The following is a 72,089-nucleotide window of genomic DNA, read 5'->3' on the forward strand; positions in this document are numbered from 1 at the left end:
TTTATCTTGTGGTCTAAATTTATGACAGGCCCATTTGCAGTGAGGCCTGGAGTTTCCTTGTTTACAACACTGCAAAGTAAAAGGTGACCCTTTTATTTTTGTTTAAAACCTTTCAACAGTTTGTTCTGCTCCAGAGATAGCACCTTAATAAGGTTTCAGGCCAGAAAGCTCTCTTGTTTTCTTTTGGGGGGGGGGTACAGTTCACTGCATTTACTTACACAATCATTAGAAAACATTTTTAAAGCAGAATACAAACTTAGCTGCAGATTACATTTGTAGATTAGAAAGCTTCTGCACTGAGATCCTACCTGCCATTATGTAAAGGAAAAGAGAGCCAGGGGGTAGGGGATGCATAGCTGGCTAAATAAACAGTAAATGAGCTGTTTAAACAGTTGTATCTATACACACAAGTAATAAAAGCATCAGGCACCTGGTGCAAATCTATTAGGACCTAATTCTGACAACAATATACATCATTATAGTGGGATCTGATAAAGAGCAAACACTGGAGGCATTACATGTCTTTAGAAGAATCAGGCTTCCTACCTTAGCAAGAGTGATAGAAGGTAAGTCCCCCTTAAAAGAAAGTTGTGAGTAAAGCCAGGCAGCAGTTGCAGTGAATTGAGTCCTTTCAGTCACTGTATACATGCAGTAGTTCTGCAATAAGGGAAAAATATAATGGGAGGAGCAGCTGTGAACGAGTGACCTCCTGAAGCTGAGTTCTCTTTGTGAATCGAGCACTGGGAGCCAGTGCCTCTGATTTGCATGGATTATCTCCACTTGAACAGATACATTTAAATTAACTGGCACAGGGGCGCGGGGAGAGAAAACAACAAAGCAAAAAATAAAAACACACCAAAAAAAAAAAAAAAAGGGGGAGGAAATAAAAAAAAAGGAAGGCGTTAGTGGAGGAGCGCGGGGAGCGAGGGGCGAGCGGGCGCTCGGCTGGGCGCGCTGAGCCGGCGGCGCTGCGGCTGCGAAGAGCGACAGCTCCCTCTTGATGCCGCAGCCGAAAGCCGGGGAAAGCTCCCTCACCGTGGGGTTTAACACACAGAGAGTCCCCCCACCCCCGCCCCTGCTCCCCCCCTCCCCGGCTTATGATGGTCCATTTGATCAGATTTCTATAAACACTTAATAACTCAGCCTGACGCGCACCCAGGGTTTTGGACTGCAAGCCTTAAATGATTATAAATCTGGTAAACCCTGCTAAACGATTTTAAACGCAGAGGTATTTTGAGCGTAGTAACTCGTACAAGTGGGGATGGGTTGTTTCCAAGTGTGCCATGGCAGATTTATTATTCGTGAGTGTACAGGTGCTTTTAAAATAGTTAAGGGATGGCAGCATTCAGAGCATGCTGTGCGGGAAGATCCCTAACAGGATGGTGGTGTGTGTTCCAGCCCTGGTTTCAATGTTATCTAAAAATCTAACAAGACAAAAGAGAGACAAAAAATTTGCATTCAACCACTTCAGAATTTCTCCCTTATTACCATAAATACCACAAACATTACCTGTTGCACACTCCTGATTTGATTTAAATGCAGTACTTAAGCTGATTAGAGAAATATGAGAGTATGTTCAACCCTCTTGAACCTGCATCCAATCCAAGAGGATCCTGAAATAAACTTTGTTTCTTTTGTTCAGAATATTTAAAATAAGTTCTTTGTACACGATGGTGTGGAATTTTGTGAACCTCTACATGGATCCATTCTGCTCAGAAATTAGACCAAAAGTCATGAAAAGTAGTAGAATGACTGGTCATGTGTTCTTTTATGAACATCCTGAAACAGGAATGGATGCAATTGTATTCTCTGAGAATTATTCATTGGTGAGATTTGGTGGGACAAAATGGCCTGTATTAGCACTCAAAACACTCAAATGTTGCCTTGTAAGATGCATGTCTTACTGCAAAATAGTGCTTGTTCAGAGATAAATAGAATGAAACTGTGTACAAAGACAACCACGGCTGAAGTCTGTTTCCAACTCATTTGCAAATCAAGCTGAGTCCGACTCCAAGCTGAGTCTGTTGGGTTTCACTTTTCTGGGGATGCCAACATTTGTTTGTAACACAGAATCCAGAATGGTGCCTTTATCTGAGCAGAATATAGGGTAAGTAGTATATTTAACTGAATGAGAAACTGCTTCTTTTAAAGTAAAATTTACTGCAGATAAACGATGCCATAGACATTGGAAAAGGTAGTGGAGGATATATTTGGGTTTCCTAAGACATGCTATATGACACAGTTATTGCTGTACCATTTAAAGTGCTTCCTCTGAGAAATGCTCATTTCACTGGAGGTCTGGGAGTTTGATTATTTTGAGAGGGGAAGGATCCTTCAACTAGACTCTGTGTCCTTGAATACTTACTCAGATCGTATTTAACCTGACTGAAATATCATCCTTCCCTGTGCACAGTAGAACTTCTCAACTATGTTCTCTGGAAATATCTTACTTGTAAGTTGGACCCCAAATTTCATTTCTTATTTTCTCAATTGTGACCACTCCACTTCCAGTGACCACTCACCAGGTAATAACAGATGGATTTGACTCCAGCAGGGCACTCAGAAGTCTAGTCTCAATATCAAACCTGTATATGATAGCTGTGTAAAGCGGCCTCCTGGTTGATAGATGGCTTTGAAAAAGATGGACTGTGAACCAAATTTGCTCTTATTACTCTGTACCCTGCAATACACTCCTCAGTGCTGCAGTATCCAGGCTGATAATGGCACAGCTATTCAGTCCCACCAACCTGTATGTCACCAGCAACAGGGAATCCTAGAAAAAGAAGGAAATAATCCAGCAGTGAGAGGGATTTTTGCCTTAAGTGTACATGTAAGAGGAAATGCCTTTGTAAGGAGTAGAGACAGCCACAGAAGGTACAAAAAAAAAAAAATCCAGGGACAGTATGCACTGGATTCAGAAATTGTGGAGTGTATCTTATTCTCTGGTAGGATATAAATGCCTGCAATGTCATCTGCTAAAGTTCATCAAGACAAGACCTTACTAGAGATCTGCCTGGAGGTAATGTTGAATGAAGATGTGGATTTGAGGAAATGGTGTAAGAAAGAGCAAACTGAATGGGCAACTGGAGAATTATGGGCACTTTTTAAGTGAGAGGTCAAATAAGAGATACCTCAGAGGAGACTGGTGAGTCAGGGAAGTCTGTAAAAATATAACAAGGGGAGCAATTTGGGAAACAGAGGAAAGCAAAATAATATGCTTGTCGTCTGGGAGACTCAAAAACTACAACAGAAAAAAAACAAAACAGAAGGTAGAAAGGAAGTGGAAAAATTAACGCCAGATAAAACTGTAGGTTCCAAAAAGGAGTGATAATGTTAGAGAAGTTAGTGAGTAAGGAAAAAATGAAAGTAGGGATCATCTGTTAACAGAAGGCAAAATGGACTAAGAAAAAATAGTGGCTGCTTGAACAGGGAGCCTGTGTTAATCAGAAACAAATAAACTGTCACTAAATCAATTCCACAGAGCAGGATGTGAGGTAATTTCTCAATACGGAAGATGTGGGTGGAAAAGGAAAAATGCATTCTGCTGGGAATAGGGAAGGATCTTTTTTTTAATTTAATTTTCTTCAATGGGAAATGATGCTAAGAAATTCCCACTGGAATAAATCAAAGATGATTAGACTAAATGATTTCATTTTAGGTAGGGGAAAAGTGCCTTAAAAGAGAAGACTCATGGGAATAGTAGCTGGCTGAATATCCATGGAAAAAAATTGGAACTGAGATCCACATTATTTAAGAGGAAAAAAGGACCGTTTGAAATACATGAAAACCTTGTGAGAGCTTCATGTCTTATTGCTCTACACAACAAGTAAATCTGCTCAATGAAAATTGAGCTCTGGTTGAGGAAATATTGGTGGATGATCAGGTAAGAGGAGGTAAATTTATGTAGTGGGACCAAGGTATGATAGTGTTCAAGGTGCTCAGGAAAGATCTGAAGAAAGATAAGTAAACTTGTGTAACTGCCTTCTAATAATCTGATAAATTAGGAAGGAAAAAAAAGTGTGGCATGCATCAGACAAGAACATATTTGGGCCAAACTAAGGCAAATATTTCCCAATCAGTCACCAACCTGTAAGAGATGGCACTACCACTCTCTTTCTTCTGATAAGCAACACAGATACTGTCAGAAAACTGGTCCAAAACCAAATCATGAGTGAAGCTCATTTAAATGAGTAATCAATAAAAATAAGGCTTTATGCCTGAAAGAGCAAATTTTGTTAGCCTAAAAGACCTTGTTAGTAAAATTAGACCAAATTATTCAAGGCCTTGAATATGGAAGATCCTTGTAATTCCTTTAGATTAAAGAAGCTGAAGACATGTGGAATGTGTAGGAGATGAAGATGAGACAATGCATGGAGAAGTGGCCAAGCTATTCCATGAAATGGAAGAACTTCTTTTTATAAGAGAGATGCAATCACAGGATGAAAGAGAAAGATGGATCAACGGACACATGTGTATTAGGGGTCAAAATACAAAGTAAAATGAAAATTGACAACGACCAAACTGATTTACAATTTGGAAGGGCTCTTTAAACAAAGAGGAAAATCTTCATGCAGATGAGACCAAAAATTAAAACCATGGTGTTTTCTATTTTCCACATTTTCTTCATTTCTATTAGCTTCAATACAAGCTAATAGAAATAAAGAAAATGTATCAACAATTAAATATTTCTTCATGTATGTTTTCAGAGGAAACAGGATAAATAGTGGGAAAGAAGCTGCGATGCCAGAAAATTACCAAACTGGAAGCAAAACTAAAAGCACAGTGTACTCAGGACAGGGAGAAGTATCAAATAAAGTCCATTCCACAATCTGACAAGAAAGGGAACATGAAATCCCAAAGCTGGAGGAAATCTGCTCAGACATGATACTGGCTGACTGGAGAAGAGCAAATGTATTATCCATTTATAAAAGGGAGACCTATTCAGCTACCAATCCATTAGTTTGACCTCAGTTGCTTCAGAAGAAATTTTGAAGGAAAAAATAATTGAAGACAGGGAGGCAAATGGAAAATGGGATAACATACAAAAAGGATTTACTAAAGATAGAATGTACAGAGTGAATTTGTTATCAGTCTTTAATAAGATAACTGATTTTCTAAACAAAAGATTTGTGATACATCTTATCTGTATCTGCGCTGCTCATGATACAGCTTTACATAGGAAACAGGGGATTAGGAGAAGAGTTGTAAAGTGGAGAAGAGATTGTCTAATGGACAGATAGCAACAGGTGGCATTGAAAGAAGCAGCATCAAACTGCTGGAAATTTACTAGCAGAAATTCTCAAAAATCAGTCTTTCAATCAATCATCTTTTTTAACATTCAGGTATGAAGAGAAGAGGTTTGAAATCTATAGTTTCCATTGAGCTAGGAAACCAAGTCCTTGGAAAAGAAGATGAGTGGGGTTTTTTAATTACATAAAATACAAGTACATGAATATTTTATACACACACATTAAATATGATATTGTATTTTTCTGTAATTAAAAAAATTAAAAATATGCCATGTAAAGAGTGTGGCCTTTTCTGAAATTCTGTATGTGGTCTTTTTCACTTGGAATCAAGAAAACATGCAAAAACAGGGATAATTGCAAGAAGGTGCAGCTGCAATGGCTGGCAGACTGGAGAGCCACCATTCATGGAGGAGAGTAAAATACTTAGCTGCTTTTGTCTGACTAAGCAAAAAACTGAAAGTGGATATGACTGGTGTCTGTAAATGTATTTCTTACACAGCAGACTAGAAAACATTTGAACAAAGCTGTAGAACAAGGCTGATAAATGGAGAAGCAGCTCATGCTTAGATAAGAAATGCAGGGAGGATTTCAACCATAAGAAAAGTGAATTTTCCAGATTCCCAATAGCTGTAGTAAGGGTAAAAAAAAATTGTGTTTTAATGGAGAATGATTCTTCTGTTAAAGATGTCACCTGCCCAAAGATGTCCTTTCACCTGGTGCAATTAGCAGACTAGGCTTGAGAGATGCCTCATCCTTTGTTCCCAATTTCTGTAATATATTCCATTGAACTCGGTGACCTGTCATGTGTCTTCTCCCTCCCCCTTTTTTAGTGCCAATCAGTGTCTCTGGTGCTGCTGAAGGCTCGAGCAGACTCAATGGTGTATCTGTCATGCTTCAGAATATGCTGTCTGTAGATGCACTGTGCATTCTTCCCTCTTCCACCCTTCATTTTGAAACCTGTCTGATAAGGAAAGATTATGTCATAGATATAGCAATTATTTTAGCATCCAGTACAGAAGCTGTTAGGCACTCCATCCAAGATAACTAAGAAAAAGAGAAGAAACATAGAAAGGACAAGATAATGTAGCAAGAAAAGACAAGGCTGTAGTTTACCAGGAAAATATTGCTGGAGTAAAATAAATGAGAAAAGCATATTAACTTTTAGCCATGACTGAAATCACAGAGCAAGTCAGGCAGAGAGAGTGAAGGATGTAGAAAAGATTAGAGAGAATGGACAAAGAAATTCAAGAAAACAGTTTTTAACTTTACAAGAGGCTTGATTTTGATTCACTTATAAAAGAGGTCCCTTTGATTTATTTAAATCCCCCCTGAACATCCTTGCTCTGCAATTGTACACCCTGTTAACAATTCTCTGTTGATTAGACAATGGAAAAGCAGAAAAGAACCAATCATGGTTATAACAGCAGAAAAGCCAAATACGTTCTAACAACTGGCTATCACATTATCTGCTGCATCCCAGAAAGGAAAGTCCAGCAGATATACCTCAGCACCTAAAAAGTTAGATTAATATGCAAAAACACCAATGTGATTGCTGTTGGTGCTATTTTTGTTCATTCCTGTTCCAAATATAGGCAGATGTGATCACCAGTAGCAATATACACATTCAGATATAATAGGAGATCCTGGATTGCTCATAATTTGTTATAAATGCATATGCAAGCTGTAACCAAATCCCAGATATTCAAAATAATCAATATCAAAAGGTTCTACCTGAAGTGCTTCCAGCAGAGCTGATTAATTCCAGAAAGAAGGGCCTATGATCTGGTTTCCTAAGGAGAAAAGTAGAGGAAATCAGATCCTTGGTGACCCTCTAAATGAAGTCTTTGAAGGAGGCCAAGCCAGTCAGAGATTTTCTGGCTGAAGAAATTTCATTGAGAAAAGCTGCTTTGTTAAACTGGAGAACTTTTGATAGAGTGTTGTGGATGCCAAGGAAGGCTCTAAGGAAACCTTTGATCCCTTGCAGGTCTCTTTGCAGAGGGGCAGAAATGTGGTGTAGCAGGGGTGCAGCTGGCTGGACCCTGTTTTCCCTGTCTCAGGTGTGTAACTATGGGCAATATATTCACTGTTCTGCTCAGATAAACTCACTGGTAATAGCAATGGTGGGGGCAGGAATGTAATTTTCATTCAGAAGTTGTAGAATCTAGAAACAATAAAGAAAAGGTCCTTATTTTTATTCAAACAAATAAAGAAGCAATGCTCTCTTAATCCTGTGAGGCAGATACTAAGCTTTCCAACTACCTGTTGTAAGTCCAGAGGGTCTGTTCTGTAGAGAATCTCAAATTCTGTAGGTCTGAGAGAGAAAAGAATTCAATTAGAAATGAATTCTCCCTGAAGAAACCTGAAATTTCCAAAAGCTTTTCTTTTCTTTACACCACCTTTTACCAAAGTTTTCATAAAAGACAACGAATCACCTCAGAATTAACCTGTCTGAACAGCAGCCAATCTTCAAATTTTAGCTTAGGTTATGCATGAAGAATTCACCCCCAAGATAATTACTCAGAACCTGAGAATCCACATCCCAACAAAAATTGAATTGAAAAAATGAATTCCATGGATTTTTCCACAAAGTGTGTAATCTATGAAAAAAGCAAGTTGCTGCCTAGTGAGAAACTATTTCACTGGTGAATTCCTGTGTGACTTTAATTTTCCTGTATGCTTGCAGACATGTATGCTTTTCCTTACTTTAAAGATAATCTCTGAAGTAGTTTCATATTTTATTTTTTAAAAATGGAAAAAAGGATGTTCTGGGTAGTTTGAGATTTACCTGCGATGTCTGTAGGTGATCAAATTGCTAGTTCAGCCTTCCAAACCCCGAAATGGTGGAAAATGCATTTAAAACATATTTAGTAACAGGAGAAAAAGGAATAAAATAAAACATTTCAGAGAACACTGAAACAATTACTGGTGTTTTACTTGTAATGACAGCTTTCCCACACTTTATACAAAGAACAGAGTGCCTGTTAGGCCAAAATGTGGTGGATAATCTTTATGGAAGAAGGGTGAAATTTAAATCCAGACTCTAAGACTGGATAGTGTAATGAGCAATAGACAGACTATGCACTTAATTCCATTAAGTGAAATGTATTTCATTAACAAAAGTGTTAGCAGAATTAAAACCTCACACTAAAGGAATGTGAAAATCACCAGTGGCAACCAAAAAGCTGCTGCAATATGGCACTCATTGCAGAAGAACTGAGGCTGATGTGGGATTAAATACATATGAAATGAATAAAAAAACCTGACAAAATTGTAGCAAAATTTGAATGCTAATTTATGGCACCTAGTGAAAGAAGCAGGACAGCAGATCATCTGCATATAAATGGCCTCAACACATTTCTTGGTGCCAGTCTGTTACCCTGCTCAGAAGGAAACAAAACGCATTTCTTAACCAGACTAAGAATTGCCAAACAGGAGATTCATTAAATTTCATTAGTTAAACAGGAATAATAAAAGCAACAGCTTTTTTAATAAAGTCTAGTAAAATTAAGAAAATGATGTATGGACTAGAGGAAGTAAGAAAAGATAGGAAAGAAGAAATAAAAATAACACAGGATACCTCTGTATTAGAGATAGAATGCTTTCACATAGACATTATGTTATGCATAATTATGCTAACTGACCCTGAGAAACAGTTTTATATATCTTGTGAGGCTCTGAGTATTGGAAAGGACTCTGAGGAACATCACATAGGGAAGAAAAACCACCATGAATATCAGGTGACAGAATAAGATATAATACCACAGACTTTCAAATAAGAATATGGAACAAGTCCACATATAAACATCATAATTACAGAAGCAAGAAAGGCAATGTGGGAAAGTTTATTTTATTTGTAATTATAGTCTTATCCAATATCTTTCCAATATTTTTAAAAGCAAATTGAAAACAAATATTACAAAAATCTATGGGAACTAAATGTACCTATTTTTTTAATTATTTAAAACAAAAATTATTTTAGGTTTTTATTTTCTTTTCATAAATCTGTTCTGTCTTTATTATCCACATCAAAGGATCAACTAGTCCTTGCAACAGCTATTATCTTAAATTTCTTAAGTGCCTGAAGTTTTTCTTTTTTAGATATACAAGTAAAAACCTGTATGTACTTAGCAAGAAAAAGAATTCAGCGAGAAAAAAAAATTAAGAAACACTATGATGAATAAAAAATCAAAGACATTTGATTTGTTTTATGTGGGATTCTCTTTTACAAAGACGAGCAAAAATTTCAGGAGCCGTCTATTTCAGAAGTGTTATCTACTAGTATTCAAGATTTTTTTATCAGAATTCACAGTGATTTCTGTAATACTGCAGTCATCACATCTGATTACATTGATTGATATCACAGTGTAACATTTGATACAGGTCTGTCACATCTCATTTTGGATTGACCAAATCACATCTGCTAAACTGTGTGAAAGAAAGGGATCAGTGAGTTTTGGTCTAAGGGGAGCTTTGTCTTCAGAGTTACTTGAGGCCTTTTCCACTTGGTTCTTATGAGGACAATGTCATCAAACAAGACAAAAGAGTGAGTCTATTGTCATTATAAAAGATCCAATGTCTCTTCTCTCCATAAATGTATTAGTCGTGTTGCCTGTAACTGCTGGAATAGTGCAAGGGGTGAGCTGGGTATCTGATCATTCCCTCACAATTTTCCAGTGGCAATGACATCTAAATCATCCTCCTTGGGTCTTTGCCTCCTTATCTGCAGCAGGGTTTCCCACACGTGTTCCCCTGACAGCCCCTGCTCCAAGTTCTGCATCCCCATCATCTCCCTGGAGCACCAGGTCCCCTCCTCCAGGCATCCCAGGGCCTTTTCTAGCTCAGGACTGCCCAAAGGCTTCACCACTTTCTCACCTTTGTCTTTGCAATTCAAAAAGTAGATCTGTTAACATTACAGATAGATGTTTTCTGTGGCTGACTCACTTGGAGACTTTTGGTATTCTCCTGGCATTAGTTCATGTTGTTTCTTTTCCTGTTTCATCCCCCTTCAACAGTCTGTTAGTTTGGTCTGTGTAGAACAGAAGATTAGTCAAGTGAACACAACACTGTTTGTACCAACAACACACAGCAATCTCCTCTTTCCTCCCCAGTTACCCATGTAGTATTTTAGGATATGAAATGTTCATTTTTCAAGCACCATTTTGATATTTGCTATTTAATTTCAGGAGCTGTACGATGATCAAGTCTATTAAATAACACTCAGCTGAGAATGTTCCCATTTCATATCTTGATTCCTGAAAGGTTTAGGGCTATTGTTCAGTTTCCTGTTTCTGGTAATTTCAGTGTAACTGCACATGGTACATAAAATTAGTTGTTAAACAGCAGCTCCAGGCATTAGAATTAAACAGCTCTGGGGTCCCCTGCTAAAGGACATGGAGCTGTTAGAAAGAGCTCAGAGGAAACCACAGAGCTGATCAGGGGCTGGAGTAGCTCCCTTATGCAGACAGACAGAGCTGGGGCTCTTCAGCCTGGGGAAGGGAAGGCTGCTGGGAGAAGCTGCCCAGAGGAGCTGTGGATGCTCCGGCCCTGGAAGTGCTCAGGGCCAGTTGGATGGAGCTTTGAGCAGTCTGGTCTGATGGAAGGTGTTCCTGTCCATGGCTGGGGTAGGAACCAGATGACTTTTAAGATCCCTTCCAACCTAAACCCTTCTATCATTCTGTGATTCTAACATTTATTTAATGGGGCTAAGGCCAAAGATGTAAATAAAAATATGTTTTGAAAGACTAAGAATTTTAATTTCTTGCTAATCCTGTGGCGTATTAATAAAACCTGACATTAAAAATTCAATTTAAATACAGCACTAGGAGCCTCATCTTTCAAATATCTGTGTACTCAAAAAGGAGAAAGAGCCATTCCTTCAAAGAGCAATCCAGGTCACCTGGGACAGGCTGGGCCCCCAACCTTCCGTTTTACCTTTGAACTGAGGCTTCACCTGTGAAGAAGAAACAGCAAGTTTACAGAGAAGATGGATTAATTACCTGGATCTGTGGTCTTTTGTTCCAGCTGAGTATCAGGAGTGCTGTGTTTGCAGTGTCAAAGATGAACACATTTATTTAGGGATCTTTCTAGCAAGTTGTTAATGGATGTTAGTGACAATTTGATGTCTATGCTGACATTGTTTTGAGAATCTCATCCCAAGAGATTTGAACAGAAAATCTAGAAACCTTTTTTTTTTTTTTTTTTTTTTTTTTTTTTTAATACAAGGACTCTTGTTTCCTGAAGTATTTTTATTACTTCCTCTCACTACTTGTTTGGGCAACCAAACTCCTCCCTTTCAGAAGTGAATGAAAACGGATTGGGCAGCACCTGAATGAATTAAATTTTTTGGGTCTGTGGCTGCCTTTAGGAAACTCTTTTCATTAAAAGTGATTTGCATACTACCACACTGTATTCCTTATAAGTGTCAAAGCTGATGTGAAGCAGAGGGCTGATGGGCAAAAATCAACAAAATTGCTAAGGAAGAGTTAATAAGGTCAAACAAATTAGTTGATCAGTCTTTAAAGAAATCTTTCTGGACTAGTTTTCTGTTTGCTCAGGAATTCAGGCAAACCTATTCTTCATGCAAGTCATACTTTTTAATTCATCACATTTATTTTTCCAGAGAAGCAATATTGAAGATTGAATTTAAGCAATCACTTTAGCCTTTTCCACTGGGTTAGGTAATGCAAAGAAATTACTCTATGAAGAGTGTAAAGCTTATCCACCTTTTCCTTACTGTGTCACTCTCTCATGACACCTTGTTGTATGCTTTGTCCTGTTATTAATATTCATGGTTTTATTACAGTACCGGCACTTTATTCAGAAGATCTGATTTATGCAAGTAAGTTTTTAAAAACTTGATCTCTCCCATTGACTGTGTGGGATGGCTGGGAAAGGATAGGAACATTTCAACTCCTGGAGCAGGTGACATAAGTTTATTGCTGGCATTTTCCTTTATGATGACAGGGACCTCTGCAGCCGGCGACAGGTAGAGGCAGCCAGGTTCCACTTTTGCAAAAAGATTTCTGGGGATTGTAGAGATCACCTGCCCCAAAAACCCCTGAGAGACAGGGGCACAAGTGTGGACTCAGACTCTGCACAGCATAATTCTACATCTTACCCTCCAAAAGGCTTCTAAAATTAATTTTGAGTTTACAGGGCAAAATTGCATGAAAAGTAGTTGTAACACGTGCGTGGTGGAGAAGGGAGAGGAGAGAAAAAGGTGTCAAAATACCAGAAGATGAACCAAATGCAAGTTGTCACAGATCTATCCAAAACCACTAAGGCTGGCTCTGGCAGCTGGCTAAACTCAATATTTGTACTATTCAAAGTATTTCCTAGGGTAATTATGGAGAACTACAAGGAAATACTGTATTTTGAGCCAGATATGCTAGGAGGTAATGAGTGCTTCCTTTGAAGCTGGTTTGAGTTTCAGGCACTCAGTACCTGGCAGGATCTGGCCTGTGTGGAGAGCTCATTTGTCTTGAATCACACTGACATGACAATATATGACACACACAAAGATGGAAAGAAAAATCCATCAAATACAGAGGCAACTCTGTTGACTTCAATAGTATGTCACACATCTGAATCAGGCTGTGCTTGTTCTTGAGGCTGTAAAGATAGGCTGCATTTAAAGGAAACAGATTACAGAAAATCAAGTAGAAAACAGAACAAAAGTCTTTGTTATAATTAAAAGTAAATTTTTTCCCCAAAAAATAGAAATTCAGCAATATTTTTCTGCAATTGTTTCTACCAAAGCAAAATGAAATAAAAATAGTTTTTATTTTAGATGTCTATTACTTTTTTCATTCAGCATTTAGGGAGTGAAGACCAAAATGTCTTGGAATTTTATTGATAGTGACTTCTATCTTTTTTGACACAAAAGTTTTAGACTGATACAAATGTATCCATCTATGTTCAGTATCCCTGAAAAAGGCATTAAACCAAAGGAAACTCCCACTCCTATTTCAGTAGTAGTATAGTACAAGGAGAAGAATTATGTAATTTACAATATAATCAAGTGCTATCGGCTTTCTCCCATGCACACTGCAAATTGTTCTCTCAGAAATATGCTACATCTTAACATTTTTGCAAACTCAGTTACACTTTTCTGGCCAGAACCTCGTACATCTTATTTGATGAGAAAGACATTCATTCTCATGAATATCATGTAAAATTCATTAACATCTCTATGAAATTGCTGTCAGTGGTGTAAGAAACTGACAATAAGTGAATAACATTAATTGGAAGCGTTTTGGGCATTTTTCATCAGGATTTTGGTGTTGATATTAATATCTAAATTAATAATGTATTTAATAAATATAATTGGAAATAATATCAGAAAGTTTTTAATTATACAATGTATGTTTGAATAAATTAATAACTAAATAATTGGAAACTGTATTGTAATACAAATATTATGTATGTGCACCTTTTAGATAACACTTTTCTTTAGAATTTCCCAAACTTTAGACTTTCTCCAAAAAATAGATTTGGCATCATGATTCCCACTCTAAAGGTAGGGAAATTTGGTATTTAGAAAAGGCCTAAATGAATATTCTTTGAAAATCTCAAATTACTGCATGAAGAATTCTGGAAATGATTTAGCATCATGACTAAATTAAACAAATTGAAAACAACAACAACAACAAAAAAATGGTATCTGTTCCCATAATCTTATTAAGTAAGTGAACTGCAGAGAAAATTCAAGAGCAGGGTTGAGGACCTTTTATCAACATAATCCTCTTTCCATCAAGAAGCCCCTCACATTCTTGCAATTCTCAAAAGAAACATTTCATTTATATCACTGGTAAAATGCTTTATTTTACAAAGATTTTGTTTTTCAGTTCTCTGGCTAAATAATTGATCTGAGAGGGGCAAAACCTTTCAATTAAATAACTTGAAATGCTAAAAAAAACTTTGAGAGTTCCTGATTTTAATTCACACCCTTTCAGATGAGGCAATGTGCCACTGGGCGTACATTCTGCTGCGCCCAAATTGGAATGTCAAAATATATACATGCTTAACGCGGGATTCTCTCGGAACAGAAGTTGACTTTAGGACTTTACAAGCCAACATCAGCTGTGAGAGGGCACTGGGAGGAACAGACTACTCACTTGTGGGGCCCACAGCATCTGTTCTCATGACCTGTTCCCAGCTCTCAGCAGTGCTGGCATCCAGCAGCCCTGCAGCGAGGGGAGAGCTGCAGATGGTCACTCAGTGGTGGGCCATATCCCGGCTCTTCCTCTCCAGTATCCAGCCCCCAGCTCCTGGGACAGATCCCAGCTGCGCTGCAGGAAGGGTTAAATACGAGCAGCACAGCACTTAGGGACACTGGAGTGCTTTCCTGTCACCTTTCCTGCTTGCAGCCAGCGCCCTGAGGTTCTCTCCCAGCTCTGCCCACCCTGCCCCATGCCAGTCCTGAATAACATATATTTTGATACGCCACAGACTGAGAATTCCCTTGCAAAAATACCTCCCTTCTGTATGGAAAAAACACAGTGAACCTTCAAGTTCAAGAGTATATCAACTTAGTCAACCAAATCCCACCCCCTCATCCCTTTCTAAATTCAGTAATTCTGTAACTTCCCATGCCATCTTTTCATTGCTTTTAGCTTGGTTCTCTTCCCCCACACTCTTTCTTCACTGAGCATTACTGATTAACAAAACTCTATGTGATTTTCTCTCAATCTTTATCACTAAGAACTACTTCTGCAAGGTTCTGCAGACAACTGTGTAAACTTTTGAGAGTTTATTCCTCCCTGCATGTGCAATGAATTACTCCACAACCCTAGACTGCTCTTTCATATCCAAGGTGCTAGGGGTTGTAAAAGGACACAGAAGTCCTTGAGAACGAAAGATCCAGAGCTCTGATAGCATCGCAGTGAAATACTCCCTGCCCCTTACAAGCATTTTTCCAGTGCACACAAACCTATTTGGACTGATCTGAAGAGGCCTGGCACTGGATTTCACATTAGGTACCCTTCCTGTATCCCTATGTTGCACTCTGGTTCCTAGGGTGGAAACTAAAAATACCATAATCATTACTAGCTAATCTAATTTAATTTATTATTTTGTTAAATTTCTCTCCCTTTTCCAGTTCTTTTTCCCAAAGAAAACGCATTGTAATTAAAGGTAATCTACTAACACAGATACTGCTCTTTCCACCAGTAAATATGAGATTCAAATATATTTCATGAGTCCACCTTGACAGATGAAACAACAATAATCACTTGGCATGACCCCTTTCCTTTAAAAACACAATAAAAACTAGAAAGCTTTTGTATTTATATAAACATATGGATAATGCATTAATATGGTCAAAGGTTCTGACACAGATCCCAACTCTGCTGTGAAATGGATGACCATACTGTGTTATGCTCCTTAGGACAGGCTCATCCTAAAGTGTGTGTTTGACATCACAGTCTGGTCAAGTTCTCCATCTCTACATGGTAAGAACAACAAAGTTGTGGTATTTAGGTCTCAACCCACAGCTAGCCATCTCCTCCAGCTGTACAATGACAGCTTCACTTCTCTTAAGGATAAAGTTACAGTACTAGATCTGGTTGTAAGATTTTGGTGTTAGCTGTGCCCATATAAGTACCAAAGGGAGCTTTAGCTTATCCAGTGGAAACCATTATTTTGTGACAAGGGTGGATCAGACTCAGTTATATAAACAAGAAGGGTAATGTTGTTGCAGAAGACAAGAAACAATTTTTGGGGAATAATGTCTAGTTTCAACACTAGTTTCAACACATGCCTTTATTTTCCGAACTAATGAAGCCTTCTTGTTTAAAAATATCCAGGATTACAGTACTGTGACTAAAACAATAGGGAGAGCAATACCTTCCTACATATACCTTCCTACATGTATGGACAAGTCAGGTGATATTCAAGAAACAGTTTAAACAGTGGAATGTGGAAAACCTACTTGGGAAATCAATACATTAATGTGGGACCCTTTTAGACAGGAATACGAATTGAAGTTAGGAAACAAGTAGAGAATCGTGGTCTCTGTTCAATGCAGGTTATAAAAGATTTTCACATGGATAGCCCATCCTAATAAACTGAGTTCTTGTTTATTTCTGATGTATTCAACCAAGATTGAAAGTGAGTTGAAATATTTCCACTCTTTTATGTCCTCTCCTGAAAGACAGCTTAAGAAGAATTTATTTAAGTACCAAAGCAGAAAAAAAAATTAGTTGTAATGGCTTTCTAACAGCAATGGAGTTGAAAGCCTAACTCATTGTTACTATATCCAAAGCATTTTAAAAGTACAAGCAAGGAATGCATCTCTATCATCTGAGTTTAATACAAAATCATGTTCCTCTCCTGTCACACACAGGATTTGTTATAGATTTTATCTGCAATAAAAGCTATGTCAGTAGTGCCACATAATACATTTGTAAAGGTTAGAGATATTTTAACCCACATCTGTGAGCAGAATTTTAATGACAAGCATATACTCTGAAGCAGTACTAGGAGAGGAAAACTCTTTTGTAGATATTAATGCAAATCAGTGTAGAACAATGCCTACACAACATTACAATAGGGTCATTGTGAGTCATGTCCTTGAAATTACAAATATGTGACATAAGTAAAAATACATTATTACAAATTCTGCCAATCTCTTGTCCTTGGCAGGGGTTTCGTTTTTTGCAATCCAGAGAGATTAAACCATTTTATTGCTTAAACTGTCATGAAGACCAGCAAAACAGAACAGCAGAATTACTTTAATGACTTTCTTTTTGAAATATGCATTCTTACAAATCATGCATAATGAACAGCAAATTCACAGATGTATTGTTTCTGTCCATTTTTATTCTACTTTCAAAAAATTCATTTATTTCCAACTTCAACTTGGCTAATTAGGGGAAAAATGAAGAAAGAAAACACCCCATCAACAGTGGTTTCGTTCACATCCAAGGGCTCCAAGTCTTATCTTCGAAAGTGAAAGGAGGTTAACATGGGAAATTAAAGTTTTGATATTGAAAGGTGATGCTTCCGCTTTAATAATCCTCTGTATTGATAAAACTTTTCCATGGGATTACATCTGATTTAATTGTTCTTGATTCTTTTAATTGGTTTGAGATGATGCAGTTTCTGTGAGATGCAGCTCATCAATGCCTTGTCAGGAAAAAAACACGATAGATGAAGTGAGCAAGAAGTTTATCATATGAGTTCCACCAAAAGAATGGAATTGATCATTTGAACTTGTTTCACTTAGGCAGAGCAAGAGATGCAAGTAGGACTATGCTTAAATAAAAAGTTACATATCCGAAATAAACCCTTGGGTTATAGGTCCATGACCATAACTACTGGTGCTACTTTAAGCTTATTTTGGCATCTGATAATTTTTATTGGAACTGCAAGACTCGTTTGGGGTAAATGATAATTTAATTAGTGGACTCCATACAAAGTTTCAACTTTTACCTTTTACACTTAAAACAACAAGTTTAGAGAAAGCACAGGCAAAAGTCTTGTTTTGATTAACCTTTTATCTTCAAGCCTTAGATCAGTATCAGGACATTTTTTTCTCTTTTCAACTTTAGAAAATAATGTTGCTATTTGCAGCATTACTGAACCTCCACATTACACTGTGCAATTATCCATAAGATTTGTGGAGCATAAAGAAAAACTGTTTGATTTTAGAGGACATCTGCTATAAATAAAATGATACTATAAATTTTCCAAGACAGCCATCACCTACCCAGTTGTTACAGAGGCAAAAAGTCTTGGCTTCCCAGAGCAGGTTCCTTTTCAGCCTCTTTTCAGGGAGGTCAGCAGCATTTACTTTTGTGCTTTTTCTAGGTACCTTCCCCCACTGTAATGAAATTAGAATGTAATGCTTTCGACGCCTGCACGTATCAGCTTTCATTCTTTGGGGAAACATGTGAACATCATTAAACACAGTTTCTCTCTCTGTTTTCAAAAATGTTTCCTTAACAAACTTTATGAAATTCAAACTAGGGGAGGTCATTCCGATGCTGTCTTTAATAAAGGGGCATCTGCTAATGCTGGTAAATACAAGCATCTGTTACAGTTTCTGGTTGGAATCTGTCTTCATGAACAGGGAGATCTTAACAAGGACACAGCATTCTCTAGGAAGGTGCCATTTCTGGAGCCTGACTGGGTGTTTTGCTTTATCCTTAGCAACATTGTTCAAATCTGTTCATCCTTTGCTTTGCAAAGTGAAAGAAATGATAGGAATTTTTAATTATATTACTGCTGCCACTTACTGTTAATAATAAATGCTACACGGCGCCACGCACAGCTCTCGTCTCCTGAGAAGATTCACAGCACAGCTGGGGAGTGGGGTTGCTGTTGGTCTCTCTTTAAAGCACACATTTCTCTGTAGTGCTTTGCTCTATAAGCTTGTTAAGAGCGGAATGAATTAGGAGTGAGCTGATGACTTGCTCACCTCAGAGACGCAAGAATTATGTTCTTGCATTCTTTGAAAAGTTCATGGGCAGCATCTACTCGGGTTCTCTGTGTGCCTTTTCTTCATGAGGCTCTCAAATATCTGAGCTGTGGTAGGCCTCGGCATTTTTATAGTGTATTTACCTTCCGGTATGTAAAGAGCAAAGGTGCTTTTTAAGTCAAGCAGGATATGAAGGCTCCTTCTCTGGCAAGATAACCTCAAATGGTTTTGCAGCTGCCTGAGACTGAAGTAAGTGCTTTTGATGAATGAGGCAAAATGACATGTTTGGGGATGAAATAAGGCGCTAGTCACAGGTTTTTGAAACAGCAACCATGGTAAGTGCTTGAACTATAGCTTTTTTTCCCAGTAAATTTCTGTTGTGTGAGCCAGTTACACTTCTGAGCTGTTGCTTGTGCTATCGAAATCCCTCATTGCTATTAGATAATGATATTAGAGTCAGTTTGAAACTGTACAAGCAACACAAGCTGTGAAGAGTCATGAATCAATTCACACCCCAAAATGAGTGCAAGAACATTTCTGTTTTAGAGTGAAATTTGGGACTCTAGTATAAGCACATGACCCCTTGAGTGGGAAGATAAGAAAAACCCTAATATGCTGGGACTTATGGTATCTCACTGAGAGATGATAAGCCAGAAATAATAGCATTCCACGTGGGACTCCCTTGCTTTTGTCATTGGGGAAATATCTCATGCTCGCAATGAACAGGCAACATTTTTATTCTGCTTTACCATTTTATTCTGCAGCACCTTACTTGTACTTTGCTACAAAACGAGCTGTACAATTGCATTTTAAAAGTGTTTTGTATGACATACAAGAAGATGCATGCTTAACAGCACATCCCTAAAGACAATTTACTCCTTAGGCATCTCTGATATCTGTTTTGAATGGCACAGCTGTCTAGGACACATGGAAAGAAATAGATAAGATAACATGAATATGGTTTAATTAGGCTGCAACTTTATTTACGATCTCATTTTGGAACTACTGATAAAGGACTGCAAATGTTAACACTTTATTTAATTATTTTCATTAGTTAGAGTCTGATATGTGTCCTCTGTTCTTCCACAACTGTTTCCTGAATTAGAGGAACTGGGCATCACGAAGATATAGAGGGAATTCTAGAGAATTTTGGAATTCCCAAATGCTAGAACAACACTAAAAAGTGCTGCATGATGCAGGGGTGAAGAGGCTGAAGGAGAAGGATGGCTATATACTTTCCATATGGGACAAAACTAATTTTCAGCCTGTGAAAATCATGTTTTTCCTATTGCATATCAGGTCCAAAATTCTTTCTAAACATTTTTTTAATTTTAACTTTTCTTCAGATTAAACATGTTTTAGATTTATTACCTTTTCTCCTATTAATTATGCTTTTCAATGAAAGATTCTAATTTAACGGCTTTTTGTTCAAATAAGTGATTTTTAAGTATATTCTTTTCAGTCTGAATTAGACCAAATTGAAAAAGAACATTTGTATTAGACTATAGGACTATACCTGGTTATACATCCTGGTAAATTCTTAATTGTGCAAATTTATTGCTTGATCTTGGAAGGACTGATTGCTTATATACACAATGTTCAAATTATTTTCATGCTTGTATATATTTTCCTAGAACACAGGCTTTATAACTTTCACAGGTCTTCGTGATGCAGTCTCTAAACAGTCCACAATAAATGATAACAGCTACAAAAAAGGTTTTTAATGGATTTTTTAAAAAAAAAACTGTTTAGGCCTAGTCACTGTTGTCCAATATACCCACTGTTTGTGAGCCATTTATTAGAGAAAAAAATAAAATAAAGGGGAATATAAAGGCAATGGATAAGCAATTCCTAACTAGATGCTGAAAGTCATTTTTTCTCAAACAATCCAAATCTTGGTAATTTTGAATCCTTACCACCATTCAGACCAGCTGAGCTTTTAACAGTAGAAGGGTTACTAAAACAATGATGTAAATAATTTAAAGGTACAACTGAGAATTAAACATAACAACATTGCTTGTTGCTGATCATTACTCTCCAGCAGGGAGTAGCCCACCTATACTTCTGCATTTAACAAATATTATTACAAATATTTTTTAAATATGCATTTCTCTGTTCTGCTCTTCTGTTGTTTGCTTGGGTTTTGGGGTTTTTTTGTAACTTTTTGATATCTATGTCTTTTTCTATACATACAATTGTAGGATTTACAAGAATAGTACTGTGCACTCAGGACTTTTTTTTCTTCAGATTTTGTTTTCTAATGGCATGGGTGCTTTAGGATCAGTAAAACCAAATCTTGTTCTCAGAGACTTGACTTGCTTTGATGTATTAAGCTGATAACCCATTCAATGAATGAATCCCAATAAAGGGATTTTTTTTCCAACTACTTTATGTATTTCACAGAACCTTGTGCTTAAAAGTGTTATTCTTTTATGAGTTATATTGTGATTTTTTGACAATAAAATCTGTTGTTTTCTTTAACTGATTTTCTGTGATAATACCTCACAGCTTTTAGCACGTCAGAGCTGTATGGCTCTCTAAAGGAGAAAATGAGCAAATTCCATATCTAACTACTTGAATTTCAAGGAGAGCTGAGCATTGATTATGATCACCAATGCTTTTGATGGTCATAAATGCATTTCTCTCTCACTTTATGTTTTCTGGCAGCAGCTGGGGACACTCTTAAAAGGAGAGATGCCCTGGAGATTTCCCCTTGCAGGGGACATTACCCTTGGTCACTGCATTGCCAGGGCAGGTGGCAGCTGTGGGGCGGAGGGTGAGGGCAGCCCCCAGGCTTAGCTCACCAGCAGATATAAGGAGGCAGAGATGATGAAACACCTTACATAATTACATGCTGAATGCAGCTGATTGACTGGGTTATTTGTGTGTTATATGTGCATTGACCCTTGCTCATCCACTGTCAGACTCAGAGGGCAAGATTTGAATGGTTCAGCTTAAGGTGAATTATGTAGTCTGGCCAATGTTAACATAATTGAAACTTTTATACCAATTACTTTCATGTAACCTGTGCTCTATATATTTGAGAAGTGTTTTGAGCATGTTTTTTTTATTATTTTTAATGTATTGGTACTTAACCTTTTTATCTCCCTCATCTGTAATACAGCTCTAATTATAGTAGCAAAGGTGAAGAAACAATTAGAAATGTGGAAAAATGCACCCAACTTAATTTTAAATAAATCTAAGTCAGAAACTTAGGCCAATAATAATTTTTTTTTTTTTCCAGTAGGCAACAAAAAAAGGTATTTTTGGTTCCAGAGCGACATTTACTCTAGTCTGGCTCAATGGTGTATGGATATTCAACCTTAAAACTGTAGCTGCTCAACAACTCCAACATTATTTGAAATACATAATTTTGCTTGCTTTTTGAATTTCTTTCTTACAGAGGTTCCAAGAGAGGTCCCTGGCTGATACAGAAACAGAAAATGGAGTGCATGAAATATAACAAACACTGTAACTAAAACCAACGTCTTAGTAGGCAACTCTATACATAAATAATAATTTTGAAAATCTTGGTTTTAATAAGACAGGGTGTTTTGTTGATCCCTGCATTAGGAACATTGTAATAATTCATGCACAAGCTGCCTGGGGAAAGACTGCCAGACTCCAGGACAAATAGTCATGAGGAAAGTCCCACAGCAAGGAAGATGGAGGGTTAGTTCATAAATCAAAAACCTTGGGAGATCTGGGAGATCAAAAGCACATTTTGTAGAAATAGGTCCAAGAATTGGAGGCACGCACAGAAATCCTGCCTGCATCCAGCTACAGCTGCAGCTCAGGCAATGGCACTGACCCTGTTACTGCTCCTTCCCTTGCAGGAAAAGTTTTGGGAGCTCTCAACTAAGGTTTCAGCAGCCGAGGCTTTGGTGATTTTGGATGAAATAGAGTGCTTATGTAATCCTTGGTTTAGGGAAAGCAGAGTGGGCTTCCAGCTGGCTGAGGACAAGAGTCTGGGGGCTGGAGCACTTTGATATTCTGACCAGTTGCAAAGTGAATGTTTGTGTATGCCTTACTCACTGGAAACGAGACTTAGTTAAGGTTTAGGGTCCGATAATCCTTAAATCCCCTTATGATTTCTGATCTTATATGCCAGAAAAGCACTTTATTTTTTTTCCTCCTACCTGGCACATCTTTAAGTGTATATAGAGATGCATTGTTCACACTCTTTGAAGAGCTCTGGCAAGTGGGAAATCTCTCTAAGCACCATCAGAAACCAAAAACTAGACAAGGAAGTGTTTAAGTTCCTAGGATCTATTAATTTACACACATCAAGAGGCTTACAAGCCATAATCACCACAATGAGTGAGTCACCAGACTTTCTGGAATTAATATACAACTTCTTTCTTGATAACACAGAATGATAACAAATAATAGAAACAGCACATAAAGCAAGAGTAGCTTCATCAGGAAGAATGAAATATAGTACATGGCTCTCAATTTTAGCAGGGCATTCAGCTGTGTTCTAGGACGTACTCCCAGTATTTATTTCAGAGTTTTTTTGTCAATAATTGTTTAATATGCATTCAACAAGTCCTCCAACGTCTCTTTAAAGACAAAAAGCCATGCACAGTTCTTTCAAGGGATACTAACAAATGCTTATGCAAAGGAGTTGTTTCCCTCTTACCAGGAGCTTGAAGGGTTGGCTTACACATTGCTTTACTTTGTGTTTCCTAAGGTATTCCTCATCCATGTACTGGGACCTGATGAATGTGTCCTCTGGCATCTCTTCTGGTGAACTATGAGAACCTTCTGATCTGAAACAATGCTGTGTGACTGTACTTGTGTTGTATCACATCTGAGCTAATTAGGCAGTTATTTCTCAGTTATTGACAGAGTTTCTGCTAAAAAACCTCAAAATAGTTCAATGGGCATTTTGACTAGGCATGTCTGGGGAAGCCCAAGTTTTTCAATGTGCAGTGTAAGATTACTCCTGTTGGCTTAGCTCAAAATAGTGCTCTTGATTTGTTATTTAACTAATTCCACCTGAATATCATAGTGAAAATCTGAACACTTAAATCTTGTCTTGAGATCTTATTCTACATGCTAGACACAGGGCTGTTAAAATTCAAAGTCTCTAGACCTCACAGAGGCAACAAAGCTTAAAAGAATATGACCTTTTGTCTGCTGGAGTCTGAGTTTGCCCTCTACAAAATGAAATGCTGCTTTTGCCTACCTTATTGAGGTGGGTATTAAAATCCTCCCTTAATGAAGGAAATCTTGGCTCTGTTAGAATCAATGTCAAAATGCACATTGAGTCTAACATGGCCAGATTTTATCTAATATTTAGGATGCCCTCATTACTGCCCTGTGTGAACTGTGACAAACCCCGAGTGTTCTGCATGTGCTGTAAAATATAACCATCCAATGACTGTCTCTCTGTGTCACCAACTTTTGCCCCTTTCCTCCCCACATACAGACATTTAATATGTCTATAATTTGCTTGATGATTTTCATGCCTGCTTTTAATATTGCAACCATATTTGCTGGCTTTCTGCCTGGTCTCCTGGTCTCTTGGATTCATGTGACAATGTGTGCTTTCATTTGTTATTCAGCTAGTTTATTATCCTCTATGATTTTGTTTCATATTCCTTCCTGCATTCTTTAGAATGTCACTCTTGACTTCTCTCTTCCTTTGGCAGAGCTAAACCACTAAAACTTCTTGGATTAATGTAGTTTGCATTTCTAGCTGTAATGTGTCTCATTTGAAAGTTTTTCTTAGCATTTGCAATATCTTTATCTGCTCTAATGCATAATAGAGTTTCAATTTATATACTGCTTTTAACATCAAGCAGAAAGTTAAAAGTCCTTTATAAAATGGGGAAAGAGGAAGCTAAACCTGAATAGTTGATATAGATAGAAAAGTTTTCAGGCTAGACTTAAATTGAGATAGTATAAGGGCATTCTGCATATTATCATCTTTCTTGCTTTACTCCCAGTGCTCCCTGCTTTCTTATTTTCTATTAAACATTAAATTGAAAGTGGTATTTCTATTCTTTTGCATCTTTTATGTTACTAATTGTTGTATATAGTTGAGGCTTTTTTTCATAGATGCTTTCACACATAAATTTTTGAGACTTTTGTTATGGCTTCACTGTTACTTTTACACATGGGCCAAAATGAATCCTCGTCAGGGGTTTGCCTGGATGCTACAGTTTATCATCACATGTAAGTCTCTAGAGCAGCTTCATTCTCTGGCAGAAATTCAGCTTCTATGCACTCTCAGGAATGTTAATTTACCACAAATTGTAGCTCATTTCTTGAAAGTGATTTGCCTATAATAGACAGTCCCTGGAGAATTAAAGAAGTGGTTTTTTTGGGGTTCTTTTTTTTTGGTTTTAACAATGGTTATTTGACACAACCAGGATTTTCAGTTCTGGGTTGAAGCTACTGCAATAATGCACATTCAGTCTGATTTTCCTAATGTCATGATGAGATGCCTTATTAAAACTTGACATGGACAGGGTGTTGTAGAAAACTCTTTGATTCTATAACCCAGAGACTTTCATAGGCATGCTGTGACACTGTAAGATTTTTTCCTCTTGTGATTATCTCTCTTTAATGTAACATTATTGTACTGGAACTCTTAGTGTCTAATTTCCCAGAGTATTACATCACTCTATTGTAAGGAATCCTTCTTACTGTCATTCCTAGATCAGGATTATACAGAAAGGCTAATGAATACTCAAGAATTAATCATTACCACAACCACGGATTGAGCTTTGGGAGAGGAAGAAGTAGGAAAACATCCACCATTTATCATTCCAGAGGGATTTGCAGGGCAATTCTATACCCAGAATAAAGGCCAAGCTAAAATAATAATTAACAAATGGTAATAACATAAGGTTATTATTATGCTTTTATTTTTAAAAAAAATTAACCTCTAAGTTCCCAGCTTGTAGTTTGCATTGATAAGATATTCCAGTGGTCTTCTGGCCCAATGACCAATGCACATACCTTGAGGATGCCACTGACAGCTCTGGGCCATGCTTTATGCTGGCTTTATGAACTGCTTGTTGTCTTCTAACTGTAGATCATCATAGGAAGAGTGAAAGCAAAATAAAAGGTATTTAAACTAGAGCACAAAGACTATTGTTGCATGGATTATTATTCTCTTACAGGAAGCACGATGCATCTGCCCAGCCCTATTCAGAGAAATCTGCTTGTCACTGATTTGCTATTTAACATTTAAGGGAAAGAGTTAAGTTGGTTCTTCAATGCAATCTTCTGAGGTATAAAATGGAAAATATTTGCTTTAACTTACATTAAAAAAAATTTTAAACTTCTACTGCTTGGTTCCATTTGTCTGTGACTGAACATTTACAGCAATCCCCTCACTTCACTTTTGCATCATACTTTGCAACGAATGGAAAGAATTATTAGATTACATTTCCCTCAAAATCATTCCTCAAAAATTCTGTGATTACCTATCTCATCTCAACGTGTCATTGGAAGGCAGAGGAGAGGGCAGAAATATGGATGGAAAGCAAATACCATGAGAGACACTTGTTGAATCACTGATCTTGCTGCCAGTGCATTGATTAACACCCATTTCCACGAGCTCTCTAAGCTGTGCCATCACCCACTTTCCCTTTAGCAGCCTGCCTGCATGTCAAGCTATTTTACATGGAGTACTTCATGGGTTTTGACTCTGTTTCCAACCTAAAGCCGCTTCTACTGGCATAACACTTAGAGCTCTTTCCAATCAAGTAATATTGATTTCAGGCTTTTCAAGTGCTGTTGCTATACAATTCTCTCCTCTGCTGAGTATGGTCTGATCCTCTCTTTAAAAAAGGCTGGCTCATTCCACTCCTCATCAGAGGAACAGTTCTTCTCAGCTCTTCTTTTCCTCCCGATAGACTTGGCTCATGCTCCTTTTCCCACTGCCAAAACTATTGGCCTACTTTGCTATGCTCCAGTGGAGCCTTCCTACCCTACTTGGCTGCAGTTGGCCTGCTCCACTCTGCTCAGATTAAACTCTCTAACTCTGCCCTCTTCTACGGTCATTCTCCTGTAATCCCCTGTGCTTTTCTATAATCAGTCTGCTCATCATTTGTAGAAAGCTGCCTCGATAATCAGATTTTGTCCGTGTGGAATTTAATCCAGGTATTTGCTAATGACCACTAAGGCTGGTGTCTGCCTTTTTGTGGCAGAGCCACACTGTGGAAACTACACTGCCTACCCGTCATGTGCTCTGTAAAAAATGTACACCTCCACATTAATGTAAAATGATCAGTGTAAAGCATATTAGTACAAAGCTGTGAACAGTCCTTGCACATGTCTTGGGAGCCAGACAGAAATGGACCAAGGAAAATTTAAGTTAAATGCTTATTATTACAGAAGCACATATTACAGAGGCATAAAGGAATCCCATTTGTGTTATTAAAACCCACCTGACTAAATCCTTCACAGTGTACCAACATGAATGAACATGACTTGGGAGCTATGCAGAAAACTTCCCAAAATGTACATAAACTTAGCTTATGAGCATTTGTAATCCTACAGTGTTTACAAGTTGCTAATTATGTGGTCCCTGATTTGTATTAAATATGAAAGAATTTTAAGTCTCCTTTTGCGGGTTACTATTGACAGGTTCTAGCCATTTCTAACAATTTATTACCTTACTGCTTATTTGATGTAGTCATGGCTCAAAATGTGGCAGGAGTTGGCTTTTTTCCTCAATAATACAGAAAAAAATACCCAGATATTAAACAAATGAGAAGGTATAATTAATTAATGAAAGTCCATTTTGAAAATGTTAGCCCACATTAATCTGCTTTTTTTCTATGTATTCATGCCATCCTATTTCTTAATTCACCTCTTCTGCATTATTAAAAAGTATAAATTCATTACTGTGAACATTTATTTTGTCTGAAGCATCACCAATTTTAACCAGCGTGCTTGTATGAATTAGAGCATGATAAAAAACATTTGACTTCATAAATCTTTTACATCTGAATGACTGATGAAAAAAGAGTCTATAAAGCCATGAATACCTTCTCAGTAAATGATGCAAAAATTTATATGAAAAGTAATTGATAATTTTGAGATCAGTGAAAAAAATTATAAATCTTTCTCCTTTATGAATTCTTTTGTGTGAAATATGGGATGGTTTAGGCTATAAAATTTATACTTACCAGCAGGATACTCAATCAACAGTTTTAAAAAAGATATTTAGAGATGACAACAGAAGCCAGTGTTATAGACAAGCAATCCAGAAATTGAATTTATTTATACTTTTATTCTCTTGCTGAATTTCACTTAAAATAAACTATTACAACATTATACACAGTTAATTACTTCTGCTGGAAACTAAAATATTTAGTTCCAACACCTTTTCTCAATGGATTTGGAAGACACTATTTAGAATTTGTGTATATGGTGTGCTGCACATATTAAAACCATAAAGACCATGTCAGGGGCTCAAAGGAATAATAAAATATTAATTTGATGGCAAAAATTAAGTGGCTTAAAGCAAGAAGCTGTTGTTTATCCCATGAGTGGCTTTTAAGACATTGATGTCTGGTTTGATTGTGTCTATTCTTAGCCAAATTAACCACACGTAATGAGACCTAAGTAACTGACTTCAATCAAACACCTCACTTATGGAAAACCACCAATTTTCCCTCTGTCAAGTCCTGAGTATGAGAAAGGACATTTCCTCTTTCTGAGCCCATCTGATTTTGATAACACTATAAAAAAGCCTGTTTCATCCCTGTCACTTGCAGAAAATGCATGTCCTTACAGAAAAAAACCACTCTCTTTGCACATAAAGAAATAAATGGAAAGAAGGCCAAAGAAAGTGCGCATCTTAATGTGTGATATCCTAATTTACTGAGAAAACAGAAATACCTAACTGACCATGAATAGGGAAACGAATAAATTAATTATATGCTTGTTAAAATAAATGAATGGTTCTAATGCTCTCCTGCTTCAAGAGAGTTAATTCAATTTACAGCACCTAAGAATGCAGCCTATATGTTAGAAGTGGTGTATATATTGTCATCAGATGTAAATAAGACATCTGCAGATGGTTTCCTTTCAGTGACTGCCAGAACCAGGGATAATGGTACAGTGAAAACACCAATTTACCCAAGAAATACTGCACCATAAACTGGTTCGCAGTTAACAAAAGACTATTGACTATGAATTGCATTAACATTTAAAAGCAATATAAAACATGATAATAATTAATTCCTTTTATGAAAAAAAAAAAACAAAAAAGGGAAAAAGATACTTCCAGATCTGTTTTTGCAGTTCTTACAGAACGTAATGTCAATTTATCAATTTTCTTTTTTTAATAATATAATTCAGAGTATAGCATAGAAAATATGAACCCTGAAAAGGAATTTTTTCAAAAACATCTAAGGTTACTGACCATTCCCTGTCTTCTTCCTCCTTCTGTTTCATTTTCTTCAAAGCAGAGCAAAATGCTGAATACATCCTAAGGAAGCACCAGAAAGTCTATAAAGGTTTTAGGTAACATAATGTGAAAGCATTGGTAAAAGGGCAGAAGTTGGGAGAAGCAGAGCAGGGAGGCACTGAGAGCACAGAGGTGAGTAGAAAAGGATCAGTTTCACAGCTGAGAGAGGTACAGAGACTAGGAGTCACTGAACTTGACTCAAAACTGTAATTCTTTTGCGATATTCTGGTGAAATCATTCTTCTTATCCTCAAAGTTAATGATCAGAAGGACAAAATGAAACTGTGACCCATGCTTCTTGAAGAAAATAAAAAAAAGGAAAAGAAAAAGAAGATGGAGCTTTGCATTGTGTAAGGCCCAGGACTCTGCCCAGGGCAGAACAGCTGGATGCATTTTTTGCTGACTCATGTCATTGGTATGTGTGTCTCAGACTCCATCATTCTCGCAATTAGAATCAGAATTATTTTGAGAGAGACAATTGGCCTCTGAATGCAGATGTGCCAAGTATGGTTGGTTATGCATACGTGTCAACTATTTCAACAGGAATGAGGAGAAAAGTAGACAGACTTGGATGTTTTGTTTGGCTTTTATGCTTTAGACGCTTTGCTTTGGTGCTGTGAGTCTGGTATTCGCTTTGTCGCATAATTATACCAGGTCTCAGTCAGCTTTGAAAATCAGGTTTATTTTCTTTTTCTGAAGAGAGATGACAAGTGCTATTTTAATCTTTCCAAGCAATTTCAGTATTAAGCATTCCTATCACGTATTGGTTCAGGGAGGGAGGTTACAGCTTTAAGTTCCTGCATCTGGAGTTTTGTCCACTCTCAGGTGGACGTGACTGCCAGCAGCAAAAAAGAGAGAAGGGCTTGGAATCAGATTGCAATTAAGGTTATACAGCATCAATGGTGTCAGGCTCGAGGGAGGCATTCAGCAGTCTCTATCTGCTATGCAAACCACCAAACGCCTCCATCTGACAGCTTTTCAAAATAGCTACGCTTGGCACCACTTCTTTGGGCACAATATGTCCTGGATAATTTATTTAGTTTATATATTCAGCTGTGTACTAATTAACTCTTTGTCTTTTGGAGTTCTGATTTCCTGTTTAATACATTTGAAATTTTGTCTTTATAGTCTCCGAGGGGACAAATTCTTCTGGCACTTGTCTGGAATGAATTCGGAATAATTCTGATGGTTTCAGTGGACTTGTACTGCCTTTAGAGAGCAGAATTTGATCCTCTCAGAGGAATTAGCAAACAGCTATAATTACCTCCATTAAAAAAACCCAGTACAAACAGATTTTACCTTACTTTCTCACAATTTGCTTTCTGTGTGCCAAAGAACACTTAGTAGAGGACAGCACAAAGCTTTTCAAGGAGGATCACTCAAGTCAGTGGTCAGCCATGAAACAGAACCTGAATTTTGAATTGGACCTCCATTGAAACTACCCAAACAGCTGTGATTTTCAAGATTTAAATTTTTAATTTTAATCTGGAGCACTGAAATTCACTACAGTTGGTTCGGATAAGGGTCAATGTGCAAGAAATAAGAGCTGGGGCTGGTGCTGTTTTGCAGGCCTCACATTTATTGAATTAATAACCAGTGTTGCATGAATTTTCAGTTTAGAGGTGTGGAAAACCCTGTCACTATTAGAAGCCCATGTTTAACAGCAATTTGTAGCAAGTTTCATACCGTGCAGCACACAGGGTATTCAAGAGCAAGCTGAGAAAGACACAGACGTTACCTATGCTTTCCAAAGAGAGAAACTGATTTCCTGAAATTTCTGCCACATATTTTTGACTTGTATATTTCTCCCATATTTTGTTTTCTTATATATTTTTAATGATGGATATGAATTTTTTCCACAATCTTTTTCTTGAAAAGATAGATGCCATTTAAACTTCATTGCATATAATGTAAGATTTAGTGTTCGTAGATTGTGAATGTGTGCTTGTGTTTATATTTACACTTTTGCATTGGAATATTTCATTAAAAATTTACACTGTAAAACAGGTTGAAAAATGCTGAGAGTTTTGGGATATTTTTAGATCTTTAAATGCATTTGGTGCCTACCTGGGTTTTGCAGCAAACTTTGTTTGACTTTGTTCTTCACTAAGACTAAACTAATTAGTTTAATTTGCATTCTTTTTATTATTCACAATATACTGCATGGCACATATTAAAAAACTTAACCGCAAATGCATTCTATCAAGTGCATTATTTCCAGAATATTTCTACCTTTATATTCCATCAAATAGGAAATATTAGACACATGATAAACATCTATGGCAGCCAGTACAACAGGACATTTCACTGAGGTGTGTATTAAAGTCCTCTCTGCTTAGTGTTATACTGGAGTTTTCTGGATCACATGGGAATATTTTGTCTTATGAAAACATTTTCAGTTTGGAAAGGGACAAGAAATTACACCTGCATGTTCTGAAAATAACTTACAAGTAAAAGTTACTTTTATTTTAAAAATTTATTAGAATAAACATTATCATATAAATCATAAATTTATAATCACAGACATAAAAAAGTTCAAAATAAAAACTGTTAATATTTGAGTACTGTAATATTGACAGAAATGTATTCCAGGCTTTTTTGAAAAGTTAATTTGGATAAAATTAGAACTGACCTTGTACTGTAATAACAGACCTGAATGTTCCAGAAGAATATGATTCCAGCTAAATTTCTCTGACCAGGGCTAATAATAATTAATGAAAGTTTTTGAAGTTCCCATCACAGAAACATATAAACTGCTGGGAAATTAGAAACCAGAAAAAGAAATAAAGTATAGACATTTCATCACTCAACAGGCGGAACAAGGAATTTGATGCTGTTTGTTGGCTGACAAACTCAGTTCTCAGATTTTTAGAAAATCTGAACTTTGTAGCAGGATTAAGCTGATATACCTGACTGCAGAGTGATGGGCTTTGACTGACATAGCACAAGTTGAATGGTGTTCCCATGCACAGCAGAGGAAAAACTGTTAGAAATTCCCTTGTCTTAGAGAATGGAGAGGAAAGAGAGGGCAGTGAAAGAGAAGAAAATACATAGATGCAGCATATGTTATACATCTAAAAGAAAAACGGCTTACTGAAGTGCATGAAAGAAGCACGAGGGTTGTTTTTTAAATAGAATTGACTCATGTGGGGTGGAGTGAAACTGTGGCAGCCGAAGCGCTAGAGCGGAGGTCAGGCCGTCGCTGTCACTGCTGCTAAATGCTGGGTAGGTCCAACTGCATGAGAGGCTGTAAAGGAAACCAAAGGCAGGAGTTTCACACCAAACCCAGCACTCTGGCTCATAAGCAAAAACATTCCCCAGAAATTTACAGTCTGGCACTTCCTACTTGTGTGCACCAGCCTGCTCAATACCCAGCTCCCCGCAAGCTACTTTTCACTTTGGGATTCACAGTGAGCATATTGAAAGCAATGGAAAAATTCTCATTGATCTTAGGGGCCTTCCAGACAGACCTTCTGTGAGTGTAAATGCTCCAGACACTAATTTAAAGATGCTAATGTGAGTTTGTCATACACTGAGGTTGTTACAGAATTGTGTATAAACAGTGTTTTAAAGTGTGTAGCCATAACCATTTAGTGAGTGAGATGAAATGGGGACCTGTAAGTCACAGCAACATATTTTAGTAATTTGTTTATGTAAAGCAAACAAATTGCTATGAGTTTTAGCAATTACCATCAATTTAGGAGCAATTATTAGCAATTTTTTCCATATTGGTTTGAGGGATTCACTCTATTCTGTTTATTTACTTGTTTTCTGGTCTTTGTTTCTATTTCATACCTCTGGAATAATGAGTAAAGACACAGATAGCAGAGGACGAAAATGCCCATTGTGGAGCAGTTAGGAATCATGTAGTGACCCATAAGGAGAGATGGGGGATGACCTGAATGATCTGGGGTCTCTTGGTATCCCACAAAGAGAAATCTAACTGACTTTGAAGTCCATGTTACTAATATTTTACCTTTTGTAATTTTTTTTTTTTTAATCCTTTAGCAAATCTAGCTATCAAGGGAAAAAAATCCAAATAGTGAACCTGCAGTTAGCAAGGATTTCCAGAATCCCTGAGGGTGTGTGCATAGCAGGCAGCCTGCCCCATGTAACAGACACCTCGGGCACTCTTGTACTTCTACCACCCTAAAGCAAACACAAGCCTAAAGCAGAGCCATGTGTATACATAAAAGTCTAAACAGATTAACTTACTCAGAGACAGTGAACCGAACAACAAACAAACAGAAATTAGGATAAAAGAGATCAATACACAGCAACACAAGGGGAAAAGTTAGCATCTACATCTCAGTTTGCTGACAACTAGCAGATTCCTGGCTCTTTCAAAGGAGAAATAGCTGCTTCAGCGCCTGCATTGAGAGTGTAGGCAAGAATGGCATTTACACTTTTGTGGCTCACACAGCCATCCTATGAGAATGGATTATTGCATTTTGATGAAAACAAACATGAGCCAAGCTCCGGGATTGCGTTGTGCTGCTAACTGCTTTTCAAAGAAAATGTAGACTATGAAGATTGCAAATATAACAGGTCCCACACTGCAGTGACAAGCACAGTATACAAACAATAAACCTGCTGCTGCATTCAGATAGTCCTGATCAGCAACACCAGACTCTTGCTATCATGTTTTCAAAGGGAATTTTCTGAAAGATAATAGAAATGTGTGTACATGAGAGACAATCAAATCTACCAACATCTTTTAAGTAACAAATATTGCCTTATGCATTCCTCTTGAGCCTTAAAAAGAAATAAAAAAAAAAAAAATTTGCCAGGTTCCATATTGCAGCTGTTTTCCTCAATGGTTCTAGTGACATTAACTTATAAAGCTTTAGTCTGCCAGCCAAATACCAAACACACCTGAGATCCCTTATTATGGACTTGATTACCCATGTCTGATTGACATGGTAACCATGGCATCTTTGCTGTGAAGAGGAATTCAAGATAAAAAAGAAAAGTAATTCTGTTTTATAGCTGTACAGATTCACACAATGTGATAGTAAAGAGGGTAAATGGTGAAACCTGCAGTGAGCACAATGAGCTCAGTGCACAAGCTAGACAGCAGAAAAGGCAAGAAATAATACAGTTGTCACTGGACTATTTCACCTTAATACCATATCAACAAAAGCATTGTTGTGAGTGGTCCAACTCCTCAGCTGCAAAATCCCAGAGTATTAATGCTAAATGTGAAAACTGTAAACCTCCAGCTTTGCTGGGAACAAAAATTATACGGCTGAACAGCAGTCTGCCATGGTCAAGAAATTATTACAGTGTTTGAAATCAAGACGTACACATGTATAATGAATATTTGCATAATGCTTTACTTTTTTGGTGCTCTAATATTGCTCTTTATTGTATGCAATACTTAGTTTCTGCTAAAAATGGCAATTAATTTTACTGGTACACAAAAGGTACGGAATAGATAGTGAAACTATATGAGAAATGGCTTAGCAGTAAGTGCTCTTCTTGGCTTTCCCACAGACATTCTATTATAGAAGAAATATTAAATCTGAAACAGCTTTTAAAAAAGAAATACCTAAATGCTTCTTAGGTATGTGGTCTTAAAGAGTAACTTATCTTTGAAGAATTGCATTTTTATTCTGGAAATGCTTACTTCAATCTCACCATTTATAGGTATCATTTATTTTTCAGTAATACCTAGCCATGAGCTTCTCTGATATCAAGTGTACATTCTGGCCAAAGAATGATACTGAGATGGTTTTAATATGATGTCAGTGTGCTAGTCGCAGCTATTTATCTTGAGTATTAATCAGCTTATGTTATTTTTAGACATACACAAAGGCTTTTTTTACACTTTTGTGAAATAATAACAAAATTCATGTCTGTCTTCAGGTTCTGAACTAAAATATAAATGTAACAAGGTGTTTAAAAAGCACTCAGTTTTTCTTTCTCCAACAATTATCAAGTAAAGAACAATATGAAATGGGTAACAGTACTTTGTTTAGCCCAAACAAAAGGATTTTTTTCCCCAATTTTAGGTCCTTGTACTTCTTATTTTTCTACATACTTCATCATGACTAATTGGGATAACATAAGCTTGTACTCTTTTGGATATTATTCACTGTCAGCTCTCTCTGTTGAATAAACTGATCTCTTGAAAACTTACTTACATAGCACACAGCAGGAGAAATGGAGGAGAAGCAATCACTGTCCAAAGAGAGGTGGAAAGAGGAGGCTGAATGAAAAATAGATAGATTTGGATCACACATGCCAGGTGCTCAAGTAAAGCCTGTTTATCCCTAATAAGTTGGTGAGGTTGCGGAGAGGAGTTTATCCGTGTGAATATAGGATTCTTGTAGTATTGCCAAGGTCAGTGATAACGGATGGTGATCGGCTCAGTAAATGCTGGTTCTGCACGTTAAAGTTGCCTAGGGACTGCTTTAACCTATGCACCCAATTTTTTTCCAAGCCTACAAAACATTTCAGAAATGAAAACACGCGTAAAACGCCTGTATGGGCCATGTGTTCTTTGTTTCCTACCTTCCGAAGTAAGCTCTTGTTTCCCTCTATTTGGTATTTTCTTTCTGCTCCTGGGTTCTTAAAGATGGATGTGTAATTGTAGTTTGAATGACAGATTGGGGCAGTGCCTTTCATTCACTTCACACACACCCCCAGGATCCTCGGGGTGTGCGAACAGGGGCAGAATAGAGTGCTTAGCTTTTAATGGATGGTTAAGAAGTAATGAAAGGGGAATCAGCTTATCTCGGGGTGCCCTGTGGGCTACATTGTTTTCAAATAGCTTTTAGCTGGGACTTCTCTCTCTGAGGTTATATATTGTTCAAGTGATTACCTCAGGACTGTTTCAGATACACCCCTTAGATACCACAGCTGTGGCCACAAGTCTAAATTGTGTTAAAACCAGTTTGCATTACCCTGATAATGTCAAAGCATGCTACTGAGCTCTGTTTTGGAAAAAAAAAGGCATCATTTTACATCTTTCAGCAAAGAAGGTGGTTTAGCTTAGTCCACCAGTGCATTTCATAAGTCTGGTTTATGGACAAACTGGCCAAGATGACAGCAAACGTGGAGTTTTAAGGCATGCTTTGAGACTTGCAGTCCACCCTGAGGAGGTTATTCCCTGCTGCATTACAGACATCGACTGTCCAAGACATTTTAGATTTCTAGACCTGATAGAAGGCTGCATAAAATAGTTTCTTTTTCACTCTCAAAGGACCACTTCAGTTATATTTATGCAACATGCACACATAAAATTACTTTTCTGGACAAAGTGAACTGTGGTGCTCTGAAATTGTCCAGCTATTAAAAGGAGTACTAACTTGAGTTTAGAAGCATTTCTGCTCTAAAAATATGGTGGGCTGAGTTAAGGGTGTGATATTAGGAAAGATCATTCCTGTAAAGGGTAACTTTTATAAAAGAATCAACATTTTGCAGCAGACCCAGAACATTGCTTTAGTTCAATAGCAAGTCTGCCATGAACACTAGGGAGCTTTTCCCTGTGCTTTCTGGGAAGGAGATTACACTTGCCTCCACCTCTCCCAAGTGGACAGGATGGTCACCTCCTGGACATTATAAACCTTTCAGATTTGCAGGAAGTCTCTGAGCTACTCCTGCAGAAATTTCAAAGAGTAAAGGGAGACAAGATGTACTATTTCATCTAATCCTCACCTCTTCCAGGAAGTCAGAGCTTTAGGGTGCAGAAATACCTGATTTTTATAGGTGGGATGTGTGTCCCTTTGTCCTTAGTAATGTGTCTGCACAAGGAGTCCTTAACTACCACACAGGACAGTGTGTACAGTAAATGTTTACCAAGAGTTTGTTTTCTCCTGAGCAAATGAATTCCCCAGAAAAGTAATGAAAAAAATTATCTAAATAAAAGAAGAAGTATCAAAATTCTTATTCAAGGCAAAATTGAACAACTTTGAAAGAGTTATTTTTATTTTTCCTATCCCATTCTTTTAGTATCAATTCTCATCTTGCTTATTTTGTTGTCCAGTGTAAATTTTTGCTTCAAAAGTCATTTACTTCTCAGGGAATTCAAAGAAAGTATGTAGTCTACAATTCATATCCAGAGACAAGCTATTATCCTAGTTCAGTCTCTTACAATCACCACCCTCCTTAAAACTGAAAAGCTAAAAATACGGAACTTGAATCTCACATCTTCTGAACCAGGAATCTATTTATCTAGGCTATAATGGTCCAGCTTCTGCTGAAGTCAACAAAAGGAATCCTATTGATTTTGGGTCACCTTCCAAACACATTGGACTGAAATATTTGGATATATATCTGTGCTCAATACAATTGCTATGCTTGTTGTGGTTTGCCCAAATCAGCAGATATTTTATGGAAAATATTTTGGATAGCCAAGGATTTAACCTGCTTCTGTCAGATAGCATTTTCTTGCCACAAATTTGATAACACCTTTTGCAACTGATTGTAACTGTTATTAACAAAATCCTCACTGAAAGTTGTATCCTGCAGTTGATTTTTACTGAGTTGCATTAATCAAATTCACCAAGACAAGGAGATCTTGAAGTTTCAACATGTCTTTCCAGTTTTATTTTTATCCCTGATGTCAGAGTTTAATTCCAGGAAATTAAGCTTTGAGTGTCAAAAATATTTATAATTCATATGCCAGTGATTGTTTTGCAGTGGAGGTTGTGGAAATCTGGAGGAACAAACAAGCTGATCACTAAACTTAAACTAGAGATGTTGGCAGTTTATTATACATATTTCTCTCCATCTGACCATTCAAACAGCAAATATACCTGTAAACTAAACCATTATACTGTTTTTATACTGTATTTTATACATGTATACACTATACATGTGTGTGGGTATATATACCATATATACCCACACACATGTATATGTGATACATGTATAAAATTCTAATTTTCTGTGTCTGGGGATGTACTGCAGGCAGTTTACATGAGTAAGTGGAAAAGAGTTAATACATACATATGAACACATGTGCACACACCCTCTACACAGCTTTCCAAATGCCTTCACCTTTCCTTCAAGATTTAGAAGAAGGCACATATTTCTTTAATGATGTTTAATTTAAAATATGTTTCCTTGGAAAGTGGTTGGAATAAAACCATGCTTCTGCTTGGCAGCAAAAGCAGCACAGCAGGTACTGTTCTGCAGGTAAAGTCCATCAAAATCTGCTTTTCTACAGCTCTGACCAGTAGTCACACACACTTCCCAGGATAATCACTCCGACTCCTTCCTTGACTTTTGATTTCCCATTTTTTTTCCTCTCTCTCTCATTTGAACATTTTCAGGTTATGTTCCTTTTCCGAGAGGATAAAAAGCAAGCAATGGGAAATATAATTATGTTATTAGGAAGACAATCTTTGCCTGAACTTGTATTCTCATTTATGCTTAGAAACTTGTTTTCCTGGAGTCTGGTACTACAGTTAAAGAGAAGGGGATCTCATTAAAAATAAAGTTTGGGTGTAAGTCATTTGTTAGAAATAAGACAGCAAAACTGCTGACCTTCAGTGTCTATTTAGGTCAGAAGACAAACGTCACAGCCTTGCTTTTGAAAAGTGATCCATTTTGCTATTCAAATAAACTTTACTGAGGCTCCATATTTTAGAATACATTTCCCATGATAAAGACTAGCTGAAAGCAGTCAGCAGAGGGTTTTTAAAGATGCATTTTAGGCAGTGTAGCAACAGTACATTCAGATGTCCCTTATGTTAGCTTTTCTGAACAGGTATGAGAATTCTACTTTAATTATTTATTCTTCTCAAAATCTAGCCTCTCTTTTTATTAAATATTAAAATGCATGAATTTTTTGAAAGGCACTGTTTTCATTGATAATGGTGGTTCTCTGAATTACTTTTAACTAACTTTGTAATTGAAAGCTGAGTTTGAGAAAGGTGAGTTTAGCATCTTCTGGGAATGGGATTGTAACAGTGTTTTTCAAGGTTACTTTCTCTTCATTAAAAACTTTGTAAAATAATAATGAAGAGAAAACCGTCTCATTAAGGAAAGAATAAGATCACTCATCAATTTTACTGCTCTTCTCATCTAACTTTATATCAGTAGGAGTACGGCAGTGCCTTGCATTTCTTAAGAATTCTTTGCCCCATATTCACTGTAAACAGAGAGGAGCCATAATTATACTTCATTTGATCCATATCAAAGGTACTGATCCATGTATCAATTTACATAAAGCACATAAAACATTTTTGCTTTTCACCCCTACTTCACCACTTTCTAACGAAAGTTTTCCTTTGCAGACTTCATTTGAATATAAAAATCTCCCGGTGAAATTTGCGATGTTAAACAAACCATACCAGTCATTCAACTTTTTAATTAAGGATTCAGTGTTCCATCCCTTTTCAGACATTAAAATTCAGGTGCAGTCATTAATCTTTCTAAATGAATTCACCTGTGGCTAATACTGATGTATTTTCTATGAGGCTTGTCATGGACTGCATACTGCATGCATAACCACTCTACAGTTAATTACACAAGGGATTATCGTTAGTGTCATAAAGATAAAGCCTTGCTAGAAGCATTACAGACATTTTTTGAGCAATGACTTATTTAATTTTTGTTAACAGCTACCTAAGTATTTAAGAACAATAAAAGTTTGTTTATATCATGGAAGAGTGAATGGCAAAGTTCAGAGAGCTCTCAAAATGAGATATCATGTCCAAGGCAGCTGACCACCCCTTTCTTGTCTTCCTTGTGTCAGTCTCCCACCTACTCCTCTAAGCAGCAAGAAACAAAATAATGCAAATACTGCACTCCATTTAAGGTCTGTATGTTAGAGTTCTGTGGCAAGTATTCCTTTCTTAAGAACATGAATAGCACAGCTTATGAGAACTTTAATTTATAGCAATACACACCAGCCTGCCTAACAAGACAAAAGTTCAAAGGTTGTTAGGGAACAAAGCAATCTCTGAAGAGCAAGCAATGTATTTTACAGGACAGTTCATCAAAACATTATAGGTGTGGTGTTCCAGCAACCCTCCACCAAAAACCCCCCAAAACCAAGAGAATAGCATATAAACCTTAGAGTTTATGGTATTCTGAGAATTGGATTTATTAGTTAGATATTATAAATCAGAACTGCAATTCTGTCTAAAACTGCTGTGTCTTGTGGCAGACAACAATGTGTTGGTAAAAGATTTGCAGTATTCAGCAGGTCTGGGAAGCCCTTGCTATCAGTTGAGCTCACAGGCACCACTCCTGGTGCAACGTGAGCAGGCTTGCCTCAGCCATCCAGAGAGATCTAATCAACACACAGCAAACACGAAATAAACAGATGTACTTAAAAACAAGAACAACAACTTTGTTTAAAACATAATACAGTAGAGAAGAAGATTTGATTTTCAAGCCCATTGCATCTGGTTTAAATTAACTTTGGTTGATTTACTTCTGATTTACACTATTAGAAGACAAACCCCAAGATGTTTCTAAATTACATAAAGAATTTGAAATTATATACATCAATGAAAAACAGAATGAATAAAAAAACAACATTGTGAAAGTCTCAAACCAGATAAAATTGTGATTAAACCATCTTTTAATGTAATAAAACTTTAAATTACATTTTTATTTCCTTATAAATATTTGGTGAGGAAGAAAAAATATGTAAGGGGGAAACTGGTTTTTTTCTGATTCAAATATTAAATGTTCTGCTGAAGAATCTGCAATTTTTAGTCTGAGTTGCATTGCAGCACAAAATAAATGAAAAGAACAAAACCAATTAGAAATCTGATGTTAGGATTTACTGTTTGAGATTCAGAGTTTGTTTGGGCTTTAAAAAAAACACTTCATTTTTTAAAAGCTGAGGGGCAGTGGAGCAGAACCACCCACTTCAAACCTTTTTTTTTCACACTTTGCTTTCCTGTCTGTTAAATCCCTCTGGGCTTGCTTCTATAAACAATAGCAGATAATTAGATTTATGCATGTAATTTGATTTAAATTGATTCTAGTGGTTATCCAGTGATGTTACAGAGGCCGCCCAGCCAGTCAGTGGGCACACACACACTCACACACACACATGAAACTTCAGAAGTGTCCTGAAACAAACAGCCATCTTTTTCTACATATAGTTTTGTAGATGCAATAAAAACCCCAAAAACTTGAGTAAATTAATGTACTTTATTTCTATATGATACTTAAATTTCACAACATCTGGAGTTTTTCTCATGCATCCCTCCCTGATTGATATAGTTCTGTTTTTTCTATTACATTTTCAAAATCACATGGGTGATGGTCAAATAATGTTAGTAAATCAGTTATGAATTCACCAAATCTTTGGATTTGGGGCTAGAAGAGTTTTATGGAAAGGGGCTGTGTTACATGTAGGTCAAAGAGGGTGCAGTTCTTGCTAGGGTGGAAAAGTGGCTGGTGAACATTAAAGTTAATTTGGAAAGTAACCTACATTCTTGCCCAAGGTCAATGGTAACCACTAAAACATACCAAAGTAGTGCTATTTCTGTGTTGTCAGAGGAATAAACTCCCTGTTATACCAAAAAAAAAAAAAAAATCTTCAGGTAGCCTTCTACCAAAAAAGCTGTGCATATGAAATTTTAATTCAAAACTAATGCAATTCATCATTACAGGAAAGTAGAGACTTATAATAATTGCAGTTTTTCAGTTTTCCATGTTTCCTTTTTCCTCCATTTCTTTTCTCAAAGTTTTTTTATTATGGCAAGATTTCTTCTCAATCTTGAGTTTTTATAGAAAGCCAATTACCTCATCAATGTTCTCTGCCTCTAGAAATTTTAATTCACCTGAAGTGCAAAGAAATAATTTTTTATTGAAAGATAAGTCCAAAGGACTTATTCCAGTGACACAGGATGCATTGCTCTCCCATTTTGATTTGATATGATAATAGTTACCACCAAAATATAGTGAAGGTAAAAGACTCTCAGAACAAGAAAACCCTCAATCCATAAATTCTACTTTGTTTTCTGTCTGCTTTCTTGGTTTGGGGAAAAAACGCAAACAATATTTTAGTGAAAACTAAAGAAACTTCAGGCATTTTTAATGTTTTACCCTTTCTCTTTTGTTCTAGGGCAAAGCATCCAGAACTAATCTATTCCTTAAGTTGCCCTTGGGAGAAAGAACACCAAGATGTTACGTTTTATTATTTGGGAATATCTTACGCAAGCTGCAGTAAATAAATAGTGCTGTCAAAAGCTCTAATTTATTTAATTTTGAGAATGAGTTTGGCGCTAATGAGGTTGAGGGGCTGATAACAAAGTCTGGAGTCAGGCACAGCATGGGCAGGTGCTCTGAAATCTTCTTCAAACAGCTCTGTCAGCAAGTGCACTTTAATCCTGCTTTGCAATATCCCTGCTTGCCATCAAAGTGCCAGTTCCTGCCAGGTGCGAGTGCCCTCGGCTCTCAGCGATGACAACAGCAGAACAGGGAGCGCCGTGCTTGGCAGAATCGGGATCAAGGATTCAGCTCCAGTGCAGGGCTGGAAATTAAACCAGAAACGAACTTTGTCAAATGCAGACATTTGTCCTAAGGACAAAGACATTGGCTCTGAAAAATCCTTCATTAGTTGTTCAGCCAGTATTCAGATTCTCCAGAGGTCAGCTCACTGCATTTAACAGGTATGATATTTGCAATCCTACAGATACCTAAATGATGTAAAAATTAAATATTAGAGCAATTGTTAAACATATGATAACTAACCATACTATGTAGGTTGATAAGGCAGAGAAGCTACATTTGTCTGAATATAGAAAGTAATGGACTAACACTGTTAGAGTGTTAAAATTGAGCACTTATATATGTGCATTCTTTATACAGACCAAAAATGACATGGCTGCTGGACTCTGAGTTACTCTTGCATATATTGGCGCTTTTGTCTCAGAATCTTTTTTTTTTTTTTTTTTTTTTTAAGAAAACATTCAAATCTCATGCTTTAAGGACCATAAATTTCCTTCATGTTTTCAGGTTTGGACTGGTGTATTCATTTTCTTTTAAATATATTTTTAGCTTTGGTTGTGGTCTTTAACCCCAATCCTAAACAGAACATGACTTTCCAAGCCCCTACACATTCAGCTTCTGCTCTGTCATGATTTTATACTTCTGGTACTGAAGGCTCCCAAATCCTCAAAGAATCTGTCCACCCACTGAAGAAAGCTGTGCTCTGGGACCTGCAGATAGGGCTGCCTGGATTTCTGCTGGTCCAAGAGGGTTTCTTGGGAGGTCCAAGACAACATGAATTCAGACTAAAGCATCTCCCAGATCTAGACATTTCTAAGTCTTTTCTTTTTATGGATTCTCTGATGCCTAATACAGGCTTCATGAGATCTTTGCCTCTAATGAGATGCTAATTAGAATCTCTTTTGCCTGGCTTCTTACCATCAAAAGAGCTGAATTAACTGACTTTTTCCAACCATTGTGAAAACCTGTGTCAGCTTCAATCAAATCTGCCAGGAAGGTTTCAAAAAGATGTGTACTGTAACACTCATTTCACTCAGAAACAAGGCCAAAAAAGTGAGCTGTTTATTTAGGATTTTGCATTAGAAGATGTACCAAGGCTTCATGGAACATCAATAACTTCAGCAGAAAGGAAGGAAATATAGAAAATCATACACTGCCTTATTCTCTTTGGATCAAATAATGGTCAGTAAAGGTGTTTGGAGAAAAAAAAATAAAGACATTTAATACAGTCAGGCTTGACATGCTAGATATGAGGTAAATTACAAAGCTCTAAAGATTGTATTCAGAATCATATAAATGATGGTATGATACATGTAGAAGACAGATTCTTAAAGAAAAGGTAAAGAGCTCCAAGTAACATTCTCCAAGAGGTGAATGTAGTTCCATCTTCACTCTGGTGAAAATGGGTAAAATTAATGCAGCCTGTCTGTGCTCCTGTAATGCATGAGAGAGGATTCATTGTACTAACTAGGACTTAATTCCTGTTTTTGTGAAAGCATTACAGGTATAGGGTCTGGTCATGTTACTCAGCACATGTACTTGTATGCATTAACACAACCCCAATGAAGCTCTCATGTGGACTGCAAAAAGAAACGTATGTTTATGTCTTACTCTGATTTGGCAGAAACTGAATTTTATTATAACCAGGTCACAAATGTACTGACGAGGGAAAGCCTAACTCCATTATGACACACTAAATTACTAGCAAGGTTAATATAACTCCTGTGATGAAGATCTTTGACCACCTTTAATAGCTAGATTATTATTCCATTACTCTTCCTAAACTCTAGTTAAATTTGGTTCCCCTAATTCGTTCATATTAAATATAATTTACATAATTAATCTCAGTATAAATATGCAGATTTCTGAAATACACTTTTTGTGATTCAATAGTACAACTCTTGCTAAATTGAGAGTGTTATGCTTAAACTAGACTGGCAGCACTTTGTGAAGCTTTCCCTTGCATTTCTGGATAAATGCTCCATTTCAGCTCATGAGCAAGCTGGTTACTGGCCTGATACAACAGCCATCAAAGGCTTCATTTTTCTCATTTATTGGTTCAGCAACATGCCATGTACAGTATATTTGCAAGATTTCATATTCTAACAGGCATATTAACAGGACATCGAGTTGGAAGCAAATTTCATTAAAGGACTCCAAAGCTAAAAGCCCAGCAGGATCCATCCAGTTTACAAAAGCTCTTCCTCCTTGCATGCAGGGTGTGCTTAGATGTACCCACATCATCCTTACCAAATGTCTTTTTCTGGCTGCTCAAGTCATATTTGTCACTAGCACGCAGAAATGTAAAGTCTAAAGAAAGCTTGAGCTGCTTTGCATCACTAATCTTGTTACTGTAATGGCTATGAAAGTATTCAACAAAAAAGGACCATATAAGCCAGTCCACATGTGTATACTGGGCACAGCATGTGCCCCAGTGAGCCATGGATGTTCTCTGGCTTCCTGAAACAGTGACAAAACCCAGTCATTTTAATGCAGCTCCTCACATCCAGCCACAAGTAACAAATATCTCTCCATGACTAGACGAAAGGGCTGCTGACAGTTCTTTCTGCCTTAAAGACAGATGAAGCGCTCTGATGGGAATAAAAAGTTCACCAACCTCTCAAATCCAATTAAATATTTTTATCTTTAGAGTCTTTGGAAAAAAAGAGAAGAGGCTCTCCTTTCCCTCTCTCCCCCTTTCAAGCTTCCCTCTTGTCATTTACCCCCTCTTTAATTTGGCATATAAACCCCCCAAGACTTCAACCCTAAGTCCCTTGAGACCAAGATTACATCATTGCTGTTATGGCATGTTATACACTAATCATAACCATTACCATTTACAAGTTCACAGCTTCATTCAATTAAGTGCCTGACATGGATTTTTCAGTTAATTCATAGTGAAGGTCACCAGTGGTCAGAAAGGCAGGTGCATTCTGCTACCTCTTTGAATGCTAATTACCAGTCTCAAGCAAGTACTGGAGAATACAGAGTCAACAAGTTAATCAAAAGGCTTGGAACTTAAGACACATTTTTATAGGCGTGTCTAATGGTCTGTAAAATAATATAGCATAATTAGCATATTCAAATGACAGCCGCATCATTTAAAACTCTAATTTACAATGAAAGGCAGTAAAAGATTCTTTCACGTTACTTTTGCAATAGAAAAAGAAAAATGAATTCATACAACTGTGTTAGAATGCATGTAGCACCATGCCTAGACCTATCACAAGCCCTTATGTACTGTTATCAAATATTCAAAAGTACAAGGACTTCTTGATCTAATGTCAAAAACAGGTCTGCTTGCTTTATTGCTGAGAGATAGACATTATCCAAAAATCATGTATATGTGCTGGTATAAAACTAGAATCTGGTTTCAACTTTCAGGAGAAATTCCTAGAATGGTTGTACTAGAAGGCATGCAAGGATGCAATCATATAAATAAAGAATTATTTGAGAATGCGGAAAAAGACATGGTGCTTCTCAGGTGGAGCTATTTCCAGCTGCAGATGGCTGAAGAGTTTATGCAGGAACCTGGATCAGCCTGGATGTGTCAGGATGAACCCAGACATCCAGTGGGTAGAAATCAGTCACAGACTTACAAACATCTTCCTTGAGTATCCTCAAGAAGAGTGGAATTATCTTTTTCTGAGGAAAACCCCAAGGTCTACTGTGCTGGCAGTTCATTAGCTTTAGAATTTGTGCCTGTATATGAGACTAGTGGACAAACATCTCCATGTTTATTAAACCCCATTTTCATAGTCTAAGCAGAACTGCAAAACAAGCTTTCTCTAACTCAATGAGTCTAATCTTCCCTACATGGCCCCAGTCTAACTATATTGATGCATGATAATATTATGTATACAAAAATATATTCTATATCACAGCTATGCACACACAAGGCAGCAGAGCAGAATTAGATTAGGAAGTCCCAGTATAGAAATTTAGATACCCTATTTAAAGAAGTTATTAGAGGTTTGAATTGCTGAAGAAATTCACCTAGCTGAAGGGGGAAAATCCCCACAGCCTTATATTACAGTTATAGTAAAATTTCCTAGCAATGTTAGCAAGCTGTAAGCTTTCCTAGTGCTAATATATAAAATTAATTTCATGCTTGTCTACTCTTGTAAAATCACTGACAGAATACTTCACTTTTTTAAGGCAAAATTGCGGACTCATATAAACTCAACATTATTTTGAACAAACTAATATTTGGATTATATGGCTACCCAAATAATTAAAATAATAAAGCATAAACCAGGTGAATGTTCCTGCTAAGAAGGCAAAAATTTGTCAACAGACACTGGTGCTTTTTTTGTCTCTATTCTCTTGCTGACCAACACTTGATGTGATGTTTCATGCAGATGGAAAATGACAGTGAGAAATATGTATGTTCTCTCTATATATTTCACAGAGTGATAAATACAAAAGAACAGAGAAAGATGCCTTAGGTATAACATTAGGAGGATGGAAATCCCACCAATAATTAAAGTAGAACGTTTACATGAGTAAGTATTTGTATATATAATTTAAAAATCATAAGCCCCAGGACAGTTTCCTCAGCAGTGTGAGGATGCTGGATCCAGTGGTACCCTATGCCAAACAATACGGAGGAAAGATATTTGTATTTTGTGTTCCTAACAAAATTTGAGTAACAGAGCAAGCCAAACCCATGGAAGAAAAGGAGATTGAACTATTTTTTGTTCTCAAGAATGAGCAATATTTCTTAATATTCCAACTATGAATAAAAACAGAACAACCTCCCCTAGATCAGAGGACTACCAAGCATAAAAAATCAACAGGAAGGTGTACAAAGGAGTGGAAGATACAAGAAAACAAAAACTTGGGACACTTGAATAAGATTAAGTACTCCACCTGCCCTGGGCTATTCCAGCAGAACAGAGAGGCTGGCATGGCAGATGCTATGGTCTTCCTTCTCTGATTAAATTTGCATGTAACTTATCTGGTCTAAAATTCATATGTCTGTCAAGGACATGTCAAGGACGTGTTGATCAGGATCGAGCTGGAGCTGCTGCAGTGATCAAAGCTCGGTAGGGCTGCTGGGGCCCCTCCAGCCCTGCTCTCCACTGCTGAAGTCAGCCCAAGGGATCTTGCTTTCGATCTCGCTTTTGCTTTCTTCACTGCTGTGAGCTTCACCGAAACTATTCCTCCTCCTTTTCCTTTAGCAATCCATACATCAAGTCTACAGTTATCACTCAGTTCTCTCTATAACACAGAACACCTGAAAGAAAATTCTTCCACCGCCCTCTTCTCACTGTTTCTTTTTTGCAAACACTGAAGGTTTTGATAGAGCTTGCGATGACCCCTCTCTCCCAGAAACATCGTACAAACACTTCCAAACATGAATACAAACATCATGCTCACTCCAGGGTTACCTAGAGTGATGGTTTAACAAAAATGTCACAAATACTTCATATCCGTCATACAAATGAGGGCTGGCATATCCAGGCAGCTCTCTGTGCTCTCCAGCACATTTCTTTAGAGGACATCCCCCCCTTAGGACTTCCTGCTCATCTGACCTGTTCCTCTCTCCACATGCCATCAAGTCCTGCAGCAATCTCACTATTCTTTTGTTGACATCTCTCTGTGAAACTTACCTTTGATACTCCCAGCACATCAGCTGGATACAAGAGGTGGTACCAGCACAGGTACCAGCCAAAACAGGCTGGGTTTACACCCAGGGCCACCTCAAGGCAGCCCGGCTGGCTGATGCCAGGGGGAGCTTGCTCAGGGAAAGGAGCTGTGCTCCTCAGGGACTGATCACTTCAAGCAAGAACCATTATTCCTGTCTGAAGCTTCTCTCGTGCACCTCAGCTCTCGACAGAGCCTGAGCACTTCTGAAAGAATGAGTCTCTAAGCTGGGGCTCTCCAGCTCATATTAACTGCAATAAGTGAGAGCATCCAGGGGCTGGTTTGTGTGCAAGGGTCACCTTCAGAGGAATCTCTCTGTAGAATACAGCAAATGCTTCTCTGTGCAGCTTCAGCTAGAGGATGGACTACAGTTCACTGTAATTGAAGAAACAGTTTCCTTTTATAATCCAGATAAACAGACCCTGTAGTAAAGGCTGATTTACCTTAGCCTCATTTTTCTTTAAATAGCAATTGTCCTGTTGCATTATCCCACACAGACTTTGTTGAAGTGCAACACCAGCTAGTGCTGTACCCCACACCACACTGAGAGAGGGACATTGTATGTTAAGTGGTAGAAATAATATAAAAGAGAAAGAAAAAATGAGAAGGAAGGAAGGAAGGAAGGAAGGAAGTGGCGGAAGGAAGGAAGTGGCGGAAGGAAGGAAGTGGCGGAAGGAAGGAAGTGGCGGAAGGAAGGAAGTGGCGGAAGGAAGTGGCGGAAGGAAGGAAGTGGCGGAAGGAAGTGGCGGAAGGAAGTGGCGGAAGGAAGTGGCGGAAGGAAGGAAGTGGCGGAAGGAAGGAAGTGGCGGAAGGAAGGAAGTGGCGGAAGGAAGGAAGTGGCGGAAGGAAGGAAGTGGCGGAAGGAAGGAAGGAAGGAAGGAAGTGGCGGAAGGAAGGAAGGAAGGAAGGAAGGAAGGAAGGAAGGAAGGAAGGAAGGAAGTGGCGGAAGTGGCGGAAGTGGCGGAAGTGGCGGAAGTGGCGGAAGGAAGGAAGGAAGGAAGGAAGGAAGGAAGGAAGTGGCGGAAGGAAGGAAGGAAGGAAGGAAGGAAGGAAGGAAGGAAGGAAGGAAGGAAGGAAGGAAGGAAGTGGCGGAAGGAAGTGGCGGAAGGAAGGAAGTGGCGGAAGGAAGTGGCGGAAGGAAGTGGCGGAAGGAAGTGGCGGAAGGAAGTGGCGGAAGGAAGTGGCGGAAGGAAGTGGCGGAAGGAAGTGGCGGAAGGAAGTGGCGGAAGGAAGTGGCGGAAGGAAGTGGCGGAAGGAAGTGGCGGAAGGAAGGAAGGAAGGAAGTGGCGGAAGGAAGGAAGGAAGGAAGTGGCGGAAGGAAGGAAGGAAGTGGCGGAAGGAAGGAAGTGGCGGAAGGAAGGAAGTGGCGGAAGGAAGTGGCGGAAGGAAGTGGCGGAAGGAAGTGGCGGAAGGAAGTGGCGGAAGGAAGGAAGTGGCGGAAGGAAGTGGCGGAAGGAAGGAAGTGGCGGAAGGAAGTGGCGGAAGGAAGTGGCGGAAGGAAGTGGCGGAAGGAAGGAAGTGGCGGAAGGAAGTGGCGGAAGGAAGTGGCGGAAGGAAGTGGCGGAAGGAAGTGGCGGAAGGAAGGAAGGAAGTGGCGGAAGGAAGGAAGGAAGTGGCGGAAGGAAGGAAGGAAGGAAGGAAGGAAGGAAGGAAGGAAGGAAGGAAGGAAGTGGCGGAAGGAAGGAAGGAAGGAAGGAAGTGGCGGAAGGAAGGAAGGAAGTGGCGGAAGGAAGGAAGTGGCGGAAGGAAGGAAGTGGCGGAAGGAAGGAAGTGGCGGAAGGAAGTGGCGGAAGGAAGTGGCGGAAGGAAGTGGCGGAAGGAAGTGGCGGAAGGAAGTGGCGGAAGGAAGTGGCGGAAGGAAGTGGCGGAAGGAAGTGGCGGAAGGAAGGAAGGAAGGAAGGAAGGAAGGAAGGAAGGAAGGAAGGAAGGAAGGAAGGAAGGAAGGAAGGAAGGAAGGAAGGAAGGAAGAGAAAGAAAGAAAGAAAGAAAGAAAGAAAGAAAAAGAAAGAAAGAAAGAAAGAAAGAAAGAAAGAAAGAAAGAAAGAAAGAAAGAAAGAAAGAAAGAAAGAAAGAAAGAAAGAAAGAAAGAAAGAAAGAAAGAAAGAAAGAAAGAAAGAAAGAAAGAAAGAAAGACTGTTGTCACAGAATACAATCTACTTTTCTTAGGAGGTAAGTGAAATATCTCACCATGTCACCTACACAAATTCAGCTACCTTGCCTACTGTCAGAAACACTTGCTCTGATCCTTGCCACATCATCTCTCAGAGGTGACAGTTACAGCTTCATCCCAGTGGAAAAAATCTTTCATCTTTGTAGTTTTTCAGTGTAAATTCTCATGGTATACTATCTCACTGTTCAACTACTGGAGATAAACCAATGCAGAGTGGCTGGACCACATGCCTAACACAGACCTGTGTAGAACTGCCTGCTGTTTTTCCCTAAAATATGCACATAAAACACCTCAGGGTCTTCCAGGCTATAAAACAAAAGGCCAATAAGAAGCAGCAACAAAACTTGAAGACAGTAAACACTTCAGATAAAGAAATCTTAGACATGCCACAAGGGAAAGACGAAATAAGAAAGATGGGAAACGAATCTTTTCCCTGTCAGTCTGTCCTCATGGGACCAATCCTTCACTCTTTCAGTGGCTGTAAATGTTGCCCAAACTCTCCACAGGATTCACTGACTCCCTAGAAGAATCTCCCTTGCTATTACCCTGTAGACCTGAGCATGTAACCCTCTCCTTGATTCTCACACAGCAGCTTCTCTGCCTGCTCAAGGAGTGCCCCCTGTGCACGGGCACTGCTGCGTGCAGCAAAGGAAGGAAAGCAGCCCTTCCCTTCCCCTCCTGTCACTTGCAGGGCCTTCCTTCCCCAGCTCCAAGCACACTTCACACAAAACATACTATGGAATACATATGCACTGACCTGGCCTATACTCGGTTGGCTTAATGTAATCACTGACCCCAGTCACTCTAATTTCCTTTGTCAGTCACTTTAATTTCCGTGCCAGATATGTGACATATGGTCCCAACTAGTGGCTAATTGCTAATTGTCAGCTAGAACAAAAGACATTAATGTTTGGTTAATTGTTAATTGCTTTTGACCAATTCCATCAAAATAGTTGGTTTTATTCCCATTGTAATTCAAAATTCTCTTCTGTCACCATATATATAAAAGGTGTAACACTTATTGTGATGGTTTCTGGTAACAAGACATGGGGTTTCTTCCTACTGTAGAGTTAATTTCCCCAACCGAGGCAAATTTCTTCTGTCTTAAGAAAAAATAAAGACTATTCTGTGAAAATTAAATTCCACAAGCATTCATAAGCTCACATGACTGCAAAAGAATTGGTTAGGCTTTACTTGGATGTGTGGTTTGATTTGGTTCTTTTTTCAACCTCTGTTTAGAGGTTGCAACAAAAGGATGTTTATAAGGATTCTCACATTCTTGATAAGGATTTGCAAATTATGGAGTTATGGGTACGATATGATCCAAAACCTATAAAAAACCCCAAAAATAATGGTTTGGTTTTAATGAGCTTTGCTCATCTCTTTTGATCTGGTCAATTTATGGGATTGTGAGTACGGCTGGTAAATAACACTTTATTGCAACATCTTTTGCTCCCTTTTCCTCGTTTGCTACAGCCTGCCACACAGCCTGCCACAGCCACACCAGGGCAGGTCTTCCCTCTGCCTCAGGATTCTTGTTAAAACTGCAGGAAAGTCATTTACTCTCTCTGCTTCAGTTCCCCATCTATAAATTGAAAAGAATACTATTTCCAGGACTATGATAAAGGAAATGCTTTCCATTACAGACTGGGAAGTGCTTAGGTGTAAAGGTGCTGATATAAGTACCTTAGATAGGTAAGTATCTGGGGTACAATACAGGCAGATAACAAATAGCTTAATCCAGCTCCTTATCAAGCTAGTCAGCAACTTGTGCAGAAGCAGGTTGTTGGACACAGGAGAAACCACTTGAGACTCAGAGTGGGATCTATTAGAGAGGTCTGAACTCTACATTAAGAACTGCTCAAAATAGTGAAGTGCTATTAGTCCCAATTTATAGACGAGGCATCTGTGGCAAGAATTTTCAGGAGTGCTTCTTCCTCTGCCTTTCCAAAAGGACAGGGTGCATGGCTTTGCGGTCCCTGCTGACAGGGGAATGAAAGCAGCACGGTCATCAGCTGTGTGTGGCTCCTGTGGTTTCTGTGCTGCCCTGCAGTGCATTCAGAGTTGGCATAAATTAAATGCTGATAAATTCGGACAAGTGACAGAGTGCAGTTTTGCACAAATCCAGTATTATGTTTGAATGGAAGCTCCAAGCGAGCAAAAAATGAGGATCAGGCATCTAGAATAAACTCTACAACAGCTATGAAATTTCAGCATCATGTTTTTTTCATGCATTCAAATGGGATCTGTCTCCCTACGCCTGCTCTGCATCATCTGACTGGACTGCCTGCTGGGAAGCACCAGTGCCATGGCAGCTCTGACTGAGAGATCGCTCAGTCACACCGTTTGCAGCTATGGAGACTGTAAATCTTGTAGGGAGACTATAAAAGGGTGGCTGTAAAAAAGATATGCTGATTGTTTGTTAGATTTGTTTTTAAAGTACAGTGTTCGTTGCTATTTAGCAAACGTCTCACTACAGCATCCAGGGGATTATAACTAACCTCCCTTCAGAAAACAAAGTTGCTTCTCCTGGGAAAATACATTTTTCAGGGGTTTGGCTCTGCCATTCTCTTTTCTCCAAACTCATGAATTGAACCATAGCTGTTTTAATTTTTAAGACCACACTGTTATTACTAACCTGATTGTTTCTGTCTGTAGTAAAGCAAATTTTATAAGTTTGTTTTGCAGCTTTTTTTGTTTGAAGTCTGTAGTATTTTGCTGACCCTAGTGCATTTTGCAGACTGTATTGCATTTTAATGCCTTCACTGTATATGTAATTAGGTCAGTTGTTTACTCCAAAAAGTTATTTCAAGGTCCAAACCAGACTAAACTGAGAAGCTGTATTAGTCTTTTTCAGTTTTGTGTCTGAAGTACACCAGAACTCAAAGAAGAAAAAGTAAATGAAAAATGTGTTAACTAACAAGAGATCAGACAGCTGCAAAAACAATGTTTTATAATCCCCCATTTAACATGCACAAATCTTTTCCATTTCACAGAGAAGATTTCCTAGATTCACTTAAACAGGCGCTAAGAATTGTGCAGAAATTACTTAAAATGAGTGAAAATCATATACCACTGTTTAAACTGCCACTAGCCAAATAGCATTTTTCTAATGACTTCTACTTTCAGACTACAAACCAGACTTGCTTGAGTAGCTAAATTGCTCCCGCTCTTATCCATCATGAGCAGATAACAAAGTCACCTGGAAGATAGTGCTTTGGGTGGGAAGGAGGCAGAAAACTAAGTAATTTCATTAGTGCATGAAGAAACTATTGAAATTTTTTCCCATTTATTGCAGATGAAATTATTTTGAGGTTTAGGGAAATTTGACCAGTCCCATAAGCTTTTATGTAAAAGCATGAGTGGAACACATTTCATGAATTCACATTTCACTCTAGTGTGACTTTCAAATCTCCAGCTTTAAGACTCGGTGTGCAAAAACAGATTAAAAATGTCATTGTATAAACACAAATAACATTTATTATTAATATTTGTTAAACATTTATAAAACCACTGCAAACTCCAACAGTTTAGAAAAAATAAAAGACAGGGAAAAAGTTCTTTGGTTATTGATCAAATGAAACCTAAATTTTTAACCTACACTGAATTATTATTACTCTGATTAATTCATTGATTGTTTTGACTGATGTCAGTAAACCAGAAGTTATCTATGTCATAGTTAAGCCAACTTGCCTTTGGCTAAACTCTAAATTTTTCGTTATGAGCCTACTGACTTTTATATTTCAAAAATTTGCTTTTAAGGTTCTTCTGCATATTTAAGGTGCAGAAGAGCTTTTAGTGTTCATTACATACTACGTACTCCTTTGCCATCCTCTTTTGGGAAGTAACAATAATAAATTTTTGTTTTTCCTATAGGTAAAATTGCTATGATAACAACTCTAATTCCTGTGTTTCTATAAAGAATCACAAAAAAAAAAAGCATTAACTTTTTGAACTGAAAAATCATTCCACTATTTTTAACAAATTATTAATTGCATTTTTCCTTAGATAGCAATCTGTTACTAATATATACATTTCAGTAAGGTTTTAGCTCATGTTTCTATCAAATAATTAACACTTCTTACTTATTTTCATAAGGAGCTATTTAATTTACAAGAGGCCTCTTAAGAGTTATGTTTTTCCTCATTAGATATAATTGAGGGATATGACATTTTCTTCAAGAGAAACTTTTTAGCTTTAATTAGCCAAACAATGCAATGTTTCAAGCTTCCGCTGAAGTTAGTGTGACATTACTTCATATAAACTAAAAATAGATTAAGAAAAAAAAAAAGAAGAAAATATGGAAATTGATGACATAATATAACAATTACATGTTCTGAAATCAGGAGTTTCATAGCCCAAAACTGAGACTGTGGTCTTGTGAACATTTCTGCATATGCTTAATTTTAAAGCTGAATTGCTAAACTGTTTATAGAATTGGGACTCAATGTAAAACATATTTAATCAAACTGATGACAAGAGAATTGTGTCAAATATAATTGAGATCAGAACTGATGTTCCAAATTTGTGATTTATATGTGCTAGCGAATGTAAAACATGAGACCTGAAGCCTCCTGAAAGAATGATTAATGTTTTTGAAATGTTCCCATGAAGCTGCATTCCAAGAGCGTGCAAAATGTGCAATTCCTCTCACTTTTGACACCAAGCCAGAGAAAACTCACTGGTTTTGATGGTGTTTCACTTTGCAATTTTAAGTTTGCTTGAAATCAAAACCTCATAGTCAAATTTGAGGGTGGAAGTGGGTGTGAGCCCACACAGGTTGAAACTTTGCTTTCTGCTTGCACAGAGCCAGGAAGTTGTACAAAATCCAAATGCAAACTAAAACTGGGTCTGCATGAATATGTATGCATGTGCAGCTGGGGCAGAGCTGAAATTCATTTGTCAGTTCATGTTGGATTTTGGTGCAGCCCCTGATTTCAGGACATGCAACAAACCTGTGTAAGTTACAGCTCCCAGAGCCTTTTCCCTTCCCTCTCCCATGCTGAAAGTGTGAGCAAGGCAATTGGAGCTGTTGAGCTGGCTGAACAGTTCACTTTGCATGCTCAGCTAGTCAGGAAGGTCTCAAAGGTTGTATCATTGTAAAAGTCAAGTAATTAAACACCCACTACTTACTGTAAAAAAAAAAAAAAAAAGAGAAACAGAAAGAGAAAAAAGGAAGAAAAAGAATAATGTCTTCTGGGGAAAGGATGGATTCAGAAGGTCTAATTTAACACAGCAGATTTCAGTGGAAATAGAGCCTTTAACTACATTCTGCTTGACTTCATCCAAAAGAAAGGGATGAGAGAAAAGATTAGAACAGCTATTCAGTACTTGCTTTCAGCAGTAGAGCTTTGGGAGGTGACAACAGCTACTGGTAATTCTTTCCATAATCTTTTCCCCAAAACAGTATTTAGAATCCTCTTCAAAATTTGGCTCTGGATCTATGGCTTCATTATTTTTACAAAATACAAAGCCACCTCCCTTCTGTGCTCTTGGCTACAGATTAAATGTTTCAGTTCCCTAGAAACGTCTCATTTAAAAAAAGCTGTTGCAAACCCCGGGAACTCTGTTCCACCTGATTCTACCACCTCCTTGAACACTAGAAAAATCCTGCCTTTGCCCTGAACCCCTCTCAGCCTTCTCCCCTCAGTGCCATCAAAAGCTCAACCACATTTTTGTGGCTGGCTTGCCTCTGCAGTGTCTCAAGAGAAAGAAAAGGCCACTATTTTCTTTTCCACCAGCCACCACTTCCCAGCCTCTGCTCCTGCTGCCACCTGTGCCACAATGCCTCTTTTCATAGCACAGGCATGATTGAGAATTAACCATTAAAATCTGCTACGTGCCATCACAACATCAGGGACTTGGTCTTGTAAAACATTTTGTTGGGTTTCTTTTATTACAAAACCACTGAGAAATGAAATATTTTCTCTGTAGAAATTTATCTGCTTCGAGCTTCTCAAACACACATTAATATTGTTTATTGGAAACAGCAGAATGAAGGTCTCATTTTCAACACACATCAAGTTGATTACTTACATCAATTGTTGTGATGGGGAAAAAAAGTGCTTCATTTTCTTGGCACTGAATATTGGCTGAGTTTATTCACACCTACTGAAATATAAACAGGTTTATGTTTACATTAGGTACTTTGGGGAAAACATCCTGCAGCCAGAACTCTGCAGTGCTTCAGGAATTTTAAATACAGCTATGATATTACAACCTAACTAAATAGCCTTTCTATTCACTCTTCTCTTTACAATTGCATTTCACATGTTCATTGTACTCTCCAAAGGTTAAAATCCAGACAGAAATGCTGTATTTAACAAATTGATGCTCATTTACCCCACACCCTTCATAGCATTACATTTCACCCCTGCCCAAGGGTCACTGTAGACGTAATTTTAAGGCACTCAGGAGGTGAATGTTAGTTGGGGAACAGAAGAATTCATCTTTTGAATTGTCTTATTTTTTGACAACTTAGATTAAACTGTTTTAATTTACATTAAAGGAAATTCTGATTCCTTATGTAAAAGAATGACCAGAAGAGAACCTCTGTCAAAAAGCAGCCATAAAGTGATGGGAGTAGCCAGCAATATGTGAGAGATGGAGAAGGAGAATCATATGGCAAAGACTAGGCTGGGATTTGGGGGAGCACACTGCCTGCCTTTGTCATGGAGGTTCCCAGCACCTCCTGCCATGGTCTCATGTCCCTCTCATCCCCATCTGTTCTGCTTTTCTGTGCCAGTGCCAGCACCTTCAGCTTAGAGAGGCTTTGCACTGCACCTAATATAAAAAGGCTGCTCACTTTTTAAGATTTTAGATGCTATTTTCCTTTCAAGCAGTTCATAGATTATATAATCATATAATGCGCTCATGAGTTGACTCCTAGGTGAGCTTATGTGGAGAGGTTTGTGTAAAACATAGCAGGATTATCAACACATGGAGACCTGACTGGTGTGTACTGAGCTCAAGTGGTCAATATGCTGCTGGAGAGAGAAATTATTTTTAATACAGGTAAAAATCAGCAAGAAAAATAACCACATTTGATCAAGAAGTTGAAAGGAAGAGCGATGCACAGTGACATGCTAACTACACATAAGGAACAATTATCTGGGGCAGCAGAGAAATTGCTGAATGAAATGTGCTCAGTAAATGAGAATGATTGAGACTGGTACATATTTTAATGTCTACTCTGTGTATTTTAAAATACAAAGATACAGCTTTAATCAGTGTGGTATTTTTATTTTTTTAATCTGTTTTAAATTACTTCCCAAAGTAATCACTTTTTGAGTGGATACAGGGGATATAGACCAGAGAAGAGGATAGATACCTCTACTCAGGCTTTACTTCAATGAAGTCCATTCCTACAGAGAAAACACACTAAAGCACTTTCTTAATTCCTCTGGTCTAAAGGTTCTCATTAGCTCCTCAGACCTAATCCAGGATTTGACATTGACTTAAAATTTCAGCTTCAGTTTCCAAAGTGTTTTGGAGATTAATTATTATCACTTTGAAATCACTTTAATTTAATTATATGATATAAGGAACCTTACCTCAGGTCCATTTCACTAACACACATATATGAAAAGATTCAGACACATGACTTCAGAAGCATCCAAGTAAGATTTGTTCTTCTTTTATAAAATATATTTTTTTATTCACAAGAAAACCTTTTTGTTTCCCTGTCTCATAATAAAGCTTTTTCTGTGTTGCCTTGGAAGGCCCATTTCAAAGGCAAAATCTCTGTTGAGATGCACATCTGTAATATGTACACAGGTGTAAAACACTTATCAAGAAACTGGCAGGAAACTGAAGGCTGTGAAAGACACTTTTTTCTTGCTTTTTTCAAAAGTTTTTTACAAATCAACAGAATAATGTACACTTTATCAGAAAGTTATCTAAGGAGGGACAAATCCTCTCTGTCTTTTAGCCAGGTGGATGGTCCTATGAAAACAACTTTCCTGCCTGTGAAAGTCTGTGTGTGTGTGTGCTTGTCCATGTGCATTTTTGTCTCCCAGACAAACATTTATTGACTCTGTTTAATCCCTGAGTTTCAAAGCTGATGCCTTTGAAAATGGCCAGTGGACAGCTTCACTTGCAAACTAGAGGTTCCGGGACCTGGGTGCATTATAGCAACTGTATAAATTTATATCTGTTTAAATTTAAAAAAAAAGGACAATTTTCACTAAATAGTCAAGGAGACTATTTTGTCTTCACTTGTAATATTACACTTTCCTGCAACGATGAAGAAAACCAACATTCTCTTAAAATTTAAGTCTTCTCATGTTATTTAGAATCATGATAATATGAAAAACCCCAACTTGTTCAATCACCATGGGCCATGCTGTAGGCCAGCTTCTTTGTTCAAAACATTCTCAAACTAGCAATTCCACTGAAATGAAAAGGATTACTTGAATGAGTAACTTCTCTCTAAGGACTTTAGGTCTCTTCCCAGGAAACAACAAATATTTTACTTAGAATTGATCAAATTTTTTAATGTCAGCATGACCTATATGGAAACAGAGCCTGTTATTTAAACTGTGCCCAGTCACGCTGGTGTGGAGTTCAGGCATTACTTAAATGAGCAAGAGGGAATGCTAGAAAAGAGGAGTATACATGACCAAACAGTCCCAGGATTTTTATAGCCACCATTGCTGATGCAGCGGTTGGTTTCACTAAAGCAAACTATGAACACGGTGACAAGAATGCACAAGAATGTTTGGAGCTTCCCATGAAACATTTTCAGTAGACCTTTGCTCTTTCTTGAAGATGGCAGGATAACTACAGCCCTGTTTCTTGAAAAACTCCATTTGTTTTAACTGAGACCTTGAAAATCTCTGGGTTTGGCAAAGGTGGGAGCATTATTGTTAATGAGATGTCTGGGAGGTTTTAAACTGTGCTGTTAGGCTGCAAATTATTAAAAGGAAAAATACTGGCCAGTGTATACCAGTTTTTGAAATTCAGTGGAGCTGAAGTAATAACAAAAATAGCAAGAACTATAAACAGGTGTTCCACATTGATTAGGCTTCTCTGATTCTACTATTTTTATAAATTGATTAATTTTTAAATAAATAGGACAGGAAAAGAGCGTGGAATAGCATACAGCTAACTAGCTGTTGCAGATAACAAGCAGGAATTTGTTTGGAACTATCCTGCAGAACATAAGGGAAAACAAACTGAAAATCCCATTTCTCTCTGAAATATGTTTTATTATATTGGGAAATGACAGAAGCAGCACTGAGCATGCAAATATGAGTGTGTGCATGTGTTGTGTATATACATGATCAAAAGCATTTGGGCATCTTTTTTTCTTTTTCTCCTTGTCCATTATCTTAGTGAAAATAAATACCTTAATTTTTGCTTCTATTTACAAGGAATTTCATTCTCATTTCTTCCACCTGCAATATATATCAGAGTATATCTAGACATATATCCCTCTATCATCATCCTGCACTGATATCATCCAGTTAAGTGACTGTTTTTCAAATCCAGTCAACCTTGTTCAATAGTGCACAGACTTATGGGCAAACATTTGGATTTGTGCTGTCTATAGTCTACCTATAGACTATAGTCTATCTATATCTAGAAGGTGGAAGTTTCCTTATATGTCTGTAGCTTGTGCCAGTGGGCTTGGAAATCCTGGGATATTTCTTGGGCACACCACACCATCCCTGCTGCTGGGCAGGAGTCAGTCCTCTTCCATTAGCCAGCTCTTTTCCCAGGATCAAAGCACTGTGTATGTAATGAACTGCACTTTACTCTTTGTTTTTCAAGTTTTTCCTGCACTTCCACGTTGTACCTTTGGCACGTAAATGTCAGGCAGGTGCGACGATGTTTGAGGGGGCACGTGAGGCCGATATTTCAGCATTAGCATCAGCCAGGGCCTCCTGCAGCACCGAGGGAGCGTGTGCTGCCCTGGTGGCACAGTGGCACATGCCAGGGTGGCTGGGGCTGCCCCAGAGAGGGAACAGGCAGCCAGCCATGGCAGCAGATGGGGAGGAGAGGAGGCAGCCAGAAGACGAGGCATATATGGATGCAATGACCGAAATGTAGCTCTCAGCTGAATTTTACAGTGTTGACCTGTCTCTTTCAATCTTATAGTCCAGTGCTGCTAAGCAGCATAGACAGTTTGTGTCTGCAGAAATTAATGCCCCATTTTTCTGTCAATAAAGGATAAACTTTTGATTTATCTGATATTTACTAGTTCTAGAAAGAACTACAGGCAGGTAATTTTATCCTATAAACATATATAAACATGACAGATATAAGAAAATGCGCAGGTTTAAAATAAAAACTTAAAAGGACTTAGCTCCTCTCTGCCTTTTATTTGCATTTCAGGGATTCATGCCCTTTGTAACATTAATTAAACCCCATGTTACTTAAGGAATGCTGTTCATAATGATAGAAAACATACTGGCAAATATTTCAAGTCATTATATGATTCATTGATAAGCTTTATGGTGAAAAAGTTTTCCCACTTCTGTTGAAAAAACCTGAGGTAAAGAAGAAATAGGAAACAGTTGGCAATGATTTCTGTGGGTAACTAAAGGCAGGAAAAAATATCTGTGAATAGAGTAAAAAGAATAGGACTGTTTATTCTAGAGAAAAGATAAATACAAGGAGGCCAGATAAAGCTTTATAAAATAATATATGACGTAGAGAGCAGAGAGTGGAAAATTCTACTCTGGGTTTCTCATATTACACAGACAAAGGGATATTTAGTTAAAAAATGAAATTTAAAGCTGAGGGAAAAAATATTTGTCTTCTCAACAAAGAAGAATTATACCACAGAACTCTTTGTCAAAAGGCAGCACTGGTTTTAGCAGAATTAAAAACAAATACAAAACTATCATTTGGATGGTGAGAGTACCCAAAGTGATAATCTTGAGATTTAAATCATATATAAGTCAAATGCATTGCATTGGAGGAGAAAGAGCAGAAGAAAAATATCTATTTTGAGTGAGGCATCCTGAAAATGCCTCCTCCACAGTAGCTCCCTCTGAAATGGCTGACCTGTGGGAGTGAATGACAAACTGGTTGTATTAAACTTATTAATTCTGTAATAATAAGCAGGAATTAAAAAGGTTAAAATCACTTTCTCTATTATTTTTTGAGTGTTTTTACTTTGAAGTAATAAAGAACCATGTAAAAATAATATCAGGTGTTGTTTCACTTAGTTGAAGCTGCAGACTGTCATTGGCAGATAAGTGACACAATGGGAGTGGAACAAAGTTCAAGACCAATGCCACAGTTTCACACTTGCATATAGGCACTGCTTTGTGCAATGGGCTGGGTGCCAAAACATTTAATGGTGGTGGTGAAGAGCTAGAAGCGGTCTGGTGGTGACTGGGAGGCAATGTCTGAGCCACATTTACTGTAATTAATGGTATGAATCAAAGACCCACTCCATCATCAAACTGCTATGGAGAAGTATCATTTCTACAGCTGCTTGTGTATTGAGGATAAAAGTGCCCAAACTAGACAGCTGAGGTGGACATTTACCAGCTTTAGTTACTAAAATTTAAATAACCAATCTAAAAAAGAGAAAAAAACAGAAAAGAACTGTAGAATATGTATTAACATTTCATATTCCTTTTTTGGAAGTGTTTCTTAAAATTTTAGATGCTGCAATAAAAAAAAAAAACCAAAAAAACCCAAAAAACCACAAGCTGGCTCTGTGCAGCTCCCTCTCCACCCCAGTGAGAGCTGTTGTGTGTCTGTCTATCTTAGGCTGCACATCTGCCTTTCATCTCAGCAGACTTTGACTTTTCATGACATTATGACACGGAGGTGAGCACAGATGCTTATCCCCGTACCCCGTTCCAGTCTGTCTCACGGGACTTGGTTACAGAGCTGCTGAGGCAGGAGGGAGGGTCTCAAGCCCGAGTTTTCTGAGGGGGTGAGAGGAGGGGAGCCCTGTCCATCCCGGGTGCAGTGCAGGGGAGCAGCCCCTTCCCAGCTCCGCTCGGTCCCCGCGCAGCGTGGGGTGCGCACGAATGCCGCTCCTTTTATCTCGAGTTCATCAAGCCCTCACAGCTGCCCTCACAGTGTGTTCAAATTTGGTAACTCTAGAACCATGATCACACACTAATATTCTAATAGGATTAGCATTACTGTTCTTGGGGAAGAAAATTATATCTTTAGATAAGAAGTTTCTTCCACTTTGAAGATTTTGAGATCTGTACCCCAAGACTGCTGTAGTTGGGGGTGGGGGAAATCCACTTTCTTTCTCACCATCTTTCTCTCTGCATGCTGTCCAGTGGTGTCAGAAGGTTTTTCTTCCACTTTTTTCACAGCTTTGTCATGGGGTGTTATGATATTATCCTTCCATAACAGAAGGGGAAGCTAAGGCAGCAGGCTAGTCATTCACAATAATTAATGCCAGGATTACTATCCCAATTGTTGGTGCTGATTAACTACAGAGCTACCATACTTGTGGTCACAGGCTGCAGGGCTGACAAGGTAATTTGAGTTGAGGAAACTGAGAGTAGTTGGGAGGGTGTCTGTGGCCACTGCCCATGCAGGGGTGGCATTTGTTACTTGGAATTGTTCTGTACTCTGCTGTACATATCACCATGCCACACAGAACTGATTTTGTTTGACAGAGGTATACCTGGTGTGACACATGCACCACCAAGGTATAAATAATTCTCAAGGCTATCTTGCAAAGCCATTTCACCTTAATTTCTTTCAGCAGAAACCAACACTGTCCTCAAATTTCCCAGCATCCCTGAATTCAAGAAATTATCACCATGGAGTCCAAAGGATCTCCCCATCCTTTCGTCTCTTTAAGAGTGCCTAGTGGAGCAAGTTGCCGAGTTAATTCTGTTGGATGCTTCTTTACTCCCAAGTGGGAAAAGAAGTCCAAAAAATGTGTTGATTTCCAACTCAGGTCAAAAAAATTGTTGGTCACTGGGACTACAAGCAAGACATGCATGCAATGCTGGCTACAGTGTTAATTTTTTTTTCAGAGTTGACCATTTAAAATATGTCATCAGGACAGAAAAAAAATTCAAATTCACCTATAAATGTTGCATAAAAAGTTTGAAAGAGAGAAGGGGAGCTTTCTAAAATTGCTGGTTATCCTTACGTAGGATATATATATAGGAAAATATATATATATATAGGAAAAGAAATTGAGGAAGTTTGGGCAAAATGCCTTTTCTTAAGTGATGTCTCTTTCAGGAGAAAGAAACATGGGAAAGGAAAATCAAAATATTTAAGTTATAAATTAATCCAGTGGAAAACAGTGAGCTATCACACGCATCACTGGTTTTTTTTAGGCAAAAAATTGCTTTCAGGATTATATAGCCACTGTTCGTAAATAGGAAACTGCCACCTTGCTTGGTCTTATGCTGCTTCCCCATCAGCCTGTCTTGGCCTTGCCACATCCTCACTTACTGCACTCACGTTGTTTTGAAACTTACTGGTTCAGAGGGTAGTTCATGGGTACAAGAAAAATGTTCCAACAGCAGAAATAGTCTTAGAGAGATGACAGTATGCTATTTATTGTCTGGCAAGCTGTATGGAAGGAGCAAACAAATACCAGAACAGACAATCGTAAACAGAACACACTTTAAAGTGGTCTATCAATGTTTTATATTAAATCATCCGTTAAAATTTCCACCCAGACAAGAGGACTCTCTGCTTTGGAGGTCTGCATGAAATGGTCTGTTAGAAGACATGAGTGAGCTTGTGATTTCTCTGAGTTTCATGATTGAGAAAATAATTCTGAAATAATCCTGTGCAGAAAACAAAATACTATCAGCCATCTGTACATACACACATGACTTCTAGAGAAAAGGAAAACTTAGTAAAATGGTCTGACCTATCTCCTATTAGCCTGTTATTTTTCAACAACTTTCCAAGATAATCAATAAAATGTTCCTAATATTTAATATGATTCTACCTTCATTTATGGCTCCCTGGTAGAATTGAGGACTACTACTACTACTCCTTTAAATGAGCTCTTCCTAAGAGACAGATTCAAAATTATTATATTTATGCACACAAGGCTTGAAATAAGTCATATCCTAACTTTAATTATGAATTACTCTCATGCTTACAGAAAAGCAGCTGAAATCCTAGTGATGTTTTAAGAAAGTAAAATCCTGAGGTTTATTTAAGAGTGTTCTGTTACTTTAAATGTCATATTCTGAAAGCCCTTGTTAATAAAGACTGGCACAGGTCACACTGTCAAGGATAAACAATCATTCCTAAATCCTTTGTTTCAGGCTACAGTGAAAGCTAATCCCCATGGTGCTCTTGACTGGCCATGCATGCATGTAGATATGCAACACTTTTATAGTACTAGTGCTTTCTTTCAAGCACGTTGCTCCTGACTGCAAGGCATTTGATTTCTGGTAATTAATCAGCTCATCATACATGCTGTGTTTCTCCCTCAGGCCCAACTCAAGTTAGTGATCCAAAACTGGCCCCAGGAAAAAAAGAAACCATTTATGTTTTTAGTGCACGGAATAAAACCCTGATAAACAGTGCTTGGCTAAACATTGGATTCAGATGGCATTATTTATTTTTTGGAAGATACAGGTCTGGATTTAGAGGTTGGGATTTTTAACTTTTTTTTTTTTTGCAAGCTATAAGCCTGTTTTTTCTTTGTAACTTGCAAGTCTGTTTACCTTGTCTGCCCCTGTAAAATGTTAAAAAAGACTGGAGCTGCCAAGTGGGCCCCTAAATGAGACATCAAGATCACTATATTATTTTTGAGATTTTGTGCTTCAACATCTGAACTCACTGCCTGAAATATTAGTGTTCATTTTTCAAGAAACACTCTGTCACATGTCTATCTGTCATCCTTTATCTTTTTGTTCTTTCATATTTGACTTGTCTGTATAATAGCCTGGATACTGTTAATTTTATCAGATCCAGGAAACAACTTCAGCTTGTGTTGATAATTCTTCATGCCCGGAGATGTGGCGACTCTCTTTCTTTTCAATTGTGTACCAGTTGGCCTTAACTACTGTTTGAAGAGTCACACGTTGTTACTAAGAGTCCACAAGAGCATTAGAAAACTTAACAGGCGAGCTCTCTTTTTGTTTCTTATGATTGAGATAATAACCTGTATACTTACCAAGGCACCATGTTCAGCTAGTGAAGACTACTGGGTGCCTTATAACCTCTCCATCAGCTCATGGCTTGTGGTACCACTCCTCGTTTTGCTAATGCACAAGGATTTTGAGTACTTGCTTTCTGCAGAGGTGAGATACAGCCCTGCCCACATTCATTCTAGGCTGTATTTTTTTGGCACAGGCTAAGCTCTTTATGCTGGTTCTTTTCCCTATGGCAAAGGCAAGAAACTGAAAGGAATTATTTCACCTAATAGCTCCTTGCCTCACAGGGCTGCTCTGAGACTTAATTAATTAATGTTTGTGAAGTGTTTCAAGAGCCTGGGATAAAGAGGTGCTATATAAGCACTGATATGAGGACAACATATTGTTATTATTAACTCCCAGTCTGATCCAAAGCCACCAAGTGAATCAAAAATGGAGCTGTAGCCACCAGTGCAAAAGTGGGGATAGTTTGTCCAGCATAAATAAAGGCAGCACAGTGTATATTTATTTGCAAAGAATTAGGCATAGATATGTGTTTAAGCCATGGGTCAGTTTGACCAAGAATTCTTGCAAGACAGGAAAAAAAGAAAAGATTTTGAACACTACTACTGTGCTGTTTTTAATTTCCCTGTCTTTTCTTGTTCTTAGCATACCATCCAGATAAGGAAAATAAAGCACACTGGGCTATAGATTAAGTCAAATATCAAAATCATTGCATGCTGACTGTGAAAACTCACTCACGCTGAACATTTGTGGGTTATCAGGATCAAAGAGCACTTCAATATTTATCAAAAGGCATAGCCCACCATGGTTTAGTCTTCATTAACCTGGTGTGTATTTGAAGAACTCAATAGGGCTAATGCAGTCCAAGCTAAAGCTGACATTTTTTGACTTAGGAAAACATTTATCCTCTTGAAGAGATATGTATCAGTTTGTAAATGTTGTGAAAGGGCAGAATAACCTAAGGCTCACATATGCTATTGGGTTGTCTGAAATTTAGCTTTACAGAGCTGAATTATGCTTTGCACAGAGTCAAGAATGAACTTGTCATTTCTGTAATACCAGTAAAGCTTATTTCATGTATAATGGGACATCCCGCTGTGCATAGATGATACAATTTTTCTAGCTGGATTTAAAAATATTAAAATGAAAAAGAGGTTAAATTAGGCTGTGAAAACTTGGGCATGTGTGATACAAAGGGTGTGCAGTCAGCTGTAGGGAGCTTTGGTTCTGCCCCTGCTACTTTTGGCTGATTGGGTTTCATGTCTGAACAAGACCTCGAGGAGTTTAACGCATGTAAAAGACTCTCCCCCATATATAGAAAGGAATATGGATCATAATGGGTGTTATTGCTGATTCCCTGGCACTGCCTCTAGCTTTTTCAATCTGTTCTTACTGTGCAACTAATGCTCATATCCATGATGTTCATCTAGAGAAAGATCGTTTAAAAACTTGCCGTGCTAAAACAGTAAGTTAGTATCGCAAAATTAAAAGAAAAGAAAGTATTTATACATACTGATGACATAGAATACAAATGTACGTCAGGGAGAGAAATCAAAATGGAGATCGTGGCACAGGACACAGACCCCTGGCTCAGCACCCAGACCCCTGGCTCAGCTTTTCTGTCAGCTTCTTTTCATGACTTATCCAAGTTGTTTCATTTCTCCAGGTCACAATAAGGTGTTGCAAATATTTTATTTTATTTTCTCAGTATGAAACAGCAGGAAGAGACACAAATAGGAGCAGGTATATGTGACCAAGAGGATAATGAGTGCCAAATGGATAAAGAGGAATTGGGAGCTTGACGCTTAAAGAAAAATAAAAGCCAAATTCCAGTCAACAACTTTTTGCTGGTTGGAGCTCAAGCCTGAGAAATGTTTCAGGCGAAGGGAGTTAGGCACTGTTTGCTGCTGATTTGTTCCATATTCTTTCTGAACATCTGAAAATTTTCTTCTAATGTGTAATATCTTAATGGAATAAGAAAGCTGGTAAGCCTTGGACACCCATTCCAACAAGAGATGCATGTCTTTTGAGTTAAACTGAATCATAGTTTGACCCAGAACTGGTAAAAGATTCCTTCATTATCTCCTCTTTAATCTCATAATTATTGCATTCTTGTGGGATAATATGGGATAATATGGGATAATATGGAAATAAAGCGGAGCAGTTGGGGAGCATGGTGATCACAGGTGGGCAGTGAAGCATTGCTGTTCACCTATTAAGCATACTTTATATTTAATATGGTTTAACAGTGTTTTCTGCATTTCATTTCCTAGCAGCTGAGTTTCCACTCCCAAATCCTAAAGGGAGATGGTTTAACCAGACACTGTCAGTAGTCTGCAACCTGGGCAAATTTCCACATTTTCACTGGAGCCAGGTTTTCTGGAGCTGTGTACCCACAGAGCTTGTGCAGCCTCTGTCTGTGCTAACAACTTGGCAGCTTGTGCAATTTGCACCAGACCACACCACAGGCATCAGTCAGGTGCTGGTGTAACAAGGCAGAGCAGCAGCTCCTCATCCACAGGAATCCTCATCCACTCCTGCTGTAAAGCCGGCTGTCAGCAGGGAGTGGCCAGGCCCACATGGAAGATGGGAAAACTCCATAATTCCATGTACCATTGAGGAACATGTCAAAGTGCTGGTTGAGACTCATCCATAAAAACCCCCAAAAAACCTCTGGGCATTTTGTAACACCTGCAATAGAAGCCTGTCAAGGGAAGAAGAGTGTATATCTGGATCTGCCTGTGTTTAAATGCAAATTAGAAAGAAAATACCAGCTGCAATGGGAACAGAACAGTGTTCTAAAGGTTCAGTGGTTCAGTTTGAATACCTCCCTTGTGTAACATCAGTGACTTACTTTTTAAAGGACCTGTGCACCTGTAGAGCTTATTGTTCTCTACTGTTTGAATTGTTTATTCTTCTAAAAATATTTTACAGTAGATGTAAATTGGTTCTTTATACTGAGCTAAATAGGAAAAGGAAAAAAATATAACACAAATTAGGTTGGGAGAAAGGAAGAGAGCCTTACTGGAAATTGTTAGACTCTTATTTTTTTCTGGATTTGACATAGGGTTCAGCTGGGTTTTCCTTACCAAATTAGTTCCTCCATTGCCACAGAAAATACAGGAAATCTAAGCAGCTTCTCAAATGAATCAAGTAGAGGAGATAGCACAACATCTTATCTGAGTTTTCCCTCTGGCTTTTCCACCATACTATCCCTTTACTCCATCAACTTTGAGCAAGTTTAAAGGCGCTCCTGCAGCATAAATATAAGTGGGTTTCCTAAGATAAGGGACACTGCATGAAATGGAAAACATGAAAGCAAGCATACATCGAAACAGCCATCTGCTCAGCCTTTGAACAGGGACATTGCAGAGCTCATCTATGCATTAGTGGTGCCATTTAATGCAGTTCCTAACAAAAAGAATTAATAAAATTCATGGCTGTAGCTTATTCACATGATAATGTCCTTCTAGACAAAGCCTGTACCATTGCTCTGTGAATCTGTGCTCAGCATGGTAATATGTACCATAAGGCAAACTAAAGAGCCTCAGGTTTCTATTGCTGCACATAGGCAGACTCAGAGTTTACAGGGAGTTGGAAAACCCTTCTGGATTGGCAGCAAGAGGCAACCTGTGTTCCTGGGGCAATCACAGCTAAAGCTGTCCCCAACCTGGGAGCCATGTGCTCTTAATAGCCAACAACTGTGCCAACAGAGTAAGTACTGGAGAGGAGGTATGGGACAACTGCTATTTACATCACCGGAAAATTGTTAAGAAATGGGATATAAGGTCAATGGAGTCTTAAAACACCTCATCAGCATTATCTGCTTCTATGTTCAGTTGTTTTGCACATGGTGGTCCACAATGGAGCCTTTCAACATTTACCTTTTGCTTGGGAGTTCCCTTGCTGTGTTACTTACCAGGGAAAGTAAGTCGATGGCACATGGCAATCCTGCAGGAAGGGTAATTACATGCAAATAGATGCTGTGAGGCTGTAAGAGAAACCATTGTATACAAATAGTATAATCTAATAGCTTACCCTACAAATCATTGCAGTTATTTTAAATCTGTCATTCTACACAGAAATATTATTTCTATAGGCTGGCTCCCATTCTAAAGCCTTTAAGGGGTATATTTGCTAAGAGCTACTTCCACTTCATTTACGTTATTAAATTAGGTTTCTCAAACAAATATTGCCAGTAGTATTAGTAAGCAGTTCTTGTTTTCATTTACTGAAGACGGAGCTGTGAATTCTCTGAATGAAAAATTAGAATGTTTTAACATATGCAAAAATTTGGAGGGCAAAGTCCATAGCATCAACTATTTTCTCTGCTGCTGTAAAGTGGTGTTTTTTCCATAGTTTTATGCTTTACACAAACAGAAGAATCCAGAAGTTTTTAAGTACAGAAAGACTGCAAACCAACATATTTCACAGTTTACAAAGCACATCTAAGATGCACTCTGTTTAAGACATTTAGAAAACAAGGTATTTAACTGCAAGATATACTAAGTAAGTGTTCAAAAGATATGGAAGTGAACGGCAAAATGCTGGAATCTTTCAGATTTGGGGGACTGATAGGCTTTGTGCATGTCTGTGTGTGCATGCATGCCTGTGCTCGTGACGTCCTTTCTTCAGCTGCCAATGTAATTAACACACTACCGTGGGAGAGGAGGGTGGGGCTTATTTTCCAAATCACAAACTCCTTGTTGCTGAGCCCAGGATTGTCTCAGCTGGGTGTTTCTAAACATCTCATGCTGAATTATTTAATTTGGCATAGATAAGTAAATAATGTGTAAAGAAGGGGGTCTGACCCCACACGTCCCTCTTAGCTGAGGTCCAAACGTCAAAGCTATCGGGCTTGGACAGCAAGGAGACATTGCACTGCCATTCCCAAATCTTTTTTCATTTATTTTCTCCTAAGTGGCTCAGGGACCATTAATTGCGTATCAAAGTCTCCTTAGTGCTTAAACTGTGTTTGAAAATGAAACTTAGGCTCCTAAGCTTCTCGGAACCTTTGGAAAATTTGATTCTTGCAAGGATTCATGCCTGTTCAGTATACCCCACACATGGAGCCCCAGCACTGGAACGTTGAGTCGGAGAAATGGGGGTTTACTGAGACATTTGATTGCTGGATCTCAGGTTACATGAAATAGGATTGAAATCACAGTCCAAATGACACCTGTGACAAAACTCTCACAAATTTTTGTATTTTATTGAAGGATGTGGGATGAAATTACAGGGGAAAATACCAAGCTTTACAGAGAAATGCATAGACTGGAGCTAAATGCTTTCTTAGTGTAACACAAATAAATGAATTTGGCTCAAATAAAATGAATGTTGACAAGTGCTTGTAACACTGGCAGTAGAGGTTTTTTTTATTTTGAGTAATAGTATATTAGTATTTTCTAAAAAAACAGAGGAAATAGGAGATCCAAGTTGCCTTTCTTCCTGTCTCAGGCAAATTGAATCTATATCTGTCATCGATCACTAGATGCTGGACTGGATAACAGCTCTTGTTGGCTTCTATTTAAAAGTACAGGGCAAAACACTGTGAAAATTCAATAAATGGGATCCACTTTCAAAATTAACATTAATTGAGACATAGAGGATAACAAAGCCCAGTGGAGATTTTTACTTATTTGAAACAAATTCTCTCTTTCAGAAATTGTTCATTTTCTTGACTTTTACCCTTCTAAAATGGAAATATCAAAGAAAATCTGAAATAAATTCATGGAACAAAGCATGAATAAGTTTGTATTTTGTGAGTACAGTTTAGATGTGACAGGTTGGAGAAATTGCTGCAAATCAATATAATACAGAATATCAATATAATACAGAATATAAAAAAGCAAATATTTAAACAGCCATGACTACTAATTACTGAGTTAAACTGGAAAAAGAGACCTGAAGGTTATTCCCACTTGAGAAGAGTCTCCAGCATAACTAGCAAATGAAGAAATTTATTCTTTTCTCTCTTCGCTGTGTGGCGGTGCTGACTAATCTGCCTCTGGTGAGTCATACTCTTCTCTCTGTCTGCTACAAAGTATTGCCCACTGTCTTCATGCTTAAAAACCGTAGAGAAGTTTAAATATCAGCGCAAACAATGTTTAAATGTGCCCAGCTAATCACTGAAGGCATTGTCACAGAACAGAGGAGCGATGCAGACATATCAGATACTTTGGCAACAGTAGCATAATCCAATCATTCATTAACATAAATTAAGCTACACTGCTGCAGGCCTGAGAAATGAAGAACAAATTGGAAATGTGGAAGTTAAAAGAACTTGACTGGGGGAAACGTTCAAAGCATTATCCTACGCAAACCCAGTCTGCCTTAGCCAATGGAGAGGGAATTTAATTTATTGAAAAATGGAGGCTTTGGAGATGCAGATTAACACAGAGTTCAGCTTTGTGTTACAGGCTAGCAAAATGACTGGACCAAGCCTTTGTTTTGAGACTTAAATAATAATGTAATTGTGCCTTTCTACATCACCGTTTTTTTTTTTTTTTTTTTTTTTTTTTTCTCAAATAAAGTTGTCTTAGCAGTAACTAAGGCGCTTCTCTGGCTTTTGAAGCCTATACATTACACTCAGGATATAGGTATTCCTTCCATTTCCTTCTGGTTGTTGCGAGCTTTCTGAAAGGCTGAGAAGCAGTTCAGAG

Source organism: Ammospiza caudacuta, chromosome 7 (genome assembly GCF_027887145.1).
Source record: "Ammospiza caudacuta isolate bAmmCau1 chromosome 7, bAmmCau1.pri, whole genome shotgun sequence".
Taxonomy (NCBI): Eukaryota; Metazoa; Chordata; class Aves; order Passeriformes; family Passerellidae; genus Ammospiza; species Ammospiza caudacuta.